General features: G+C 40.7%; 1 protein-coding gene across 1 annotated transcript; it reads left to right on the forward strand.

Annotated features, from left to right (window-relative positions):
• The first annotated feature begins 27,690 nt into the window (after positions 1-27,690).
• Positions 27,691-29,711, forward strand: LOC125893504 (homeodomain-interacting protein kinase 2-like). The gene is made up of 7 exons (XM_049584218.1): positions 27,691-27,806; positions 27,912-28,035; positions 28,294-28,404; positions 28,539-28,622; positions 28,736-28,896; positions 29,424-29,492; positions 29,602-29,711. Exons 1-7 carry the CDS (start codon positions 27,694-27,696, stop codon positions 29,663-29,665), a joined length of 726 nt encoding a protein of 241 aa, XP_049440175.1. The 5' UTR covers positions 27,691-27,693; the 3' UTR covers positions 29,666-29,711.
• The last annotated feature ends 42,378 nt before the right edge of the window (positions 29,712-72,089 follow it).

A 72,089-nucleotide genomic window follows, 5' to 3' on the forward strand; every position in this document is an offset into this window, starting at 1 on the left:
GTTATTAACTGTGCAGCAATAGACTCATTCACACACACATACTGTGTACACACATGTATTTCCACTCTTTCTAACAAGGACAGTGGCCTCGGGACAGGGTACACCCCGTCACCACAACAATGCCACCCACGCCTGTCCACACACACACACACATCCACACACACCACCCCCTCAGACACTTGATTGATTTAGATTGATCGTCCCAGTGTCGTGTTTAGTCCCGAGCCAGACCGAGTCACCGCCGGATCGCACCGCTGATGTTTACTTCGTTTGACTCTTTGACAGAGCCATTGTCTCATTCACACTCCCTCCTGAGTTATTTTCCTCTCTGTCGCCCACTTCCTCTTTTTTCTCCCCTCCGTTTTTTCCTCTCTCTGCCTTTCGTGTTGCCTCACTTTCTCCCCTCTCCTGCAGCTATTCTTAGCTGGGAGCTGTGTGCAGTCACTGTCTCTACCTCACAAACAGAAAACCTTGAGGGAAGAGTGATTAGAATACAGGTTTGTACCTCAAAGCACTGCATTTCTTTTTCTTTTTTTAAAAGAGAGACTCTAGAAGTCCATCCAAAAAGTGCCGGTACTCCAGGTCCTTGGAGGCCTTTCAAAGTTTAATGTGCTGTAATTGAGACTCCAACAGAGGATCCAAAGAGTCTTCCAAGAAATGATCCTCCAGCATCAAACACACTGCCATTTTAGTTTTGACTTAACAGGATATTCTTTTCAGATGTTGGCTTTCAAAAAATCTTAAAACTTTTAAGGTACCCTTTTTGAGTTTTTCTCGAAAGTGTAATTTTGTACAAATATATATTTATATAATATTTTAAATGATAATAATAAAATAAAAATGATGTATTTCATTCATAAGCTCTTTTCAAGTCATTCGAGAACACAAAAGTTTAGACGGTCAGTACATGATGAAAGATAACGAAAACAATTGTGATAATAATAAAGAACATAAACAACAGTAAACAAATATATGTTTTAAATTTCATTTTAAGGACTTCAGTATGTGTGAAAAAGGCTTTTAAATTTGAAAAGTTACCACATGTACCACGAGATTTTGTCTGTTTCCAAGATCATGAATTGACTTTTTACAACATTTATATAAACATGTACATTTCCATGTCAATTCAATCTGTTGATGAAGATCATGTAATATTATCAAAAGCTCCAAACAGCTACTAAATAGACTCTGAGGTTAGACTGTTTTGTCAGCTGCTGTTTCCAGTGTCAAGAATGAACTTCAAAACTCAACTTTGAAGAGAAACAAAGATGAAAAATGTTTAAAGTGCTCAGTTAAAATAAAGAAATATATCTACAATTACATATCCATTTTCAGGTCAACTGGGCAAGTCCCATTTTCTAATAAACGTCATGTAATATGCTCAAAAGTTCCAAGGCAGCTACTAAATGGACCATAAGGTAAAGAATGGACTTTGAAACTAAATCATGAACACTTGGTGAAAAAGGGAAAAATGAGAATCTTCATTTCCAACTGGGCTATCTTCATCTACTGATGAAGATCATGTTAAATAATTGAAAGCTCCAGAACAGCTTCTACATGGACCTTTATTTGACACTGTTTTGTCAATTTCTGTTTCCCAGGTCAAAAATGACACATTTTTTGACCCAGTCACCAGAATAAATGTCGGCATTGTATGTTTTTGCAAACTGTGAATCAGTTGAAATTGTACATTAATGTGTAGCTGATATGTTAAAACTTTTAAACTCAACAACACTGTGGTTAAACTGTGGTTGGTTTAGGCACAGATACACTTGGTTATGGTTAGAAAAAGATCATGTTTTGACTTAAGGTTCTTTTACACCTTTGGTTCGGTTCAATCGGACTCAAGTTGGTTTTGACTCCTAAGTGCAGTTCATTTGGGCAGGTGTGAAGAAAGCATTCACACTCAGGTGTGCACCAAAACACCCGGACTGAGTCCACCTCTTCAAGAAGGTCTCGGTCCGGTTACAAACAAACTCTGGTGCAGTTCGTTTGTGGTGAAAACGTGTCTCGAACTTGATCTGCAGTCACATGACACATTGTTTGGGTTAAACATGAGCATGTTACAGTCCTAGAGGATTATTAATGTGCACCTCCTCCTGTACTGCCTTAATATGCACATTCAGCACATCCAATGCATCAAAACATTGTTTTCTAGTTGGAGCCGCGCCTCGTTTTCAAACTGTATGGTTTGACTAAAATGAACAGTGACAGCAATATAGTCCATGATGAGCAGCGCTAAAATCAACCTGCGTAGTTGTCCCTCCATTGTGACATTAGAAAGTGTCACATTTATCTTGCAAGTGTACTCTTCTTCAACGTTTGCTTTACTTCCTGGATTTTTCCCACATGGAAATTCTGACCAATCAAGAGCAGCTTTCTCACACAAGGCATTTGATCTGGTCCACTTGTAAATGCTGCCCTGAGAACACAAACCAATTCAACTTTGGAACAAAATTAGTCCCTGATTCAGACCAAAGCAGACAATTCTAGGTCTGACTGCACCCTTAAATTACCTGATCTGGGATGCACAAATAGATCACTAAAAAACACCCAGGTTTGGTGGCTAAAAAGTCGCTGAAGACTCGCTAAAAAACAAGCAGTTAACGTTGTTTGTTGGTCTTGAACAGTGGTCTGCAGCTTTGCTATCCACCATCCCTTCCAACTCAGTCAGCTCATATACTACATCACTTCAGAAACGCTGACGTGAAACGTGCAAATGTAACATATCCGTGTTTGGCAGAAACACAGAATGTCAACATTTTCCTCTGGCAACTAAAGGCTTGGCTTCCTAAAGAAAGGAAAAGAAAAAGGAGCTCCTCACTAAATGAGAATGAAAATATATGTAGATATTATTACACAGAATACCACAGCTACAAAACATTTAGCTTCTTTCCTGTTCAACATCAACACATCAGTCAGAGGACAGAAATTAATTTCTTGGTATCAGATTGACTCAGAGACAGCTCTGTGTCTGTTCTGCTCTGTGTGTGTGTGTGTGTGTGTGTGTGTGTGTGTGTGTGTGTGTGTGTGTGTGTGTGTGTGTGTGTGAGGACACACGGCTAACGAAATCAAGCCTTCCCAGGAAAAAAGAAAAAACAGGCTCAACTTCAGCGATCCTTGGCTTAATTCTCATTGAAGCCCCAAATTGACATGTCTCCCTTGTGATCTTGACGTATTATTAAGATTTAATGGTGGAATTATGATCATTAAAACAACATGACTGATACAGGGGGCAGATGATGAGCTATTCATTTAACCTACTCTTCCTGTAATAATATTGAAACAGACAGTCTGCCAGTTATTAGATCATAATTAGCTGCTGCAATCTGTACGGAATCCGAGGAAATGACGCCAAGTTAGCGGCACGGCGCTGCTCGCTCTCCATTTAGCCTGAGAGACACACGCAGATGTCGGCAGCCTTTTTCAGTCCATTTCATGAACTAACTGAACAGTGTGTGAGAGGAGTCCATGTTTGTATAAAGAGCAATATAATGAAGCAGATGGTAGCTAATGAAAATAACTGGCACTATTTTAACGATAGCGCTGTCACCTGAACATCAGGCCGTGTTTTGACTTGCGTGGCATGTGTGTTTGTGTGTCTTCAATCCAGTGGGGCAAGGAGTATTCACACCCTTTTAAAGTACACTCAAAACCTTGCTAAAGTTAAAGTATGTAAGTGTATCAGCAAAATTCAGTGAAGGTATGAAAAGTAAAAGTATTCTTGGGTCCTTGTCTGTGTTGCTAATATAAGCCTTTATGATGTTTTGGATTAATATTATTACTACTGTATATTAAAGGTCCAGTTTGTAGGATTGAGGGGGAAATATTGGCAGGAATAATATAATAATTATGTTTTCTTTAGGGTATAATCACCTGAAAATCACAATCGTTGTGTTTTTGTTACCTTAGAATGAGCTGTATATATCTACATAGGGAATCCTCATCTTCCGAGATCACCATGTTGCACCACCATGTTTCTACAGTAGCCCACAACAGACAAACCGAACACTGGCTCTAGATAGGGCCATGCACGTTATCGCGTCGGCCACCACAGTTAGAAGTCAGAAGTGTCAGATGAACACTCATTTTTTAATATGAAACTGTTTTATTTGGTGTTTTTTACTTACTAAATCACCAATCCTGTTTGTTTTGGAGAAACAGAGACCTCTGCCGATACTTCATCTCCCAGTAAAAACCTCTTGAATGTCTGGATCTTAAGTTACCAGATTAAAGATGAGCACACAGCCAGTGTTGGGGAAGTTACTTTTAAAAAGTAGTGTTTGTTCGTTACTTTCACGTTACTTTTATGGTGCTTGACTTTGGGTAGAACCCCATCTCATTTCCTAAATGGTATTTACCACTTTGGTGATAAAATAAAGATTAAAGAGTGAGAGTTAATTTGTGTTAAATAGGTTACATGAATTTGTTACATGACAGATTACTACTACTAATAGCCTATTTGCCAGACCTGCTGCATCACTGAATGAGGAAAATATTAATATTCACAGACACTATCTTTGAACAAATAGCGTCATATTCATGAATAAATCATTTTCTGTTCTGTTATTACGTGTGTAACTGTGAGACTGTGTTTGTGTAACAGACTCATACTTTGTAGTAAGCTACAGACCTGCACGAATAAATTAATTCAAATACACAGAATAGGAGCTGCTGCAACAGGCTGCCGTTCACACAGCGCCAGGAAGGTAGGCAGGTTATGATTGTTCTGTTTTCTGTTAACACAATGCTGCATTTTATTGATGTTTTGGGGGTCGTTTTGATTTCCTTTGAGGTTCCAGGGTCGTATGTTGCCCATGTCTGAGGTCTGACTAGCGAGGTTAACGTTACATTAAACAACACTTACCCAGCCATACAAGTGCAGTTCGCTGTCAGTATATAGTTGGTCGACTTGTTCAGAATCGCCCAGGTCTTGTACATTAGTTAACGTTACTGTTTTGTGTCCTTGTTGCTGGCTCGCAGTACTTCGGTCTGTAGAGCACAAAAACCATCAGATAAATCCCGGTATTCAATATCTTGGACATGACCGCAAAGTACAAAATTATACACATCAAGGGATTTATATGCCTTGAGTTTTTCATGCATATAAACGCTGGGTTTCTCCACAGGCCATTTCGTTGGGTCGGTGACCCACTGACCTGACATTAAGTACGGGTCAGGAAACCTCACTCCGTTGCTAATTGTTAGCTTATTACAATAAGCTAACCTGTCTTCGGTTGACAAACCGTTAAAATAATCCGAGGAGGCGTGTGTATCTTCCATATTCCTCATACGATTCTTGATTTTGGCGCTCCTGTCTGTACTGTTGACATGGTAACTGTCACAGTTCCTGCCTAGTGCGCAGCTGAGGCAGACAGGCAGTGTCACCGTCAAATCTGTCCCTGGGAAAAGTAACGTTGTGCCCAACTGACAAAGTAACTACGTTCCGTTACCATATTTTCAGTAGTAACGCGTTACACTACTTTTTACCCAGTTAAAGTAGTTACGTTACACACAACACTGCACACAGCCTAGCAGGTACTAAGCTAATGCCCATCTCCGACATGCCAAACAGCATGAGAGGAATCCTGATTTGTAAAGTGAACTGAAGCTGTCAGACAAATGTGGTGCAGTACAAAGAACAATATTTACCACTGAGACTTATTTTAACGTCTCTCATTAAGATTCGTAACTTTGTAGAATCTCTCTTAAGAAAGAATGGATCCACCTGAAACTGTCAGGATTAGAAAATGCCATGGTCTCAGCCAAATTCCTCATGGGAAAAAATCTCAGAGATCTGTGCTCCATTGCAGTACTCTGATTCTTAAGTTTATGACCATGTGAAGCTGTTGTGGTAGTTTTATAGTTTTGCAGATTGGATCAAAATTTGCAATAAAATCTTTCTGAAATGTACTTTAATTTATATACAGGAACAAAAATTTTAAGTTTTACCAAAGGTCTTCGTCATTTTACCTGTTAAACCATGATTTGGAACAGGGACGTAAATATAGACAGTGCGGGCAGTGTGGGTGCCCAGGGGCCCGTGACGTGGTTATATGCTTATTCTAAAACTATAAATCAACTATTGTATAAATTAACCATTGAAATTATTAAATATAAATTAGTGTTTTTTATTTTTGGGGGTATTTTTGTAATGTACACACACAAATACACACACCATATCTCTGTTAGTAATACTTTCATTTCGAATTACAAAGTGTATCTTGCTGTGGTGGTTCGCTCCACAGGTCCCCATGGTCTGCATGTGGATATCACACACTTCTGCTTTTCTGCTTTGGAGAAACTGACTCATGATCTTGATCATAAATCAGACAAATTTTGGAAACTTCAGCATCCCTTGAATTTCTTCCTGCAGAGACTCTGACCTGTTTGTCCCTGGAAGGCAATAGCTATTTCATTTTCATGCGCTATGCTACTTATCTATTTCCTGTCATACTCCTGCACAATTCATCTATGTTTTTATGTCGTTTTCTTTTTTCTTTCAAATTAATTTTGATGTTTTGCAGTGCCTCTTGTTGTTTAGTATAAATTAGCATTTAATGGCAATAGTGGAAATACAAGTACCTCAAATTTGTACTCGGAGTACTTGAGTAAATGTACTTAGTTACATTTCCCCTTAGCTTGAAACCAAGAAAAGTCTATGTAATGGATGATCTTTGTTTTGTCCTCTGTCCCTTCATCTCTCCATCTCTTTCTCCCCATACATACAATAATCACATGAAGCTCTGTGCTGTTCATGCATGGCTGACTAACACACCCTGGCTCTCTGATTTCCATAAAGTGTGTGTGCTCGCTCTCGTGTGTGTGTGTGTGTGTGTGTGTGCACCTACATCAACTGTGCCAGTTTAGCGATGAGAAATCTGCACCCTCAGCTGTTTTTTCTCCTTTTGCACAGAAGAGAGAGAAACCACACTGTAGGCGTCCCTCTCCGCTACAGCAGCTCCCCCCTCCGGCATTTCTCCAGGTAGCATTCGCCAAAGTCGTCCTATTAATAAGCAACATATTTGATTTTCAATGCATTGTCTCAGGCCCCCCAAAACGGCATGAGATGTGATGCGTATGGTCGGGGCAGAATTATTCAGAGGAGTCGGAGAGTGTGGGAGACGTGTCACACCACCCTGGGGCGTGCAACATGCTTTGGGTGGGTGAGAACGCGGAGCTGAGAACGTGGAGCTCACCAGCTCAGACGCCCCGGGTGAGCAGCGAGCTGAGAACGCAGAATCCTGGAGTTAGATTTCATTTTCCCCGTCACAACATAATTGTTTACCACATACAAACAGCAGAAGGTCAAACTGTCCTGTAACATCAAAGAGTTTCAATACTACGTTTAAAAAGAGTAAAAGTTAAAATAATTAGATCTCATTAGGTCATTACAACTGTTCAAAAATATGCCTATCACCTCTAAAGAACATTAATTAGCACGTTAACACAAATGTAAAAGTTGTGGATTTACAAGGAGTTGTAACAAGATATTTTCACACAGTGACTTCCTGTTTTGGGACTTAAGACAGATCCAGGCCAGCTGTTTTCCCTGCTTCTAGTCTTTATGCTAAGGTAAGCTAATCACCTCCCTGCTCCAGCTCCATAGTTCAACATATTCTCATACAATGGTTCAAATGCTATCCTACAAATTAGCACCCCATGAATGACATTATGTCCGTACCATAAAGTAACATGTTAGCGTTAAGTTACAGAGGTTAGATTTAGGCAAGTAAAGTGACTGTGGTTGGGTTTAGGAAAAGAAACATGGTGACGATGTACCTTAATATGACTCAAAGTTCTGAACACTGGTCTCCTGGGGAAAGTCCTGTGTTTTGTGACCTATCCACCATCTCCTGAGTAGACCACTCAGGACCACTTCCTTCTTTATTCCCATCAGCACTTTGGTCACATGATTGCACAAATTACATGTTCATCATTACGTCGGATATGTACAAATTTTGATGCATTACCTTAGTAGAAAAACATACAAACAGTACATGAGAACAGCCTGTATAGTTAATGCACAGATATGAGAGGAAATGAAAATAATAATAATAATAATAATAATAATAATAATAATAATAAACTTAATTTATAGAGCACTTTTCTAAACAAAGGTTACAAATTGCTTTAGCTAATAGCAAAACACAAAAGCTGCAAAGGTCTTAGGGACTTAATATGACAACAGGCAACCACACTACAACAAAAATGAAAAATAAACAAGAATGTAACAAGATCAGACGGGCTTAAAACAACAAAACTAAATAACTAAAACAAGAGTAAGTCACATTAACTAAAATCAGGGTAAGCTGTAGCGACAGTGTTGATTTCTTAGCGAGAAAGCAGATAAGAGAATTTTCCAAAATGTTAGTTAACAAAGCTTAGTGAGGTTATGTGTTCACCAAATACATTTCTGATACAATTATGAATCAGTGACTTAAGGTAGATTTTAATAACACATTAAAGCATTCCTAGCTGCTATCAAGCTAATGCTAACAGTTAGCTAGCCCACAGCATTAGCATTATTTTACAGTTTCAAGTGCTTCCAGGTTCTGTTATCATTTTCCCCTCTATGCTACTGATTTTACATCTGTAACAATGACACAGGAAGGAATCTGTTAAAAATGGCAGATACACCAGATTGTCTACAGAGTGTTTGTATTTAGGGAACTAAACTAAAACAATGAGCTCAAACAGGCTAAGAGCTAATTCTAGCTGCACAGATGCATTATTCATCAGATGGCCCTGTTTGGGTGACATCTCTGCAGATTTTCTGAGAATTAAAAAAAAAAAAAGCATGAAAACATTGTGCTAAATTTCTTAGATTTTCACTGTGAATCACAGCTGATAACTGTGAAAAAAAAAATCTGCAGATTCTGCTTGGGTCTGATTATCATTGAGTAATTTAGGTTTGTCACTAAGTACATTATCACTCCACCAAAGAAGTTATGTTTTCTGTTCTGTTTGTTTTTGTTTGTCAGCAGGATTACAGAAAAATGGCAGGTCTGATATTCATGAAACTGGGTGAAAGGGTGAAGCATGATTCAAGGAAGGATGAACCCATTTAATTTTGGAGTGGATACGAAATCACTGGGCAGCTACATGAATTTTTTTTCAAAATCATCCTGAGATAGGGCATTTGGAGATCTGCAGTCTCCGAGTGCCCTTATGTTTAAATGTATGTTAGTATCAAATATAATTTTTATATTTTATGTGGTCTATTGCTGAAAGAAGTCAGAAAACCACAAGTTATGCTGGAAGAGAGACAGCATGTTATAAGGCTGCATCATTAAAAATAATGTTTTCTGTTTGTTTGTTTGTTTGTTTGTTTGTTTGTAGATGATTCTAAAGCAGGATTTTCCTTTTACTGCCTTTATTCTGTTATCTTCATTTCAGTAAACTCAAAATTTCCTTCATGTTTTATTTTTATAGCAGGAGATAAATCTGTATTTAAAGGATAATGGAAACAGAATCACTGCAACAAAGAAATTAGAGCCAGTTTGATTCACACTGAAACTGTGTTCACAGGAGAAAACCAAAAAATCACTAAAATATAAGGGAATAATCTTGAATTTACAGATTTGAGTTGCTGGACTTCTCTTAGTTTTACATCATGTTTTACAATAATATTTGCAAAACAGCTAAATAATTGCAGGTTTGTTTTCTTTTTAATTGATAAATTTGTGTGATTTTATTTAAAACAGTTCATTTTTTGTTGTTTTTATTTGTATTTTTGTGTCTTTTTTTCTCATATATTCCCACAAACAGGTGCTGAGTATTATGAGCCTAATGAGGAGTATCTGGGAGCTGCCACCACACCTGTTTCCCGTTACTGCTCCTCCAGTGTAAAGGTGTGTGAGTCTGTCACTTCTCTGTTTGGCACAAACACCTCAGATGTGCTCTTTATTCACTTGTCTTTGTTTTTGTTATACGCCGTCATGCGTAAAGTTTCGAGTCTCACGCCAACGAGACAGCTGTGTAACTCTCGAGAGCGAGAGCACATCTCGGAGTCACAAAGTTCAGACTATTTGCAGACAAAACAATAACAGGAGCCGGGAGCCTGCTGCTCTGCCCATCGCTGCCCTTGGTTAGGGAGTGGTGAGCAGCGGTGACTGTGTCCTGTGCTGATTACAGTGCTGATGGGCCTCCGTTTGTCACTGCTCTTGCTAGCTCCAGCGCCGAGCAGCAGGGTTCCCTGATTACTTAATTGCTTGTAAGAGCTCATTAAAGCTTCCTATCCATCATAAGTCGTATGGCGAGTATCAATTTCAGAGTGAGAGATGGAGAGAAGGAGAAAGAGAGGGAGAGATGCTAAGAACTCTGATGAGCAATTAGTGACGTGAAACGCCTTTTGAATTGTTGTACTTTCATTTTCTTTGGGAAATATGTGGAATTCATCACATGGATGGATGCTGCTGTGTTACCAAGTGATAAACACATCCCTGGTTTCTCTCTCCTGCATCTCCTGAAAGTTTTAAAGTGAAGAAACTGGGAAAACTGGCTCTTGTTTTTAGACGATAGAGGATAAAGTTGTGTGGATCCAAGAAAATAAAATACATTTTCATAAGAAGAGGAAAATGTTTTGTCTTCTACAGATCTATTTTTGCATTAGGCTCATATTGTTGCATGCAGGAGGATAAAATATCCCACACTTTCTCGCCTCTGAAACCCCCACAGCTAAATTCCCTTTTCATATCCGAAGCACACAAACACCTTTCTGACTAAACGGTCATTTTCATGGTTTCCACTGATGTTGGTCTCAATGGGTTGTGGACTTTTGCCATCCTTTTTTTTTTCTGCTGTGATCCCAAAAAGGGAGGGGAGGAAAACATCCAGTAATTTGGATCCATAGCTTAGAAGAGCTTTACAAGATACTCACAATCTTACCAGGTGCAAAATTAGAATTGGATGCTGTTCGTATTAATTGGTGATCATTTGCAAAGCGGGTGGAAAAAACGTCTTTTGCCAAGAGCAAGTCTTACAAGCCCCCAGCTGGGGTTGTCAGGGGCAGGCTTGTTGGCATTGTGGCAGCATATGTTTGGTGCCAAGAACACCATTGATTTGCATTTCTTTTATATGAATTTTACAAAGCAGAAATGCTCTTTTGTGTAGAAGTGATCCCAAAAGTGAGTGTTGCAATTAATCACAAGTGAAATTTATCGGCTGATGAAAAGCCATAATTCTACTTGCAATCTTTTTTTTTCTGTTTTTTTTTTTTTTTTTTTAAGAAAAAGTGGCAGCATCTGCAGTGCACTCGCACTCGCTTTTTGATGAATGTGCCTTTAAAGCTGTGCAGTTTGGCTCCATTTAAAACTGGCTTGAAGGAAGAAAAACAGCAGTGCGATCTTTGAGATACTGCAAATGCCATAAGTCATGAAAATAGTTCTCCTGTCTCTAAAAACAAGCACTGCATAATGTGGTCGAGTGACGCAAAACTTGAAAAACTGCTTGCATGATTGAAATGAGATTGTGACACGAGCAAATGAATATTAAGTACGATTGGAAACTTGTCTGGCATTGTCTCAATATCGTGTGACGGAGATGCAAATAACTCTTAGCTTTCAAGAGACCTGGATAAAACAACCACACAGTCCTTTCAAATATTGATTTAGATTTGATTCATAATTATTTGATGCACCTACCGCACGTCATCAAGACCTATTGGGACATCTAATTGATCCAATTAAGCAATTAATTCTTTGGTAGGATTAGAGACGATCAGCGTTGTATGTGTAGAGACGAGACTGGCCCTGCCAAGAGATGGACAGGCTCCAGGTTTTTGCTTCATCTCCAAGATGGCTCCAGATGGGTTGGGGGCTTGAGACTCATCTGTGGCCAACTGGTCCAAACCTCACACTGAGACTAGCCTACAGTATCATAGACACACAGTCCCTGAACAACGCTTCGCAACATTTTCCCGCATCTTCTCGTCAATATTGGAAAATCATTATTAAGTGATGCATGTCCCTGCTGACCTCTCTCCTCGCTGTGATTTAAATGAGCCCTACGGAGTTTTCTTGTAAACAACAAACACCAAAACACACTGTGTGTATCCTCGAGGTCTAACAAGCATGTTAAATGCATTTCCCTCCCCATTAAACATTTGCAAAGACATTTTTTGGTGTTTTAAACCAGCTTTGTTCATACATCAATGTGTGCATCAGCAAGCAGTCTCCTTCCTCCCTGCAGCACCTGCACGGTCATGGTGTGATATCCTACGAATTAGCGCTACACAAATGACTTTACATACCTGATGTAAAGTTACGTACTGACCGTGGAGTTACGGAGATTACGTTTAGTAACAGAAACATGTTGACAGCGTAATTTAAAAGGGCTCAATGTTCACATGGTTCCAAACACCACTCTATCGGGAAAACATTTTGTTTTGTGACCCATCCACCACCCCAACCTGCCTCCTGAGTCACGTGATCACAGCCTTCCCAAATACTTGGATTATACACAAATTACTGGTTCATGATCACAATGAATACCTACGAATTTCTGTGCATTACTTTGTGTAGGAAAACATCCGAACAGTGCATGAGTACAGACTGGCGTGTCAGTAGAGCACAAAACATCAACCAAAAAAGGAGCTTGCTCATCACAACGAGGCTCCAAAGCGCCACTAGTGGTCAAAACTCCACAGAGTACCTTTGAATAGCATTTTAGCACTATACACATGGCCTACGCCATTGTGAGCATTTATACTTGCTCAGTAGTGCATCTGTCACTCTGCAGTTACACCTCCAAAACACTAGTCGGGGATTCTATGAAGTGAAGTTTAGATTTGATTCTAAACACACATTAAACATACACAAATCAGCTTCATTATAACTCGCAGCATTCACAGACAAACACTTGTCTTTATCTGGACACATTTTCCCCACAAATACAACATGCTAATGTTTTTAGCACAAGCCTATGGCATTTTACATTGTATAAATTAGCCTAGTGGCTAGCGGACTTTTCCTCTGCTCATATGAAGCCAGGGACAACAGCAACATTTGACAAAGGTAATGTTACAAAATTCAGCTCCATTACAACTCACAAGGTTCACTGACAAAACAACTGTCTTAAACATATTTCCAAACAAATATAACATGCTAATGTTATTAGCACAAGCCTGTGGCATTTTACATTGTATAAATTAGCCTAGCAATGAGCGGAGCATCCCTCTACCATGAAGCTGGGATATATCCCGAAGTATAAATCACACACAAGACTTACAATGCTGTTTTCATGGAGGCTTTATTGTCTTCACAATTTATTGTTTCTTATCTGTGAAATTAAAGTAAATAAATACTTTGTTTCCACTGAGGGAAATGGTTTCATCTTACAGAAATAGACAGGAGGTCTGCGTCACCGTGACGTGTAGTTCCTTTGTAGGAAGGTGCACATCGTGCTATGACGTAGGGTACAGACATGAAAAGTAGGAATTACTCGATAAAACATTTTGTGGCACTATCCGCGCTGGAAAAACAGTGATGGTCACAACAAACACCGACGTCTGGAGCCTAAAAAGCTGCTGGAAACACAGCGAGGATTCTCTTACCAACCAGCAGTTTTGTTGTTTGTTGGTCTCAAATTGTGGTCTGCAGTGGTCTGGGACTTGGCAGGCATTTCGCCCAGGTGACACGCCATTGAACATTCCCTCTGCCTCCCAATAACAAAGTAATGGACTGGACTTGTGAAGCGCTTTTCAAGTCTTCATTCTAGTCTTCTAGTCTTTACACTACATGTCACATTCACCTGTTCACACGCACGTTCACACACCCATGCAACAGCCATCGGGAGCAATTTGGGGTTCAGTTTCTTGCCAAAGAATACTTTAACATGTGGAGTGGAGGAGCCGGGGTCAAACCGCCAAACTTCCGATTAGTGGACGATCTGTTGTACCTCCTGAACAGCAGGTGCCCCAAATTCAGCTCATATACTACGTCATTTTAGAGACACTGACACAATCGTTGACGAGATTTGTAGTTTGCCAACGTTTTCTTCCGCCAACAGTGCTGTAGGACTGATTGTTGGGATTTGTTAACAATGAAGAAATTACACAATAATTATGTATTATTTAAAATTTACTTTGAAAAGTAAACGGATTGAAATCACTCCAACTTTAATTGCATGAAAAAAGGGAAAAGACATTCTGATAATCATCACTGATCTGGTACAAGACAAACTGGATGTCAGACACACAGCAGAGGACGGATGAGGGGCAGCAGATCACTCAGACGAGCTCATGTGATTGAAAAAGTGTTTGGTGTTTGTGACACTTGTGAGAAAGAGTAAACTGTTGGTCCAACAAACTTTCCCAGCCTCCGAGCCTACTTTGTGTCCTCCAAGAGCTCCCCGGCGATCAATATTAAAGAGGGGAAGGACAGAGTTCCACCAAGGGCTCCGTGGGTACGACTGCAGCCCTCCTCCTCCCCCACTGGAGCGACTCTGCGAAAGCCTTGAGTTATATTCCTGTAATTAGCTAAGTATCCACACTGGCTCCCTCACACACAGAGCTCCTGCACGAGTCCCCGGTCGGCTCCGTAACGCTCATCCCTGTAGATAGAAGATGCAATCAGAAAAACAGCAACAAGACGGGGAAGCGAGCACAAGGGGGGAGAAAAAAAATCAACACATCAAAAAACAAACTTTAAACAATGACCCTACTTCTCGTGTGCAACTTTTTTCCCCTTACACCTTGCATTTTTTCTTCTGTCACGAGTATAAGGGGCAAGAGCTATGCATCCCTTTTTTCCTCTTCCAAGGATAATGATTTACAAAATGCCTCTCATCAAAGAATTCATTAACAACGAACGTTAATTAAAAAATAAATGAGTAAACATCAATATCAAATCTCAGCACTGTGGAAGGGAATACATTATGCAGAGTAATGATGTTTGAAAGGGGCTTTAGCACCTCTGTGGGACTCTTTTAAACCCCTTACCTCTTAGGCAGTTGCTTATTTTGCAACCCTTTGTTGTTTAACAACAAAGAGAATGGGCTCTCATAATGTTATATTAATCAGCGGATTAATATTTCAATTTGATTTGCTTTATAGTTGAGGTGCTGTTGGCATTTCCATTTTCCCTCCATATGTGCAGCGATGTTAAGTGGTATCATTACCATTTTCTACCTGGGGGTTCGGGGAGATAACAGGCACCAGTGATAGCTCTATTCTGCGGAGGGAGAGGGAGGTTTTTGGGGGGCGCTCATGCATTTTTTAAAGGCCGTGTTTGGTGTGCCTTCACATCCATTATTCTCCAATGTTGCATGCAAACAGCTGAGTCACAGCCTTTCTGCCCCGCCACAGGACAACACGAGACAATAACGACCTCATATCCAGAACCAGAGTGCCCGGTTATAAAGGTGTCCGCTGATATACAGTCAGAGAGGATTTATTTATTCTAAATTGTGTTTGACAACTGTTGTTCCTGCAGGAGTCTGCAGATAAAGTCAAGTAATGTGTGGTAATTGAAGAGGACACAGAAAAGAACCTGAGTGAGTCGTAATCTGGTTCAGATGTGGCCTTCTGTCGGCTGCGTCTTTATGGAATAATAAATGTCTTTTCTGAACTTTGAAATGTTGTTTACTCTTTGGTTGTTTCGTTCATGTGAGAACAAACCTCAGTGATTCCTAAAAATCTGGGTTTTAGTCCTCTTCAAAGTGAACTACACTTTGAAATGAGCCAAAAATGTAATCATTTTACAACAGGACACAGCTTGCAAACACATTTTATTATTTAGCCATGTGTGTTAACTGGAACAATTATAGAGAAAAGAAAACATAACTTTTAACACAGACCAAATGTATGGGCTTTTAATAATGTTGTGTGTAATATATTTTTGGGTATTCTATTTTTAAGATCATTTTCAACCTTTTATGAAGCATCTTTGATTACCATGAAAAGCACTCTATAGACAATTATTGCTTCTTATTATTTATTTATTGATTTATTTATTATTATTATTATTATTATTATTATTATTATTATTATTATGCTGTTTCCTCCAAACGGCTGTAGACTTTTATTTTATTTTGTACGTTTCTCAGATTTTAGTCACTGCAAGAACAATCACACTTGAAACTGGGTGTTTCATTTCATATTATGGTTTAGAGCAAAAAAAATAAAGGTCCATCATGGAAACAAAAAGTAGAAGGGGCTACAATATTTAATGACAGTCCAATATGTGGCAAGTCGTCAACTCACTACATGTTCCGAACAAATACAAGAACAAGTTCGTGCCTTGACTGGACCATCAGGGTCAACAGATTCTCACTCCGACCTCATCACATATTGACGTTTGGTCATGGACTTTCCATGCCCAGATACGACGTGCAAGTCACACTGGGTGTTGTTGATGGGCCAGTTGTTGATGGACTGGTACACTGTGTCAAGTTCTGCCTGTTACATGCATTGTCTTCTTTCAAAATACACTTCTGTTTTCACAGGAAATTTAACATTTACATACAGTCTCTTTCAAAATAAACACACTACATCAGTAAAAAACGTGAACTGATGTTTTTTTTTCTTCAGCAACAAAAGCACGTGGTTGGGTTTATGAAAAAAGAACAGGGTTTGGCTTTATAATCTCACAGGATGCGAACACCGCTCTGACAGGTGAGTCGGTATTTGTTGGACCCATCCACCACCCCACTTTCACCGGCCTATTTTTGTTCTTGTCCTGCCGCGTTTTCCTCTGATGTCGCCGGGCACCATTAAACTATAACAGCGACCGGCAGTGTATCATACCGACATTAAAGGGCGGCTTTCGTTGGAGTCTGACACTGCAAGTCACTGACTAAGCGCTGGATTTTGAGAACTTCGGAGTGAGACCGGGTTGTCAGGAGCTGAGAGGAAAGGCCAGTTGCAAAGTAAACACTCCAAAATTAGTATTGATTCCTTTAAGCTTATGACAGTTCAGCTGAGCCACAGCTGAAATCTACGACACTTGGCCCGTCAAAAATAAGCGAGGCTATTCTGATAACCTACTGGGAAGCTTTTGAAACGTACTTTAGCACGTCTTCTGGAATTACAAGAATTTTCTATAGCGACCGCGATCCACTTGGACGGACGCGTAGCAGCCAGAGTGCAGCTCGCATTACATTGCCCCCCCGCCCGGACCTCACCACTTTCCGGGAACATGGAACTCATGCTCGCTGCTACCAGTAGGGAGGGACAGGACCCCCTGCTCCAAGCGCAGCTGTTGACTGGGGCGGACTGTCCTCAGTGTGCTGCCTTGTGGATATCTGGTGCACTTTTTTGGCCTTGGTCATGAAATATACTGTTTAAGTCAATGTGAGCGCTTCTGCATTGTTGCCTCCATAAATATGTTAACATTAGGCACATCACTCTGACTCCTGCAAATTTGATTATCATGAAGGACATACCTATTATTGTGGCTATCAGTTAATTTCAAATATAGCTGCCCACAGACACCATAACGGGAGATATGATCAATGCTGTCTTTGGTTTAATTGCACTCACTGTTTGATGTGCCAAGGTGCTTCGGTTGGTTTAAGAGTTGAATGATTTGCAGGATGTATGGAGTTGCTGGATGATGCTATAAACTAATTGTCTTGACTGTTAAAACAAAATAAAAAATCCCCAAACAAACCCTCCCCAAATAAATAGGCCTCTACAAAAACAAAGTTCAAATCAATGGGGTGTAAAACAATTTCATCAAACAATAAGATTAAACTCAGTTTTTGTAGGTAGAGTTTTGTTATTACACAAACGTCCTCTCAGGTCTTCCATACAATTCTCTCCTGAATACTGCTCTGTTGATTTATAAGCTTCACCCAACTTTTGTTAATTGTACTCGATGAACTTCAGTGAAGTTGCACAGCCATGTGGACTGCTCAGGGGCGGTGTGTGTGTGTGTGTGTGTGTGGGGGGGGGGGGGGGTACTCTAGGAGCTCCTACAAAAACAATACAAAAGCAGCCCCCAATATTTGAGACAATCTTTAAAAGGCCGCCCTCTGCTGCTAAACATAACCTGCATGATCAGTGTCAACTTTGCTTTACTCTTCAGCCTCCAGCTAATCACATCCTATCAGCAGTACACGTCTTAAGGAAAACAGACAAGCAATTAGGACAGGGATTATTTGTCATAAACACCATTCACTGCCATGCAAATGCAACATAATTGCCCAGCAGACCTTGAGTGACAAGTCATTAGATGATTGTTCACAACGGTTGATTACGATGTGACAGGCGTGTCTCGCTGGATACATAAGTGAAGTAAAGTGTTGACATCATTTTAAAAGGCCTCTGCTCATCACATCCAAACCCTCAATAAACAGCAACGTTGCTATGACGCAAATATTTTCCTTTTTGTGTTCATTATTTTTGCAGTATTAAATGGTAGCAGTCAGATTTACAGCTCAGAGAGGATGTGGACAGTGCTCGTTGGGTATGACGGGTTGAACTTCAGATTTTCAGCTTGTGTACTGGAGGACTTGAAGCTCAGTGTAAATGCAGTTAGCCAGATTTAGGACAATGCTTGTAAAAAATACAGGCAATGCATCAGAGAAGTTTATTTATGGCCTAAACATGCAACTAATCTATGTACACAACAAGTCCTCATACCTAAACAAGTTTCAGGTCAACAAAGCCTCCCAAAAGAGCCTGATCTCACTCCAAAGTCGTGGAAATCCATCGCATTGGCAGTGACTTGCAGCGTCACAAACCAATGCAAAAAGGCGTAAATCCTAAATCCAACCACATGTTTTTGTTGTTGAATGAAAAGAAAGTCTATTCGCAGTGTTGTACTGACGTTGTGTGTTTATTTTGAAAGAGACTATAGTCTATGTAAATGTTCAATTCCCTGTGAAAACGAGAACTGACTCTTGGCTTTAAATGGGACATGTACAACAGTCTCCTAGGTAAAAGTCCTGTGTTTGTTTGACTCACCATCCACTCCACCCCTCCGTACGTACACTCATTGCTCAGACTATGTTACATGACTTTCAAAAAGACACGTCCTCCTTTGCCTCTCTCCACTGGAGTTACTTATCTGGCTGTCACCACTTCCTGCCCGTCTTTCATTTGGCACCGCAGCTGCAGGAAGGGGCGGAGCTCTTTATCGTCATCCACTTGAATATGACTATCTGACCTGTTGAAGCTGAGCCGTCTTAGTCAAATGATTCTGTGTGCCCCGTTCCTCTGTCTTGTTGCAGCTGTGTCCCACCGCCACATTTTCGTCACTGATTCTGGGTCAAACATCTCTAAAGACTCTGATGGATGCGAAAAACGTGAACAATCAAACCTGTTCCTAATGACTGCAAAAAGTGCAACAGTTTCTGACAAAAAAACATTCAGGTTGCAAAGGCCTTCAGTCAGTGGGAGAATCTTTCTGAGCCCAGTGCCATCATGTAATGGACTAAGATGCTGTAATTCCACATTTGACCACATATGAAACTATCTTTTAAAACCTGGCACACTATATACATTACAACACTGCTACTTAAACATGCAGTTTATTTGCGTAAGACAGGGCTAAAGGCAGAACAGTATCCAAGATAAGGAACAGAGGTCGACTGCATCCCCGGGGAAAATACCAAGTCATTAACTGCAAAGAATTCGATCCAGAGTATTAAAAATCTTGACTTCATTTAACTTTAAATTGTTCAACATATTCCAAATATGTGCAGAATGTAGCCTACTGTACATATTAAGTTAAGAAAACAAAAATGTACTCAAGTAAGCCTATTTACTCAGCCACAAAATGATAAATCAATGTCAAAAGAGACTATCGCAATCTATCTAATTATTACTAAAAACCTTGGAGCTCCATATTTGTCCCTGTATAATAATATCTTTAAATCCTCTTTTAGTTGAAATCTAGCCTGTGAAAATAATTGTCAAATATAAATGCAGTAAAAAGTAAAGCAACAACAATGAATGCAATAAGGGTGGGAATCACCAGAGTCCCCATGATATGATATTATCACAATACTTAAGTGAAGATACAGTGTTACTGGAATTTTAAACTTCTTGCGATATGCTGAGTATTGTAATAAAATATATAAGATAAGATAAGGTGAAGCTTTAATGTCCTTGAGGGGCAATTTGAGATACAGACAGTAGTCCGGAGTACAACAAAACAGTCAGGGGTAAATCATGGACATTAGTGGTCACTGCTGGTTAACATAAGCAATATCAGACAAGACAAAGGATGATCTGTAAGGCATCTGAAACTCACCATGGAGGTGATGTTGAGAGTCTGAGACAGTTGACCGAGCTTTAGAGGTGACCCTCTCTTCAAACAGATGCTGCAGGTTATTAAAAGTAACACCAGTGATCTTACAGCACAACTTGACCACTTTTTCCCAACTCGTTCTTGTTTTTAAGGCTCAGATTACCAAACCAACAATGTTAAAGGAATTAACAGACTCAATGACAGCAGAGTAGAGCAATTTCGAAACTCCTCAGCTTCCTGTTCACGTCAGAATTCAACTTGTCATCTAAGACAGTGCCAAAATACTTGTACTGCTGCACTGCTGCCACCAGCTCCCTCTTGATCACACAAGGAGCAGGTGGCTGGGCCTCCTCCAAAAATCAATAAACATCTCGATGGTTTAGACACATTAATATGGAGGAAAGACTGGTCACACCAAGACCATATATTGCGATATATTGCCTTCATTTAACTGCAGATTATGTCCCCAACGGAAAAATTAGCCAGCATCTATTTGACCAAATACGTTGAAGTTTTCAGTCCGTTCATCTCATTTCAATTATTTTTAGCAAAATGTAGTGGACTGAAAAAGCATTTCATTTCATTAAAAGGCTTCTTAAAGTTTCATTTGTATTTACAATATTAATAATTTATATAATTCTAAAAAATCTGTACTTGAATCAATGCAATATTTTTATATAAAATATCGTAATATTATGCGTCATTGACTTTTTTTCCCCATCCCAGAAAATACTAACACACATAATATGCAGTAAGATTTCATTAAACTCATTCTTTTTGCTAATTAATTTGAAGTTTCTTGATTCCATCATTTATGTGATGTGCACTACACCTGTCTGTGTCAAAAAGTCAGTTTAAAATATTTCAGATGTCTGGTGTCAGTCGACACAGTTTGATTTCTTTTTCATTATTTCTAATAAGTGTTTTCTAAAAGATTCCTCGGGTCACTGTACACATCATCCTCTCATAAATCAGTCATTCTTTTTAAATGCTGCAGTGACCCCTGCGTCTACATCTGTGAATAGGTATGTGTCTACGTGCCTGCAGCTACACGCCTGTGAAGTGCATGTGTGTGTATGAGCACGTGCACTGCTGCCCTTCATAATCAGGGGTCTAAAAGAGCCCCCACTCTGCCAGTGAATTGCTCACAGCTGTGGGCCCCTTGTCGCGCTGGCAGCCTCGGCCCTGTCATCGTGCGTCCGCCTATCTGACCTGCTAATTTGGAGCATATGTAAGTGCTCTTAAAGTGGCGGGCCTTTTGACATGCCACAAACAGCAGCTGTGGCAGCTGCCCCGAAGGAAAGCTTTATTTAATTCAATTACATCTTTTGGAGATATGTAAACGAGGAGCTGAGGGGCTGGGAGGGCTGGGAGAGGAGGAGGAGGGAAAGGTGGGTGACGAGGGAGGAGAGAGGAGGACAGGGGGGTGGTCTGTCCTCCCCTACCTATCCTCATCACACCCCTTCTCTTGCCCCCAAAAGACCCTCCACCCTCCATCACCTCCTTTCCAACTTGAAACCCAAAAGTGTCGAGGCCCAGGTGGCTTGATAGGCAAATGATTGGGTGAGTAACTGTTGCAAAAGCCCCCTCCTCTCCCTTCTCAGACCCCCTTTACCCCCCCCTTCACTGCTCACTGTCTCCAGCGGGGGGAGTCTGAGGGGGGATAATCAGGGTCAGGATCCTCTGCCACACTGATCAGTACGTCTCAACCCCCGGGCAGCCCTGCAATTAATGCGCCGTTGAAAGGGAGCGAAAATATTCACCATCTGGCAATTAGGGCTCATAGGCTCCCTCTTTCTGTCTCTCCTCCTCTTCTTTCCCTCTCTGGGCTTTAAATGTAATTGTGATCTTATTCTTGTTCCAGCTCCAGCGCCTCGCACTGGCCCAAGGCCCATTTGCCGCTCCGAGGGTCTATATAGGAATGAACACGAACGCAGGATCGCAATCCAGGGCAATTCAGAAACCCCTCTCAGTCCCAAAATGGAGACGTAATAACGACCCTTCTTGTCATTTTTCTCCCCCCACCCCTCTCACTCTGCGGAGGATTCATCCCATCTCTTGCTCTTCCAGCCCCAGCTGCTGCTGGCCTGAAAAGGGGCTTGAAAGAGACTGGTGTCATCATGATCAAATTAACTCTTTCTCTCTGGATGGGAGCAAAGGTTGTCAATGGTACTGTCGTCTGTAGTCGTTTTTTTTTTTTTTTTTAACACATCAATGATGTTATGATTAGTCATTTTGCTGCTGACAATGGCTGCCAAATGCGTGTGAATGCCCTTTCCCGTCAAAGAGGAGCGGAGGGCTGTTGAAAGACATTGATTTTGAGAGAAGTCAGACATCTTTCCAGCTTTCTTTTTCTCCCTCCTCTTCTCCACACACTCATTGTGAAATTCAAATCTGGGGATGACAAATAGAGTGATTACACTCACCATTGATCTGGCTAGTTTTGAGTTGCAAATGTGGAACCTCGACATTTGGCTACTGCGTATCAAGGTCTCAGGGACAATGGAGAAGCAAATTTGAGGAAGTAGTAGGTCGCAGATACCACACACAGACACCAGCGCTGCACGGAAAAGCTGTGCATATCACAACACAGGCCAAAAGGGTTTCCCATTTATAAAGACATTTATTTTTTTGTAACATCAAGACGTGAGGATGTTCCAAATGTTCAATCAAAAGAACATTTGCTTTTTCTTCCTTCATGTTTCTCATGTTAAGGTCAGCGTTTGTCGACTTTCCTTGATCTGCTGACCTCAATCCCTCTCGCTTTTAATTGCTGCACACAACCATCCCTACAGCGAGCCGCCGCCATTGTGCTTTCCTGTAAAGCGATAATTACACATATTGAATTATTAACAGTCATTATCAAAGACTTGTGCTTAACTTGTTTTGTTGTAGCGTAAGGTTCCTGTGATCTCGGGCAGTCATTACTTATTAACAGACTGGATACTTTTCCCCCCAGTTGCCGCATGTCGACGCATGGCGTTAATGACGCGCTCATCCTGTTTGCCCCCACTTTAGCTCCAGATAAACGGCAGAAATAATATTGGGGTTGCACTGAGGAAAATAAGCATTGCAAAAATGACTATTTATTGGCTCAGATGAAATCATTATCATAAAGGGATATTAATTAAACCAGTATAGTGAATCAACTGTTTACATAGCAGAGGAGTGTTTTTTGTCTGGGCCTTTAATGGCACGATTTCTTCAGGGAGATGCCCAATTACCATTTGAAGTCAGACGGATGACCGAGATCATTAACCTACATTATACATCTGCAATGTGAAAGTCTCCATGATGTGTTGTTTGAGACAGATGTAGAATGGTCATCGTTTTTGAGTTGATTTTTAAGAGTTTTATTTATTGTAGAATCATGTTGTCGTAAGAAACAGTGCCCTCCAGCCAGGGGTACTTGTACCCACAGGGTACTTCTTCAGTTTGCCAGGGGGTAGTATATCGAAGGGTTGTGGAGAAGCAATGGTAACTGAATGGAGAAGTTGAAACAGTTAGCCAAAAGGAATGGATAAATAGTTGAAACCAAGCTCCTAGAAACAGCACCGGGCTTTGAAGCCAATTTTACATAGTGGCCAAAAAGTGGAATTACACTGTTGGGTCCGTCACTTGATACCATGGGGCTTAAAAAAAACTTTTTCCCATAGACCTACATCATCGAGAGAGAGACGTCTGTAAATCAGTGGATACACTTTTTTTTGAGCATCACAACCCCCACAAAATGACTCGCTCAACTATCAGGATTTCATCCATTCGTTCCCATAACAGTTGGAGAGTCAGTGGCACAGTTAATGTATATTATCCCCAAGATAGCGTAGCCCTAAAATGGAAGTTAGCCGTTAGGCCGGCAGAAGTTATCCACTTGGCCGCATGCGTAAATCTCTAGTAGACTTGCTCTATGAGCCCCATAGTGCGGAAGATCTGGACAATTTCATACTGCCGAAATCTAATTTTTTTGGCTTCATGCGGCACTGAACAGTTTTCATAGGAATGGATGGGGGCCCGCCTCGAATGCTGTATCAAAGTCTCTTTACACGTCCATGGCTGAAATTGTTAGCTAAAAGAACCAGAAACAGGTAACTAAAAGTTAGGGATAAACAGTTGAAACAGTTCCCTCAAAGGAACAGAAACAGTTTTAACGGTTTACTAAAGGAATATATAAACAGTTTAAGCCTGGCTAAAAGTAGGCCTAACCGTCAAACAGTTAAAATGGTAAGCTAAAGAAACAGAAACAGTTAGCTAGAAGTAATGGATAAACATTTGAAAAAGTTAGCGAAAAGGAACAGAAACAGTTGAAATGGTTAGCTAAGGAGAACAAATAAACATCTAAAAGTAACGGATAAACAGTTGAAATAGTTAGCCAAAAGGAACCAATTAACAGTTAGCCAAAAGGAACAATATCCTTAACTAGAAGTAATGGATAAACAGTTGAAATAGTTAGCTAAAAGGAACAAGAACAGTGGAAATGGTTAGCCAAAAGGAACAGAAACAATATGCTTTACTAGAAGTAAGGTAGCTAATGACTAAAACACACACATAATGACTACAAAGAGACTCAAAATGACTACAGAGACACTAAACGATCACAAAGAGACCACAATGACTACAAACACACACAAAATAACTATAAAGAAACTCAAAATGACTACAAAGAGGCAAAAAATGACCACAGAGGCACAAAGCAACTACAAAAAGACACAAAATCATTGGAAACTCAAAATGACTACATGGTATTTTTTCTAAAAGTGACCAACTGTAGCTTTAATGTGTTATTGTGTTAGTTCATTTGGTGATCGAACCCCTTTGCTTTAGTAGCTGAACGTGCTAAGCGCAAAAGTCCTTGTAGTGGTGAAGATTAGCTTTTGGTTTCACTGTCAGCTGGAAACCTTCAGTAACTCATGGTAACTCATTAGCATATTTGGAACCGTCGGAACCATTGGAACCATCGGAACCATTGGAACCATCGGAACCATTGGAACCGTCGGAACCATTGGAACCATCGGAACCATTGGAACCGTCGGAACCATTGGAAGCATCGGAATTCTAGAAGAGAGTGTCACAAAGAGGTTCTAAATTCACAGAAACTGTAAGTAGGAGTCAGTCTACTGTGCACAAGCAGACAGGGAAGACGGTTTGGACCTCAACAGGATCGAAGCAAGTCAACAGACGAACTCGACGAATCTTAGGTGACACAGGTAAGTCTCTGTTGTTGACCACAGATCACTGGTTAACCTGTCAAAATGTAATGAGTATTGTGACTGTTTTAATTATTTCATCAGTGTAAAGTAATTTAGTACAGTTGATTACTTTTCTAACAAATGTTTTAAACTGGTCAATAAAGCAGAAAAATGTCCATAACTAATTACATATAGCTAGTTACTCCCAACACTGTGTAGACAAGTGAGAATTGGTGAGTCAGAGATGCAATGTACAATATAAGTCGTGCTTGCATGAACAAGAAGCATGAGCTGTTACTTTTTTGAGATGTTATTCATACTGAAAATTCACGAGACGATGGTTTCTTGTGTATTCACACAGCAATAGATGAGACAGATTATCTGTGGAAAAAAAAAATCATACTCCTCTGCCCACTTTATTGCCTTGTAGCACTTCTAATGGTTTCACCGCATGTGAGCGGAAAACAACCAATCAGAGCCGAGGAGTCCATAACACAGCTGTCAGTTATGTCAATCGCTCCACAAACTGGGGTCAAACTGACAGACAAGGCAGCTCTTATCAAATCTGAATCAAGATTCTGTTACTGCATTGCATATGTCTCTCCTCAAATGTTTTCAGAAACATATTTAAGTTCAGTGCTAGGCTGTAAGATGAGAGAGTTTGTGACCTGGCCACCATGTTGGATACAGTTAAAATGATTACCAAGCAGTGCCGACCAGTCAGAGCAAACTTTCCCCTTTAACAGCTCAGCAGTACACTATGGGTGCTTTCACACCCGCCCTGTTTGGTTCGGTTCAATCAAGCTTGAGTTCATTTGCCCCCTAAGTCCGGTTCATTTCGGCAGGTGTGAACACAGCAAGCGCACAACAACCAGACCCAGACTCTGGTGCGGTTCATTTGTGGTGAGAACGTGTTCCAACCTCGATCCAAACCAACTGCAGTCACATGACACATTGTTTGGGTTAAACATGAGCATGTTACAGTCCTGGAAAAAGTCCCTCCATTGTGACATTAGAAAGTGTCACATTTATCTTGCAAGTGTACTCTTCTTCAACGTTTTGTTTACTTCCTGGATTTTTCCCACATGGAAATTCTGACCAATCAAGAGCAGCTTTCTCACACAAGGCATTTGATCTGGTCCTCTTGTAAATGCTGCCGTGAGAACACAAACCAACTCTAGGCAGTTATGCAGTTTTGTATCAAAATTAGTCCCTGATTCAGACCAAAGCAGGCAAAGTCTAGGTCTGAAAGCACCCTAAAATATGTTTTTGAAAACATTTGCGGTGAGAAATAAACAGTGACAGAATCTTTTGGCATATTCCGGCATTTTATCACTGCCTAGACTGACAGTTGGACCGCAATTCACAGACAACTGACATGATTGACAGCTGCGTTAGAGACTCCTCGGCACTGATTGGCTGTTACTGGGCGCCACGGTCAGATTCTAGCGAACGCCACTCGAGGCAGTAGGTAGAGGAGGGACGTGGGTTTTTTTTCCCCACATATTATCTGTACTTCTTTCAGAATATAGTGATAGTTTCAGCAAATATGACACCAAGTTATTTTCATAAAAGTTAGTAGATTTAACACTGAGCTGTTTAACATGAGCTAACAATCTGTTCTTCTTTCTCTCCGTAAGATAACTGGTTCATGATGGGACAGTCTTCATCGAACCCCTTGATCCCCAGAGGCTATAAAGAGCTGGGACGTTTGGGAGCAGGAAGCTTTGGTGTGGTGGTCAAATGCTTGAAAAAGGACACCAAAGAGATTGTGGCGTTGAAGATCCCTAAGAGGGGCAGCATGGACAGTGAAGTAGGTCCCTTTAATCACTGCTATGGTTATATGGCTTTTATCTAAATATCAAAAATGGTTTCCTGCCTTTAGTGCATGTAAACATGTCAGCTGTGCATCAAAAACTGAGTATCAAACTTGTCATGTATTTTGTTCTCTCCAGCTGGCTCTCATGACTTTCTTTAAGCGGAATAACCTGGACAGGTGGAACATTGTCAGGTTCATTGGCCCCATTACATTGACCAACAACCGCACCGCTCTGGCCTATGAGTCACTGGACATGACTCTACGCGAATACGTCAACGCCAACCCTGGACTGAATGTACGTGTAGTCAGGAGTGTGGTCCAGCAGGTATGGTTACAGTGTTATCAGACACAAGACTAAAGTCAAAGAGCTGTCGGTGTTGCTCAATTGTCTGACTGTCATCGTTGATCTTTGCACTCACAGATGGCCTCAGCATTAAACGCCCTGGAGAGCATCAAAGTGATCCACACAGATATAACGTTTGATAACATCATGCTGGTAGATCGTAAAGCGCAGCCCGTCAGGGTTAAGCTTATTGACTTTGGGTTGGCTCTCCCATCCAGTTTGGCGAAGCAGGGATCACATTGCCAAGTGAAGATCTACAGGTGAGCTACACAAATCACAATTCTACTAATTTGTAGGAAATTTCTGCCATCTACACAAATATGACAGTGTGCCTAATTCTGTGTCCATATTTGTTTCATATTCAGGGCTCCGGAAATATTTCTGGGACTGCCATTTTCAGAGTCCATTGACATGTGGTCTCTGGGAGTTGTGATGGCAAGAATTCTACTTGGTCGTTTGATCTTCCCTGGAACATTTGACTATAACATAGTAAGTCACTAACTGCTTTCTTTTTTCTGTCCTTCTAAAAGATCTAGTATCACTGCACTCATCACTTTGTGATCTAAACAATGATTGGCAGTTTTTGGTTCTAAGTGCTACGGACGCAGTTCAGTACCAAAATATATAAGGCTTTGTTAAACAACATATAGAGTTTATTACAAATACTACTTTGACTGTTGGACAGCCATGAAGAGATAAGAAGCATCCTGTTGCATATCTTGATGTGATGTTGTGTTTTGTTTCCAGCTGCAACACATAGTGGACTTCCTGGGTGTTCCCTCGGACCATATTCTTACTTCTGGGATGTACTCAAACAAATACTTTGTGAAAGAACATTCCAGCAAATGGAGACTGAAGGTACGGCAAGACCAAGAGTCTTTTCATCCACAACACTCTCTTATCTAGTTAAGATAATACTTTCTAACATTTTCCACAACTTAATCGGATAATGTGATGAAGAGGTTCCTGACATATTCTTTTCCTTTTTTTAGACATATGAGGAGTTTTGGGGTCCTCAGCAAGCCCCTGACAACGGCAGGGTCCCCAGAATCAACTACCCGGACTGTCTGGAAACGGTAGGAAGTTATGTAGATTGTGCTGTAGCTGCTGTAGATGGACTTTAATTGATTCTCTTTTCATGAATCATTAAGTTTACTTTACTGGATCTGCCCTTTGTTCCCCACATTAGTGCCAGAGGGAGCAACTGAACGTGGTGGAGGTGGCTGAGAAGGAAGAATGCATAGATCTGTTGAAGGCAATGCTTCGGATGGATTCCAACGAGAGGATTACCCCCAGTCAAGTCCTCGCACATCCATTCATCAGGAGAGGCAACCTTCAACATAGCTCTGAGTAAGTGTCTGCGTTTGCAAGTGAGCTTTAATGGGAGTTGCATTACAATTCAAATTTGAGATACTTCTTAATTATATTGTGACTGCTACAAATGAACCCAGATATTTTTTTTATATTACACATAGTATTAACAATTGTAGATATCTGAAGCTGAGGTTATAATAAATTAATATGAGTTGGATTTAAGATATCTAACCACAGAGGAGCTATGGATATCCTGAAAGGACTTTGTAGACAAAGAAGGGCCAGAGTACGAGCTATATTCAGTATACAAGCAATGAGTTTAGAAGGTGATGCTGCTGAAACAGTGTTTACCTGCTCTAACCGGAGCCAGTGGAGTTAACATGCCTGGCTAAGTAGCTTACTATCTCCAGAAACCACACACACGTTGTAGCTTTTTAAACTACTTATGATCATTATCAAAATTCAACATGCATCAGTGATATTATTGCATTTATTATCTCTAGTGAGTTCTTTATTTTAACTGCATTGTGCCTTTTTAATAACTGCTGCCTGTCTTCACTCAGCAGCATACGTGAAGCCTCGGATCAACCTCCAAAAACACCCTACAGCACATCAGTGGAGTATAAAAGCTGGTGAGACTGTTATTCTCCTCATTTCAGCCATGTCTATTTTTTAAACATTCAATGATGGATACGTTCTCAGTCAGCTGTTTGTTGACCTGCATGTGTCTTAATTCAACAGGTTGGGTTCTGACAGCAGCACAAATACTTCCAGGTGTGGCCTTGGTGCAGCCTGCACCACCTGAGTGGTGCCTGGCGTTGGCGGAGGACAACAGGCAGAGTGAAACATCTTGGTAAGAGAATTTTCTCTGGGCATGTCATTCATCAGATATGGAGTTAGGCCATCATTACAGCAGATAAGGGAAGAAAATATTAACTGTGTGTGTAGTCCATTAACAATTGCAGATATTGGAAACAAAGGATATAAGAAATTAATATGAGTTCTATTTAAGATCTCTAACCACAGACAAGCTATGGATATCCCGAAAGGGCTTTGTACATGGCAGAAGAAGCATGAAAAGGGCCAGAGTAGTATACAAACAATGGGTTTGGAAGGTAACGCAGCTAAAACAAAAAAGGATTTATGTATTTTTTGCCTTTCCAAAACCCAAAACACAGAAGCAAAAGTGTAAAGAATGGATCAGACAGGGTTTATCTGCTCTAACAGGAGCCCGTAAAGTTTAAATGTCTTGCCATCTAGCTTAATATCTGCAGTTGCCTCAGTGGAATCTGCGTTAAGAGTGCACACACACACACACACACACACACACACACACACACACACAGCTCTTTAAACTAGTTATGATCATTATCAAAATCCAACACAGATTAGTACTATTAATTGCATTTATTATCTCTTGTGAGGTCTTGTTTTTAAATTAATTGTGCCTTTTAATAACTGCTGCCTGTCTTCATTCAGCAGCATACATGAAGCTTCAGCTCCACCTCCACAAACGCCCCCCGTCAGCAGATCGTTGGAGTGTAAAAGCTGGTAAGACTAATCTTCTCATTTCAGCCATGTCTATTTATTAAACATTAAATGATGGATACGTTCTCAGTCAGCTGTTTGTTGACCTGCATGTGCCTTAATTCCACAGGTCGGGTTCTGACAGTGAGTGTCATAAACCTACTGCAGCACAAATACCTCCAGGTGTGATCTTGGTGCAGCCTGCACCACCTGAGTGCTGCCTGGCGTTAGACGAGGACAACAGGCAGAGTGAAACATCTTGGTAAGAGAATTTTCTCTGGACATGTGATTCATCAGATATGGAGTTAGGCCATCATTACAGCAGATTAGTGATAAAATATTAACTCTGTGTTTGTGTATTTGTGTAGCCTGTCAGATTTGCTGGAGGAACTATCTGAAAATAGTTCAGTAGAGCTCCCTGCCCGTTCAGCTGAGGGCACTGACGTGCAACAGGAGGACACAGAATCCACCGACATCATGCCTGGTAGGAAACGCTAACCTCCACTTGTGTCTGAATTGTTAAGGTCTTTCACATTGTTGTTGACTCTACCAAGGAGAGCTGAGTCATTAATGTCCCTTTGATTTCCATCATCATAGTGCCGCAGAAGAGGAAGAAGAGGAAGAAGAAGAACCCCTTCAAGCAACTCTGGGCCTGGGCCAAGGAGACCTTCACCGGCTGCAACAGTGTGGATTCTGAGTCTTAGAAATACCCTATGAAGGTGTGTTTTCACATGCATACACACTATTGACACATCTGTGTGAAACTGATGTCAGCTGTCAGGAGTTGTGTAGTTACTACTGCTAATATTATTAGTCATACTGATGCTATTATAATACACATATGATTATTATTAATGTCACATACAGATACTATTATATGTTAATATATACATGTAAAATACACTGATCTGCCAAAACATTAAAACCACATAAAAGTAATACACTTTACCGGTCAGTGGTTTTAATGTTTTGGCCGATGAGTATATACAATATCATATACTACTACTAATATTATTATTATTATTATTATCATTGTTCATATATCTATTATTATTGTCATACTTGTTACTGTATTGTAATTGCTGTGTATTTATCTCTCTCTCTGTCCCGCTCCCTGTAGGTATTTTGTCCTTGGACATCTACATAGGACATCTACATATGACATCTATTGCACGTCTGTCCGTCCTGGAAGAGGGATCCCTCCTCAGTTGCTCTTCCTGAGGTTTCTTCCATTTCTCTCCCTGTTAAAGGGGATTTTTTGGGGAGTTTTCCTCATCCGATGTGAGGGTCAAAGGACAGAGAGATGTTGTATGTTGCAAAGCCCACTGAGGCAAATTATAATTTGTATAATTAGTTTTATGAATATAGTTGGATTGAATTGAACCTAATTCGGCAAATTAATTGAACTGAACCTAATTCGGCACAAAATTGAAAAAAAAAAATCTAAAAAAAAATCACATATCTGTGTCATGACTTCTACATTATTTTGTGTATCTGTCTATTGGTGAGAAATCATTTAAATGTAGACACACACAATCACACAAAACAAGACACGGTATCTTTTCTTCTTAAAAAAGAAGGGAATTTATGTTTATATTATTTGCTAACATATCTTTGGATACATAGAAAAACAACCAAAACTCTGGTTACATTTAAGAAAGATGATATTTTATTAATTTCAGATTCAAAATAAAAGTATTCACACAAACTCATACTGAGTAAATAGGCAAGAACAGCTCTTCAGCCTTCAAAAAAAAAAACCAAAGAAAAGAAAAACAAAAAGGATTTTTTTAAAAAAACCAGTAGCATTTCCCACCTCCACTTCACTGTTACCATGGTTACCGGGAAACATCCCATTCATCAAAAAAAAAGGTAATAATTTATAGAAAAAGGAGGAATAAGCACACATTAATAGATTAGTGGGGAAAAGGACTCGCAGTACTGACAGTGGTACTAGAAGTGGTACGACAAAAAGAACAGATAAAAAGCTAAAAGGAACAGAAACAGTTAGCCAAAAATGATTGAATAAACAGTTGAAATCGTTAGATAAAATTAAACGCTAAAAGATTAAAGTAGGTGACATGGTTGGTGGGTGCACTTCGATAGAAAGAAAATAGTTCCGGCATTAAACTGCTCACGACAAGGTCTGTGGATACTGGGTCATGATTTCTTAAAAAGAGAATTGCTACTGAGTTTTTCACTTGTGTTTTGAGCACCACAAGTCAAGGGGCCGTCTAGTTTTATTATATCGGAGAAAAGCCAGACATCCTTATGGTCGATATCTCCAACACTCTGCAACTCACACCAAAGCAATCTAGACTGATAAATAGCACTAACTACAGGTAAGAGGGAAATGTGTATTGTGGATTTTGGGGTGAACTGTCCCTTTAAGAACAGCTAAAACATACAGTAAAAGGTTTATTTTTCAACATCCAATTATTTAAGTGACAGTATTTAATCAATAACACACAGTATTTCTTAGGATTAAACTACTAGTAACCATAGGCTAATGAAAGCTAACAGTCAGGGCTAACTTAACCTCATTCCAGGCTTTTATTCATGACACTTGGATAAGTTACAGTAGTTTGATAAGAGTCATCCATAAGCAGTTGAAACAGTTCAGCTACAGTAAAAGTAATATTGTTGAATAGAAAGATTTGTCATGTGCTAGCAGTAAGAATGCAAACTGACCTAAACACTGACAAAAAATGATCGGCCTATCATTTAAAGTTAAGTAAGTTTTGTTTCAAATGTATTCAAAAGAACATAACTGGAACATGAGGAGTGATGTGAGTTAAGGGGTTGGAAACACTGGTGTAAAGGACGTAGTGATCTTTCGGTGACATCTCAAAAAAAGTTATCAAGTTTAGGTCAGTACAAGGAACTCTGCATATCTGTGAAATGTCACAATGACTTGCACTGTATCCTCCACCATCATCATTTTAAAGAAAGCTGTGTCAGTGCAGAAAAATATAACCGCAGTCTTTCTCTCTGAGCCTATTTTGTCCACGCAAGGTTGAAAACAGACTTGTAAAAGTTGCAGGGTAAAAATACATTTTCATAAACGGCCACTTAAATTTGATTACACACAAACCTCTCCTCTCAAAACCTGCCACTGAGTGATTCATGTCACATTTACAACATGTGAAATGGACGAAAACAGGTGGCCGCAGAATAGGTCTTAAAGCTTTGCCTAAATTTAGGCCCTCAGGTGAGGTTTGTGGACAGGTACTCCTGAAATGACCTTCAAAACCAACCACCTGCCTCTAAATTCGGCTCCGTCCAAATGGAGTCAGAGTATGGAAATAGAAAGACAAACATTGAGGGCAGAAACCGTGACAGACAACTGTGCAGGGAGGGGTTAGAAAATGACACGCAGGTCACAGAGATATCTCCTGGAAATAACCCAGGAGCCTGGAAAAAGCAGGTATTACATGTCAAAACAACATAATCAGGTCTGAGAGGACAGACTGTGGCTGCGGGATGAGGAGCTTTCATAAGCACTTAAACAAATCGCAGGCGAGGTCGACAACACACGCTGGAGGTGGGGAGAGACGCCGCGGCACTTCAACACAGGGCTTTTTTGCACATGCAAATGTGGAGCTGGTGTGAGTGGCACGCCAAGCTGCAGCCATGAGAGGCGGGCTGAACGCTCACCTGCAGGACCTCCACCTGACCAACGGCAAACCACATCCACTTTGTTCTTTTATTCTCCTTTCCGCTCTTTTGTTGCTGCATATTTGGTCTACGATGTAAGGGGGTTAATTTCACCAGACAGCAGTGCAGGAAGAAGTGTTCACATCCGTTACGTTAGTAAAAGTATAACACAATATAGAATACTCAGTTACAAGTTAAAGTCCTATATTCAAAATGTCTCTCAAGTAAAAGTACATATTGTCTACTTAAAGAGTGACATTCAATTAATAATAATGGTGTGTTATTATGGATTACATCTGCAAAATAACTTGTCAAATAACTGTCAAATAAAGGTAGTGGAGTGAAGTATGTTATTCTGGCCAAACTATATGGATTAGTAAATGGGCCCACCGGGCAAAGGCCCAGGAGCCCAAAGTGTCAGAGCCTGGACTTCACCGGCACAATGTCACTCAAATTGACACATACAAACCAGGAAAAGACTCAAAATGACCAAAAACAGATACAAAGAAACATCAAAGAGACACAAAACAACCACAAAGAGACAAAAAATGACCCCTGAGACACAAAACAACCGAACAGATGCAAAACTTAACTCACAGAAACACACAAAATTGCCTCAAAGAGACCCAAAACCAGTACAGAGACATTTAACGACTACAAAAAGATACAAAACAACCACAAGGAGACTTAAAACGAACAAAGAGAGACACAAAACAACTACAAAAAGACCGAATATGACTAATAACAGATGCAAAATTAACTCAAAAAGATACAAAATTGCCTCAAAGAGATTTAAAAATGAACATAAAGAGACTCAAAACAACCACAAGGAGATACAAAAAACTGAAAAGAGGCTAAATGAACTCAAAGAGACACAAAATTGCTTTGAAGAGACTCACAACGAACATAAAAAGACACACAACAACAACAAGGAGTCACAAAAAAAAACTAAAAAGGATGCATAAAGACTGCAAAGAGATGAAAAACCACAAAGTCTTTGTGTCTTGCGTTAATGCAGGAGAGATGGTGGGGCCTTTTGCCTGTCTGTGCCCAGGGGCCCATCGTCTCTTAATCCGCCCCTGACTATAGTGGAATATTAAGTAAGCACGAAATGGAAATATTAAAGTACGGCAAAATTGTACCTAGAAACATCCCAGATATTAATCATATAAACTGCAGTGGCTTCATCAAGAACCAAGAATGATTTCTTATCTGAGGCATAAAGCTAAAATCATTTCATTTATTATCCTGCTGCTTTGTTTTTTTTAATCCTGTAATGTTTCCGTTTTGTCTTTGATAACACCTCTTTTCATTCACTCAAACATTTTGTTCAATCACTGGTCCTTTTCATTGTCTATGCTCAGATCTCTCCTCTTCTCTGTGACCTCTCATGGTCCTGATCTTTCCTCTTCGCCTCCTTTCTCTTCCTCTGGAGCTTCCCGCTCTGCTCTCGCTCCTCTCACCCCTCCGCTCCGTCTCTCTCTGTGCTCTCCTTTCCCTGCGTTGAACAAATGGGTAATAAGCGCCACTTTGTACCTCTCTCCTCTTTCAGATCCAGAGTGAAGAGTCTGATTAAATAATCATTGGAGTAGCGGTGTGCGTGCGGCTTTCCCCCTGCTCCTCACCTTGGGGACATATTGTCCCCTGTCACTGAAACCTCAGGGACAGAAGGCTCCGCCGTGGGGAGGCTCAGCGGGGGAGCGAGGGGCTGATGAAACGAAGATCGGGTAATGAAGGCATGGCCCATGGCTTCCGTGGCTCCGCCATATGTTTCACCAAATGCAAATTGCCCCCAATTCAAACAACTTTTTCATCTTGATATATGCAAATGTGTTTATAAATACTGGCTTATAAATATAGCATTACAGTTTTTAAGGAGGGAGCTTTGAGTCATTTTCTCCCTCGCTCTGCCGTTGTTATGTGAGGCAGCGGCGCAGCGTGACAGGCTTTAACGAACAGGCTCGGACCTGGCAGCGCCTAATGGTGTCCTGGGGGACAGGAAGTAAGGGGGTCAAAGGGAGGGGAGCGCTGAGTGGCCTGCGAACCAATGGGAGCGGCCCTCGTGAATGCCTCATCCAATTAAAATTAGCCCAGTTATCACACGAGCCAATGACAAATCAAAGGGGGCACGTTTACAAATGAGTGCTAGAGGTGAGGTGGCCACACGTTTGAACTTTTGACATCTCGAATTCATTCAACTTTAGCCGACACAGTGAAGCATTCTCTGTCTTACACAATACACAATAAATAATCTATAAAAATAACTGGATTAGCAAATAAAAAGTTGATCGTGTTTACATGAGTTCTGTCGAGCAGATCCTGTGGGGCAACATCACCTAAACACTGAGAGCTTAGACAGTGTGTGTGTGTGTGTGTGTGTGTGTGTGTGTGTGTGTCACGCTCAGAGCAATGAACCCAAAACATCAACATCAAAGAGGCAAAATGTTAAATAATGATAAAGCCTTGATTGCAGTCTAATTAACTTGATTGAGCTACCCGAGAGCTACACCGCTTCTATATTTCTCTTCTGACCTGGAAAAACTTTGTGACACGTCTTCATCCTGCAGGCGACGAGAAACACATTCATAAATATTTTTTAATCTAAATATTGATTATTTATCAGTCAGTCTCCCAACATGTCACCTCGGGTCACACGCCATTCATGAGCCTCCCGTATCTCTGTCAGTCAGGCCTGGTGAGGACAGCCATCAGGGTGCAGTCAGGTGTCAGTCGCCGCGGTGATGATCAGATTGTCACAGTCCCGCTGGTTCCCTTGGAGACGACACCTGAGTCAGAGCCTGTGCCAACATCTTCATCATCACCCGCGGCAACAGCAGCTGGCCGCTCTGGACTGGACCGTGTGGCTGACGCTAGCCAAGTGGGTCAGACCTCACTGAGGGCGTGGAGGCAGCCAACCGTAAGGCCTGTTGTTGTAGTAGCAGTCGGGTGTGGTGCATTATGGGAGGTGTAGAAAGAGGTACTGCTTATCCTATTTGAACACTTGCATCCGACATGGTTGCAGCATCAGTAACATATGACTTGCACTCACTGGGATTATTTGATGTAAATGAACACAGGTGATCGTTTTCATGGATGTTTTTGTCACCGTTGTTCTCACACCTCAGATCAGGGTGCTACCTTACTAATAATTTCCACGTGTTGTATTTATAATTTTACAAGCACAAAGCTCAAATGAATTGTTCCTCCTAATTGGCAGGTTGTATTTAGCGACTTGTGGCGGTGGCTTGTGTGAGAGTCATTTCAAGATTCAAACTTCAAGATTCGCACTGAATGCGTCTCACACGTATATCTGAAGTGCAGTTATTGCTGACGTCAAACTGCTTTGACGCCCTTATACTCTGATCTTGTTTTGATTTTGGCGCATTAAATGAGACCAAAGCTGTTTTTTTCTGCAGCCGACCTGTTTGGAGAGTTTAAAGGAATAAAAAGCGAAAGATTTTTTCATATAGAAGAAAACATTTTATTATAGAAATAACAATCAACAAACTCGTGCCTGCCTACATATAAATAGCTCCCTGTTGGTTCTGTGCTGTTGGAGTTTCATATAACGTTACTCAAACTGAAGTGTATAGAAAATCATCAGAGGTATCTCTAATATATATAAAGTCATTTTTCTAAAATCTTGCTAGTCATGTAGGGTTGGCCTTTTAAATCTAATGCCCACAGTGCTCCATAATTGAAAAGCGTCATTTATTGCTCTTAGTGCTTTTGCTTCTTTAAGGTGAAGATTGAGAAAACACTACAAGGTCCATTTAGTAGCTATTCTGGAGCTTTTGATCACATACAAATCTTTATTAGCAGTGTTTTTTCTCAGCTGTCAAGTTTTAGATGTTTAAATTTTCATTTTATCTGAGCACTTTAATGGATGCTCATCCTTTTTGGGTTAAACGTTTAAAGAGAGACAACAGAATCCAGAAACACTACTAAACGCTGCTGTGGTGAGATTGTTCTTCAGTATCCAGGGTCATGATTGTGTTTAAACACGAATGCTTATTTGTTGTGGACATGGAGGAAGAAAGTGAAAGGAACATCTCTGGACGGTGTAAACCAGATAGTTTAATATATTTAGTGTCACACTTGCGTTTGGACGTGTAGTCAAGCTGGTTCACTGTCTCTGTCAAGTAGCTGTCACTCACTCTACAGCAGGAAACGACACTTCAAACTAAAAGCTCTGTGCCTGAATTTCACTGTACTTAAAAATAAAATGTGTTTTTAACAAACCTGACACTGGTGGTCCAACCAACCTCTGGACCGCAACCCAACCAGTTGAAAACTACTGGTGTAAAGTATTCTCCACAGACAGTGGAGACTGGAAACCATCTAGTGCAAACAAGTCTGTAGAATTTGTAAAATATCTCCACATCCTAGAAAACCTCTTTTCTTGTATGTGACATGATCACCATAAGCTCCCTTTGTGAGAAACTGGTGCTGATATGCATGATGATCCTTTGGGTTATTGGCTCAGACTAACTGGACGTATGAATCACATCCTGAACTGGCGCCTGGTTGAGTGGTTTATCCAAGTACTGACCGAGACGAGATCATAGAAGGGTACAAGCAAAGAAAAAGAAGCAAACACAGGACATAATGTGAATTAAACCACTGAATAACCGTCCTTGACCTCAGATTGAAGATGTAAAATTTGAACAAAGCTCAAATTAAAGTTCACCATTTATAGGCTCACGCACATGCTGCTTTTATTTGATGAGTTAAGGTTGTATTTCTTATAATGTGGTGTTATATCAAAGCCAGTAAACCAACTGTCATAGGAGTTAGTGTGCTGCCATATTTGGACGCCTCATCCAGAGTTAAATAGATCTACAAAATTAACTGTAAATGGTGAACGCATGCACAGACAGTGGCAGAGGAAGCACTCAGATATTTTACTCAAAGATATACTATGCAGGATTTTTAAAAAAAAAAAAAAAAAAAAATGGCCCACACTCAGTGTGTAGCGATGGATTATTCTGCAAAGACTGCCTTCTGCCTGTATTATCTGACCTTCTCTGACTTCCTGTGGTCGGGACGATTATGTGCGTGTACCTCCACAGCACTCAGGTGAGATCAGGACTCTATAGAAAGGTAGTAACCAGGTGCCAGACTGTAAGCAGCAGGCATCCAAGAGCAAAGAACCACAATATAGCAAAGCGATACTCCAAAAGTGAGTCAATCTAGAGTTGGCTTTTACCCTCAGTTTCGATGGCGAGCGTGTTTATAGTCCTACATGGTATACTTTCAAATAAAAATAGCAATATTATAGTGTACAAATTCTCAAGTACAGTAAAATTGCTGCATTAAAAATCATACTAAAGGCATCAAAATGTACTTAGGCTAGGGCCGTAACGGTACATGTATTTGTGTCGAACCGTTCGGTACACGACTTTCAGTTCGGCACGACCCTGTACCGAATTATTGGGCGCAGGATATTATTTTATTTTATTTTAATTCCGTTTTTGCGAGCCGAACCATTTAAAATATCTAGTTCCCCGACGGACATAATTGAGTGACGGACCGAGTCCCGTAAATCTTCGCTTTCACTTTGTGCAGCGCATTCTCGCATTTTGACAACATGGCAAGTGAGCCTGACGAACCTGAAGACCCACTCGCAAACCTTAAGTCCTCTGTTCGGGAACACTTTGGTTTCAGGGTAAAATACGAAGACGGAAATAAACAAGTGGACAAGACAAAAGCAGTGTGCCGACACTGCAGAACAGCGGTCGGGTATGTACTTGGAAACACGTCTAACAAGCAATCTGGTACAAACTACGATATCGTCATCGTTTAAAAAGAAAGCACGTTTCCCTGACCATCGCGCTAAAGAAATAACCAACGCCATTGGAGTTGAGTAAAATTGTTTAAGCTACACTTTAGATAAAAGCATGTTTTGTTTACTGCACTTTAACAAAGTGGGAAAGCTAAGTAAGTTCCTAGTAAAACTGAATCTGAGCAGGCTTTAAAGCTGACCAGCTGCACTATACTTTTTATTTTCATTGAGTAAAACTGTTAAAGCAGAAATGTATATTTATATTTTTCATTCAAAAAATGTGTTAAAAAAACAGCAGGATTTTATTTTTCACTTTTATATTTCTATTTTCATTCAAACTGTGAAAAAGCAGGATTTTATATATATTTGTTTCATTCAAAAATTGTGTAAAAAGAGTTAACTGCTGTGGTGGTATGTTTTAATAAGGTTACCAATAAGTAAAAGATATTTAATAGTTGTCTATTTTTTTCATTACTGTACAGAAAAAAAACGAACCAAGACTTGTGTACTGAGGTACGTACCGAACCGAGATTTTTGTGTACCCTTACACCCCTAACTTAGGCTACCAAAAATAAAAGTATTCACTATGGAGAATTTCAGAATGATTATATTACATTATGCATTATAAAACTGGATTATAATAAGTGTTGCTTGTAAAGGTGGAGCTAATTTCAACTGTCCTTTTTACTTTTTACATTGTCAGGTGGCTTAATCGATAATAATACATCCTAATTTATTCGTTTACTTATATTTTGTATTATTCAAATTGAATCTGCAAAGTAAAAATGTTCAGATGAGTAAATGTACTTAGTTACTTTCCACCACTGTGTGCAGGCAGTTCAGTCAGTAGCTGCTGACATCACACACACTGTCACACTGTCCAGCTGATCCGCGGCCTGTGTGAGCCCAGCGGTCTTCAGGTCTTGACGGATGAGTTGTGCTGGTTACTGTAACCTCCAGGTTCACAGTCAGCTCATTAGCCCGAGTGCTCTGCTGCTAATTCAGGGGGGGGGTTACGAACTGCATGCTAATTAATCACAGACAGAGACGACCTGGCACACAACTGCAGACAAAAGCAGCGGTGAACGGTGCTGCCGTGTAGGCGTTAACACTCGAGAGTTGTTTGTGGGCGAACACAAGGTTTTACTGTGTACGCTGAGGACGAGATGATAAGAAGTAAACAAAGAAAGCAGCGGAGCGACTGCGTGATCGCAGGGAGCTTACAGGAGAAGCTCGTTAAAAAGGGTGTGATTGAAGACTTTTAATTAGTCCTGATGAGAAAAGTCAAGTTGTGAAATGGATCCACTAATGCAGACAACTTCTCATTTTGTCAGGGTTTAAAGTTGTCTCTCTGACTTGTTGTATTGATCCTAAAATAACCATGATGTCCAAAATCCCATTCACATCCACTGATATGTAGCCTACAGTGCAGCGTACCGTCACATGAAGCTCTGTGCGTGCATGTAGGTGACAGATAAATGAATCCTTTATTAACCACCAGCTAAGCTAAACGCACTGAGCTCCACATGTTCCATTATTCTTGATGAAATAAACTAAAATGACTTCATTTTATGCTAAATGAGGATTTATTTTCAAAAACTTGACAGCATATAGGTTTTCCCTGTGGACATACATTTGGTGATGTTGCATGGTTTTATCAGCACAAAAGCAAATCGATTCTAGTTTAACCATGTCTTTTTGCTCTTCCTTTACATCCCACTGATGAAACTAAGCCCCGTATTCACTCTCCTTTTTAATTCTGTTTCTGTTTTCTAAAGGAAAGGTCTGTCTCCTTTGCTGCAACATGCTCAACAGATTGTTTCTAACTTCTTGTGTCTGCTCTTTGGTGCCTGGCAGAGAGTTAACAGCAGGTTTATCAAACTTTTTATCGCAACAAAACAGTTGCTGATGAGAGACTGAACTAAAACCTGCAAAGCTGAGAGCTATAAAGCCGAAACAAAGAGCTGAAAGATGCTAAAACGTTCTGTAGAGCTGAGAGGAAGTACAGAGCAGGATGATGACGATCTGACCCATAATTTACACGACAATCTTGGAAACTTTCTCTATAATTTCACAGCTGTTGCAAGTTCGAGGAGTGCTGTTTCATCAAGGTGAACAAACCATCTTAAGAGCACAGTTTGGACCAGGGGTGTCAAACATACGGCCCATGGGCCAGAAGCGGCCCACCAAACGTGAGCAGAACAAATTTCTGTGTAAACTGTTCACAGACGGAAATGTACGTGTTGGTAGCTCCAATCTTTTTGTCGGTGCTAAGAAAATCTACACCTGCTTCTGACTGCTCGTAGAGTGCTGGTGTAAATTAGCTATTGCACTTAAATATTGCTTATCATTGTTAGAAATTCCAGTTTTATTTCGTTTTGTGCTCTGTTATGTTCACAATACACAGATGCCTTTGAAACAAGAGGTTAGAAATGTAACACATTTAGTTAAATTTGTTTATGTCGTAGATTTAAGCTCCAGATTGAGTTTCGTGAAAATGTGAATGAGTTATTTAAATTTACTTAATACAAAACAGGAAAACGCTGTTCTCTGAATAAAGAGGATAATTAGAATTCTGCCCTCTGTACGCACCACAGCCCCAAACTGCGTCATTTTCGTTTAATTTATTTAGCAGAGAATCACCGTGGGAGATGTAAACATTTTTTTCCATGAGTTTAAGGTTAAGAACACTTGTGGATGTGGGAAAGCACTGCGGCGTCTGTCTCCGCTGGTGAACCCGAATCAGCCAGAGAGTTGGCGGGAGACGGTGAGGTTTTACGCCACACTATCCTACTTGTTGTTAAACTTAACAATGGGTTATTGCTGACATTAAGATGAGTTAATCCTGGTTTAATTTCCCAACAGAGACAAAGAATGCCAAGGCTTAGAGCAAACACTATCGTTACCTGGCTCTCCATGACGGCAGGCCAGGGACACGTGATGCTGCTCTGTAGGGCGCGTGATTTGCGTGCGGCTGCCACACGGGAGTCTGAAGAGGGAGGGGCCAGGGCTCCACTCAAATGCCATTGTCTGGCAAACAGCACACTTTTAATTGAGAACTGGTGCCATTGGCTAAATTTAAAAACCAAAATATAGATTAAAAAACATTATATTTTGCACCACTAGTTTAGCTGACAAATTAGCACTGCAGCTGTGAGCGCTAGCTACCTTATCGCTAACGAAATAGCATCAGTATCAAAATCACACTTTGAGGGTGAGTTTTTGTAACCCACATAATATATGGGACTACATTTGCCTTAAGACAGACATATTGTTGAAATAACACTTATTTTTCTTTCATCATCCAGCCTTCATCAGCTGAGGCTGTTCGTCATCTGTTTTGAAAATGTTTATTAGCTGTGAAGGTTTTCAGGATGTACGCAACCTGTAATGTTACTTCTTTACACTATAAGAGGGATGAAATTGTAATTTACAGGTTACTATGCGATGGTTTTACTGGTCTGGTCCACCTGAGATCACACTGGGCTCTACAGTATGTGGCCCATGAGCTAGAATAGGTTTGACACTCCTGCTTCAGACACAGCAAACTGGTCTCATAGGCACTGTACAGTATGTACAACTTTTGGCTCATGCTATGACTAAATATTCAGTTCATGTGACAGAAAGAACATGAACACTCAGTGAAACTCTCAAATGGTTAAATAGAAGTTGAGGATGTGACAGAGAGGTAATGGGGAGCTGTGTGTGTTCATCAGAGCTACAATGGCTCCCTCTTGAGGGTTCCATGTGAAGAAAACATGAGACAAGAAACCAGAGGAAGGAAGACTGTCTTCTTAATATTGTAAGGTTTTATAATCTGTAACAAAACCGATAAAACACTTTTAGTTCTACGTGTTCATGTGTTATTAAACATCTCCATCTATACATGCTTCTTCCATACATATTAAACTGTTGTTCATAATGTATCTCATCTATAATGTATTCATGCTGCACACTGCTGCACATGTTTGTATGGTTCATACTTTATTTATATATCTCAGTGCACTGGTTCCAAACCTGGGGGTCCCAACCCCCACAAGGGGTCGCCAAAGCTTCATGGGAGGGTCACGAGGTCACTTGATTTTAAGGATTATAAGAAAACTTTTTAAAGAATATACAGTAGTCCTTTATCTCAGAATTTAATGTATTTCTGTCAATAAAACTAAATGAAATTGTGATTTTTAAAGTTTAGATTAATATTCAAGATATAACTTTTCAAAAAGCTTGCAGGATAAGGGCACGGTGAAGACCTGAACCCTTTATATCTTTTTTTCTTTTTATTCTTTTATTGTAATCTGTATCATTTATCATGTTTTATTACACAGTAAAACACTTTTAAGTGCCCTGATGTATGTAATGTGCTTTACAAGTGAAGTTGCCCTGCAGTTATTGCACTCACTTTTTGGATTAAATGTACAGTTTCTCATTTGTTCTGTATTGTTATTGTTATGCATTTAATACAATATGAAATATCCATAAATATGCCACATAGTCAGGGGTCATCAGTTTACTCAATGTCGGGAAATAGGTCCTTCAAGGAAAAAGATTGGTAACTATTTTCTCAGTGTATCACTGATCACTGCTCCTTCTACTGCTTCTTATTTGTTGCTTTATTCTGTGTATAGTATGTCCACAATACATATTTACATTACTCTGCACTTTACTGTTTTTTGCACTTCTGGTTTGATGCTAAACTTCTTTTTTCCTGTCTCAGTACGTGTTCTGTGCAACAATAAATTTCAATATAATCTAATCTTGGAGATTTTTTTTAAAAATCAGATTTAGGGATATAGTTTGTTTTACTGAGCCTTTCCAGTAAATATATAAACTACTAACTTTTAGTGTTTTTATCCTGTATCATTCTTCAGTTTTTTGCCCAATGCATGAGCCCGTTCTTACTATGAAGTCATCAAAGTCTGGCTCTTGGGCAGAGACTTGCAGTGCCAGAAACCAACGAAAAAAGCTGTCCTTTAATGCTGGCATGAAATGCAGCAGGTTGCTGTTATGGTTTAACGGCAGCCAGTGGCATCAGGGGGAAACTTAGCAAGACAAGGACGGAAGTTAAGGCAGCAGAAGTGCAACTGTGGCGAGCGGGAGGGGTCGTAGATGGGTCCAATAAACACCAACTTTCACCCGATAGAGTGGTGTTCACGTCCTGTAAGATTCTGAAGACAAACCCTGTTCTTTTCTCCTAAACCCTAAACCCAACCATGTGTGTTTGTTGTTGAAGGAAAAAAAATGTCAAGTAGTGTGTTTATTTTGAAAGAGACTGCATGTAAATGTTAAATTTCCTGTGAAAACAGAAGTGTATTTTGAAAGAAGACAATGCATGTAACAGGATGAACTTGATACGGTGTCCAAGAACGTCAGCAACCAACACACCCAGGGTACCTTTCATATTGTATCTGGACGTGGAAATTCCATGACCAAACGTCGATATGTGACGAGGTCAGGGTGAGAATGTGCTGGTTGAGTAATCAGACAGGTGAGGCTATTTTTGTTTTGCTCTCTACTTTACAGAAATGTGGTGAATAAATATGACTGTTTATATTCATTCATTCATATTAAGAGGGAAAACATGTTTAATAACATTAAATAACTTAAACTATCGCACTGTACATGGAGAACTGGTGTGTTTATGCTCTGAGGTTCACTGTGAGCATCTGTATTAAACCTATATGTACAGTATCTGTTTGTGCAAATATAAGCGTGTGTGTGTGTGTGTGTGTGTGTGTGTGTGTGTCCCTTACCGTCCCTTGGGCCCTCATTAACACCACAGTATGTTGACTGAAATGAAGCACCAGCCAGCTGCATTGCTGATCACATGACAATGAGATGGATGTATGTGGGGGAGGCAGGCGGGGCTGTGTGTGTGTGTTTAAACGCAGCATTAGTGTGAAAATTGTGTGGCAATAAGCAGATATTAGTGACAGTCTGATTAATCAGGTATCAATCAGCAGGATACAGAAATAAAATACTGTTTATACAGAAAAATGCTGCTTCCACTAAATGCAGAGAAACTCCTGCAGAGAGTGAGACAGCACACGTGCACACCAGAGGGCAGCAAATAACTGCATGTCAGTTTGAGTCAGTACTGAAAGCTTCTGTCACTGTACACACTCTATTTGTGTTGTTACTACTTCTGATGATACTTCAACTACTGCAGGTACAACTACATGGCTCATTGTTATTGGAACAGCATGATCAATGTACACTTTTTCTTCTCACTGCTACTATAATATCTTCTGCTCTTACTTCTGTGACTCCTATTTGATATGTAACAAAGGACGAACAACAGAAATATTAGTCACAGAATTAATATTGACAGTTTCCACCTTGCTTATTTAAAGGAACACTGTGTAAGATTTAGAGGGATTTAGTGGCATCTAGTGGTGAGAACTGCAGATTGCAGCCAGCTGAAACTTCTCCAGGTTAGATTTCCTTCAGGGTTCGTTGTTCAGAAGCCGAATTATCCACAGAGGTCTCTTCCTCTGCAAAATGAACAGACCAGGGGTCTCATTTATAAAACAGTGCATACAGTATGATCCATACTAAAAATGTATGTAAGGACAAAAGCCAAAAATGGCGTGCACCAAAAAATATTTGACAGTTTGTACAGTCCACCTCACCATCTGCATCGCCAATTCCCTGCCTCCAAAAATGTTCATAAGCATGGGTCAAGATTTCCCTTATCATCTTTTTATAGATCACAACTTTTGCGTAGGACGTGACGTTAGCCTCTTTCAGGCCTTGTTATGTGCGTACACAATGTTTATAGAGCAGACCACAGGTGATTAAATCATTAAAAACACTAAATAAAGCAGTTTCACATGACAAATCAGTGTTTGACATGTCGCAGACGGTTTGCCCATCTCCTGCTAATCTGTGCTCGCCTATTTTCTCTGATAACTAGGACTGTACCCCGACTCAGAATTACATTAGCTGAATCAGATTTGGCTGTTCAATACAAATATTTGACTATTGGGTCCCTTTTTTTCTCATGTAGAGTCTTAAAGTTTAAACAGGTTTTCGCGGGACTTTGAGTGTGACAGTGACATTCACACAATGTTGTAGCCAAGTTAACGGCGCTAACAAAGGATCGTAAATGTCCAACATTTTTTGCCGACACTAGATATCAAACATAAGCCAGAAATTGTATCGTATTAAGTTTCTGTGAGCTGTAGAGTCACCACTTCTGAACAGAGAGCAGAGGATAACATTATCTCTCTTTGCCTGTTGTAGAAACATGGCAGCGGTACAACATGACGATCTCCGTAGATGAGGACCTGCTCCCAATGTAAATATAAATGGCTCACGCTAAAGTAACAAAAACACATTTTTGATTTTGTAGGTGATTATACCCGAAAGAAAACACACTTATTATATTATATTCCATTTCTGCCAATAAATCTCCCTAAATCCTACACACTAAACCTTTAAACACTCATTGTTAAAGAGCTCTCAGTGTGAAATGTCATGCACTCTGCTTTATTCACCCAAAGTTTTCAGCTATTTTCCTTCATCAGGGTAGTGTGTGAGGCTATCATGTGACCAACAAATCACCACAGATACCATACATAGAACATACTGCAATCATCTTTCTTCAGAAATACTATTTAAAAAGGAAATATGAACGACCCTAAACACAGAATGTAACATCACGATCGTCTTCTCATAATCTTCCTCATCATGACTGAGTGTATTTGCTGGGCTTGAGCTGGTCTGTTTCTACTACAAGTGAAAGCACATCATGGCGAGAGGGGAAACTTACTTGCTTGGCCCCCTTCACAGGAAGGTCAGAGGTCAGGAGCTCTTGTGTAGGTGGTAAAGATTCATTGTTTCGCTCAAGGACGCCTTGGCTGGGCAGAAGCTTTCTGACAAACAAACCAATCAGTCCAGCTACAGTACTGACCTGATACTCACACCCTGCTGCCAGCACGGTGACACAAGCCGTAAAAACGAATTAACAATCTGTCAAGAGGGGATTTTTTTGTGTGTGACTTGGTGGAAGCAAAACACAACTTCACCACCTCATAAGTAAAGCAAGTAAGCAAGTAAATATAGTCAGCGTGTATTAGGTAAACAGTTGCTTATTCACACATCCAGCACACAAGGAGCAACAGATGCATTAAAATGGAGTCATCTTTCTGTTCAATATTCACTCACCTTTAGTTCTGCTTTGGCCTCCACCAACTACTAAAATGAGTCTCTGTCTCTTTAGCTGCTCAATGCTCCATTTTGTTACCAGCTAGTTGCCAACTTTGAACTTTGTCTGTCTGCAGTTTGGTGCTGGAAAGGCAGTGCTGAAAGATGTATGAAGATGTTTAATGTAGGTAAAAGTACCAGTACAACAGCGTAAAAATCCTAATCCTGTGCAAATGTACAAAAGTATTAGCAGTTCAATCAGGACATGTGCACTTAAGTATGAGAAATGTGAAAAGCCCTTGACAATTAGACCCCACTGTGATGTCATATATTCCAGGAGGGTGGTAAAGACGTAGTAGACAGGGAGCGCTTTTTTTCCGTTTCCACAGTGAAAAGTTGTGGATGGTACCAATAGAACCGTTCCGTACTGTCCCCATGTTTGGTCCCCCCTCTGTTGGGGTACCTAGCACACAGATCTGGTACTAAAAGGTGGAGCTGTGAACACTGCAGTCTGATTGGTCAGTAGAGGACGGTCACTCTGCTCAGGGCTGAGTTGTGTCTGCTTTTGAGGCTCATGTAACCACTGTTCATACTGTGGAGAGTTTTATTAGTAAACTGTAACTATAAAATCAAAGGATGTGTTGCTGCCTCTCACAGCAGCTGGAGTCTGAGAAAAAATGACTTTTAAGGTGGAACGTTAACTTGTAATGTTACTCAATGCATGAGTTGATGATGTGAATCCATCAGCACACTTTAAATTCCATTGTGACAACTTTGACCATGACTTTAGTTTTTATATGATATACACTTTTAGTAATGAGTGGATCTTCAAGCGTTGATATGTATTAATTTTGACCAGGTTATGTGAACAGCATATATTCTAATCCTCACACTAAACCCCTGAGCTTGCCTGAGAAGGACTAAATGCACAAAGCTGCTATTTTTAAATATCCCATGGAGAGAGACTCTCACTGCAGCCTGCTGTATTTTTGTTCTGAAAATGTCAGCGTGCAGCTTCGTTCTATGGACAATAAACCAGGTGCAGACTGATACAGGAGGAAATACAGTGAGTGCTGGACGGAGCAGTGAGTGACAACAACCCCGCCCACATTTAAGAGGACTGTTTGCGGTGGAAACGTTAGGGTCTAGGTACCATGTCTGAAGGGTTACTGTTGGTTCCAAAGGGACCATACTGACAGTGTTTGGTGGAAACAGGGCCCAAGATCCACTAACCACGCAGCAGTATTTGATGAGTTGGGGTGAGAACGGGCTGGCAGAACCATTGTAGTCAAAGGTGGGTCATCACCGAAAGTAAAAAGTGGTAGCGAAATGTTGGATCATAGTGATGACCTGTAATCATTTGCTCTGTTATTACAGATAATTGTTTTTATCCAACAAACAAGCACAGAGCAGTCGTTAATGAGACCACTGCACGCTCCTTTTCAAATGATTCCTCACTTGCCTTCTCCACCCTCTCTCTCCAACCTGTAGAATATGATACACCCACTGATGTGTCACGGTTTGCACTCCAGGTCAGAACCTGGTTCCAGTTGGGAAACAACTTTTAGGTTCCTATCCAATTCATTTTTGGACAAAAGTCCAAAAACCAGTTCAGAACCAGTTCAGCGTTGGTGGAGAAGGACATCTTTAACATTTCACATCCGACCCAGTGTTCTTGGTCTTCATTTGGGATGTAGCCAGACATACATAAACAGATACAACCCCAAATTTCCAGACAAATCTATCCTGTATTTGATAATCCTCTCAGGTGCCTGCAGTTCAGTCCCACACACTGACTCTACATAAATTATCCAGTCAGCCTCTCCCTGCACAGTGTGCTCCGAGGACAGCAGCACTGAGACTCAGTCAAGCTTTGCAGGGAGCAGCTTTTTGCTCTGGCACTCACCAAAACAAATGTCTTGACTGTCAACATCCCCCCAGTGCACGGCTGCTGTTAACCCCCCGTGGATCAGGACGCTGAGCTACTACTCTCCATTTAGCTCCACACACACATGTAAACACACTCACAGGGCGACGTGCACTTTCTCCTCTCATTTCTCACATTATGAGGAATTCCCTCCAGACACTCATGTTTAAAACAACCAGGGAGTTGAATGTATGCATGGGCTGTAATTGGCGGATTATAAATTCCTACACACTGTGGCACTGTTGACTTTGCCATCTCTGATCCCCGAGTGTATTCATTTCAAAGGCCTCCATTTGTAGCCTTTTGGTGAAAAACCACAGTTTAATGTGAGTCCTGCAGCCCTCAGTGTGGTGAAATACACACACATTATAATTGGGTCCTTTTACATGGCAATAAATTATGCATGAACTTAATGGTCGGGGTTTGTGGCCCCTGCTGATATGGAAACTGCAAGGTTTGAAAAACTCTGTGGGGAATCAGCAGCAGAAATATAAAATATATATACTATAAGTCTGCATATGTATTCATTAAAATCCTGTGTGGTTTCTTTAACGTATCCTTGTGATCGTTAGATAAAAATAAGCAGTGTGACATTTTCCTTTCTTTAACTGTCGGCTTTAAACGCTGATGTGTTCCAGCACATGATTAGTTTTTACACATTAACTGCACTTGGCAAATGGAGTCGTGCTGTTTCTGATTAGAGCCAACAGAGTTTATTTTAAAATTCGTTAAGATAAGACTAAAACTGGAGCTTCATCGAGCTGGAGTCAAAAACAAATACAGAGTTAGCAGTTAAAACCATTAAAGGAATCTTAATTGTCTGGAGGATTTGGGAACAAACTTCCTTCCCAACATGCAGACACATGCACACATTTTAAATACAGTGTCAGTGTACCGCAGGCAGGGTGGAGAAACAACCACCAGCTAAATGCTGTTAAATATAATTGCTGTGACAAGTTTTTCTACTTCAGCAGCCACGCTGGCAGGAAAACAACAATTATCCGAATGTCCTATTTACTTGTAGAAAAAAAAATTATACTTGGCTGTTAGAAAGAGTGAAGCTGTGTTTGGGAGCTACTAGTTGAGGCTGATGGGGGAAAAAGCTGTTCCCCTGCAGATCGCAGGTCAGGTTTTAATGGTCTTAATTATAACTTTGGAAAGTGCCTGGAAAACTCAACTCGAACGTAATTTGCAACTGTATTATACTTTAAGGTTCAGTGTGTAGGATTTAGGAGGATATAATGGCAGAAATGAAATAAAATAAATGTTTGCTGTAGTGTATAATCGCCTGAAAATAAGAGTTGCTGTGTTTTACCTTATGATGAGCCGTTCATAGGGAGCAGGTCCTCGTCTACAGATTCAACCATGTTGCACTGCCATTTTTATACAGTGGCCTAGAATGGACAAACCAAACACTGGCTCCAGATAGGGACATTTGGGTTTACACGTCAGCCATCGTAGTTAGAAGCCCCACCATGACGAGCAGCGTCGGAAAACCGCTGATTTTTTTTTTTCTAACATGAATCATGCTTTAGTCAGTGGTTTTAGCGGTTTAATTCATCATGTCCATTTGTTTTGGAGAGGAAGAGACCTCTGCGAATAATTCTGCTCGTGGTAAAAAACCATCAGATACTGGATCAGAAATAAGGTGAGCACACACTGAGCAAGCAAGCCATTTGCAACCTGCTAGGCAGCGCAGGAGAAACAATCATTTGTAACGTGAAACTGCTTTACCCAGTGTTTTCACCAACACATTCTCACGCTGACCTCGTCACATACGATGTGCAAGGTACCCTGGGTGCTTTGGTTGTTGACGTTCTGGGACGCTGTGTCAACTTATGCCTGTTACATGCATTGTCTTTTTTCAAAATACACTTCTGTTTTCACAAGAAATTTAAAGTTACATACAGTCTCTATTTTAAAAAAATGCATTACATCAGTACAACACAGTAAACTGACTTTTTTTTGCCTCCAACAACACATGCCTGTGGTTAGCTTTAGGAAAAGAGAACAGGGTTTGGCTTTATAATCTTGTGGGACGTGTACACTGCTCTCCCAAGTGAAGGTCGGTGTTTGTGAAGGAAATTTAACCTGGAGAAGTTTCAGCTGGTTGCAATCAGCAATCCTCACCGCTGGACACCACCAAATCTCTTCAAATCTTACACTCTGGACTTTTAAAAAGAGTGAAGTGCGTTAGTAGTTGATGCTGATGGGAGAAAAAGCTCCTCGCCTGCTGATCACAGGTAAAGTTTTATTACATCCTCCTGAGACCTGAACTTTTGTTTGGTATGCTTTTTAATTTTTTCCTACTAATGTGGGATCAGTAGGACCCCATAAGTATAAAAAAATAAATACTATCAATGACAGTAAAGTCCCAGTGTCCTCAAACAAGACGATAATAAAGTCCTAATGTCTTCAAATGAGCACTTCTTAATTAACAGCGTCTTATCTTGTTACTGTGGCTAAAATTGGTCAAATTTGTATCAAACTACAAACATTATTAATCATAAATAAACAAGTTTCAATCATAAAATGTGATCAGGGTTTGGACCTTGTCCACTTTTGTGTTGGGGTCGGCTGCAGACCGACTTGGCAGAGATGGCTGCCATCTTGTTTTGACATGGATTAGTGTAATGTGCTCTTACTACCACTAGATGGCACAAGAATGTGTCCACGAATGAGGACAACAGGTTTAAGTTAAGAAGAATAAAGTTTAAGGTGTTGAGAAAGTGGCACATTAGCTATAACTGATTCAGACATGTGTTTAGAAAAGCCATTTTGTTACTCATCATTGATTTTAATACATACATACATGAGTAAATTAATAAATGTTGGTTATTAATCTGCATTTCTGAGATTACTCAGGTAAAGCACATGTATGTCAATTGTGAAAAGCAAATAAAAGCAACAAGTTTAATGCTGTTATAATTCCTACTTCACCAGGAGACTAAATATTTTTACAGTAGGTGCGCGTACTTTCAATCCCACCTGATTGCACTGTGCCAGACGCAGCATGTTACCATCCACACTCCCCCCCACGTCTCTGTCTCTTTAAACCCAGTGAATGTGGGGGATGTCGTTACCGATGAGCTTGTCACTGCTCCGGATTTACCGTTAAACCAATTACTCATGAGGTCATGGGAAGTCCTCACGTTTGACCGGTCCCTTGATGAGTTTATCAGGATCTTCTTGGCCAAAGAGCCTCTGAGTCACACACAGAGAATGAGACGCATTGTAGAGAGGTCAAAAAACCTGCAGCTTAGGTTAGTTTGTTTGGTGAGTGAAAAATGACCAAAAGCATGAGGGAAGAGGAAGTGAAGGGGGATTAACATCAACCACCTTTGATGTTAAAACATGCCAGAAAGATGTCCACAGATCTTAAAACTAGACTCGTACCACTCAAGGTCTTGAAGAGAGTCCACTGGAAACCATCAAAATTATATGAGGTGCACATGTTGGGACTGCCCGAACATACAGACATTTTAAATGGGAAAGAACACCCAGACTAAATGCATTCAGGAACACAAAATTCCCTTTTCTCCTTGTCTATTCATCTTCGGGGATCCTTCACTTTGTAGAGATCTTAGTTCCACAGATGCAGAGTGGAGTCAGACTGTGCTCATGCTGGGACGCAGCTAATTCCGATGCTCCCTCGGTCAGTTCCTGGTTTAGTCAGCTTGGTCATCTGGCAGCATTGGAAAAGCTGACATTCAGACTTATAAATAAAGTAGACCTCTACACATTGAAACAGAACAATTGGGAAACACACATTAAGGTCACAGACGGAAGTTTGACTCATATGTTAACACTCTTGTCCTCCATCTTATTGTGTGCCATTGTAAAAACATTTACTTATCTTTATTTCACAACTTATTTGTTGTTTTCTTTCATTATATCCCCAACTTTTTTTGTTCCTATTTAGGTTCTGTTTGCACTGCAAATATCTTCTCACGTCTCCCTCTTTTTATTAGATACAAGTTTACTTAAAGGACAACTTCGGTATTTTTCAACCTGGGCCCTATTTCCCCATGTGTATGTGTGCGTATGATTCATAGGTACAACTCGTTCTAAAATTGGTTCAGTATTGAGGGAGGCGGATGCAGCTGGCAGCCGCGAAACGAGCTAAAACGGTAACGGGGGCAAATGCGTCCTGTATAAGTTTGCGCATTAAAAGTGCTTTTTTTCGCCACTGACCGGTTCAGATCGCCAGTGCTATCTCTGTAGATAGCATACTAAACGTTTCCCTTACCTCTGGGCTGTGTGACGTCATCTAGCGAGAGCTTTGCTCCACTGTGTCTGTAGCTCTTGCTACTCGTGGGACAGCTGTTTTCTTGAGGAAGAGGTGTTTCGGGATTGGATGTCTTCTCTTCTTCGGCTGGCAGTAGTCATCTTGGAAGAAGTGAGCACTGCATACCCGATGGTCTGCAAGGCGCAGTGTCTGGACAGGAGTGTTAGCATCCATTTGTAGCACAACTAGCCACAACTTCAGCATCTCGCCGTCCGACAAAGGCAGCCTATGAAAGCTGTACGGGTTGTTGCGCGACATCCTGTTCTTGCGTTTGGGAAAAAGGCCCGTTTATTTGAGCACTCCAAAAACTCCGGTAACACTCCAGGGGGTAGCACGTAAAAGACTCCGTCCCAAACTCCGACTCTTCTAGCGTAACACCCACACTTCATACACACATACTCACTTACAGCCCTCCCCCTCTCTGCTCCAACACTGACTGACAGCTGACTCCACTCATACCACACTCAACACTGCCCCAGGGCCGCTACAATATGCTATCTACAGAGATAGCACTGGCGATCTGAACCGGTCAGTGGTGCGGCTGCCGGCTGCATCCAGCTCCCTCAATATTGAACCAATTTTAGAACGAGTTGTACCTATGAATTATACGCACACATACACATGGGGAAATAGGGCCCAGGTTGAAAAATACCGAAGTTATCCTTTGATGTAATGTTTATCCTTTTAAAGTGATCAGTGTAGTTAATGCACTGTTTTTTCTGTGTTTTGTAATGTATTCAAAAATTATAATGAAACTATAAATCTCAAAACATCAACCACCTTCAGCATTCAGTTCTATGCACAGCCTTGTACCAAGGAAAGAGAGGTCATGTTAGGATTGTGAGCAGGAGGCTGTGTTGTGAAGTGTGACCTTCACATGATTCGGATTGACCACACACACACACGCACTCACACTCACACTTGCACCAGTCACACTATCCTCACAGAGGTGTTTGTCTGAAAGCTTCAGATGTAAAAAGAAAGTGACAGTTTAGTTCCCCATTTAAATAACTTTGAACTTTTCATGCAGTACAATCTGTACTCTGTGTTTGCAACAATTAGCGAATAATTATTTCCTGCTACACATAAGCAAGTTAACATTTTCATTGTGAGCATACTGACATGAGCATTTGTGCATAAAACTTTGACTTGAATGTCGATGGGGTCAGTTGTTGCTGTGTTTGTTGGAAAATACACTTACACAATTAGTTCCTTTCCCTCATTTACCCAGCGACACACCTGCCCTGTGTCAGCCTCATTAGTCCTTCCCAGCCTGTTCCTCTGCCTCATTACCTTATTCCCCTCACCTGAGCTTCTCCACCCTTTTTCTCCACCTGCACTTCATCCCCTCGTCACACTAGTTTGTATTTAAGTCCTGGTTTTCAGTTCAGTCTCTGTTGGAGCCTTGGTTTGATTGTGTGATGTTCAGTTGCTGTTTCCTGGAATAAAGAGTTTAAAGAGTTTTCTTTTTGAGCTCCTGTGTTTGGGCCCACCTTCTCCACACCACATAACAACAACGCTTATCTCACTAATTAAGAAAATATGTTAACGCTAACATTTCTGTTTATTTGCATCTGCAGCAGGAAAAACAGCCCAGTCGCCAGAAAAAAATGTTGGCATTGTATTTGCAAACCATGACTACATTTCATTTGCATATTTCATTCCAAGTGACGCAGTATATAAGCTGACTGTGTCATGAGGAAGATGGATGACATGTCACCTGAGCAATGAGACACCTGCCAAACCACAGACAGCTGTTCAACACTAACAACAAAACCGGTTGTGTTTAACGAGTCATTGCTCGTCAGTGTTTCCAGCAGCGTCAGCAACCAGTCATGTTTTTTCCACCGGGGATAGTGCTACAAAAGCAGTGTGTTTTTTTACCTTGACGTCACTGCGTTTCCTGCCGAGTTTGTGCGACAAAAAGTGGTTGCGTTTCTTGCTGGGACTTTTGGGTATTTCAAGCCCAAACATAATCTTTTCCTAACCATGACCAAGGGTTTTGTGTCTAAACCTAACCACACATTAACCACAGCGTTGCTGTAACGTAAAGTTTCAGCTTAAAGTTTCGATGTTTCTGCTAATAATAATATACAAATGTAACATACCTATAGTTTGCAGAAATGTACATTGTCAACATGTTTTCTTGCAGTTAGGTTGGTAAAAAAAAAAATCAGCTTTTAAATTTCAGCCATGACTTAAAATACATTTCACTCAAGAACACTTTAGTCAAAGAAAACTTTATTTCCATTTGCAATATTTTATTGAGCAGTATGGCTCTGTTCTGGGGCCTCTGTGCCTTTCCTCAACCTATGCAGAAAGCCTTTTCCACACCTGCCCTTCCATGCGCAATCGTGGAAAGCCGGTAGGCAGAAAGACCACACCTCCCTGCCCTTCCATGCACCCACATGGAAAGACTAAGACAGGGAGAGCAGCAGCAAATGTCAGTGTCAATGTACGGTTTACAATGAACCAACATGTGGCACATTTTGCTCAGAGATGCATACAATGAAAACAATATTTAAAAAGTACCTAAAGTTTGTATTTTATTTTATATTTGTCTTAATTACTGTAATTGCTTTAACATAATATACATATAATATCCAGTATGGTTACAAATTCTTAATGTGCAGTGTCTTGTGAACCCAGAAATAGCTGTTACCGTGCCTCCAACCACCCAGGCACGAAAAGAAGAAGTACTTGCCGTTTTGGGTCAGATATTTTTATCTTGGAAGACTAATCCTTTTTATTTATTTATTTATTTATTTTTTATTTTTTGTAAGAATTTGCAAATATGCTTGTTCAGTAAGGTAAAAAAAAAAAGAAGAAGACGACAAAATAGCAACTGAACTACTTTTCAAACTGACCTCTCAGCACAGCACTACCACGTTTATAAAAATACAGAAATTGCTGTCATTGCGGTGTTGCACCATCATGTGTAATGATGCACAATGACTGTTTTAGCATGTGAGACAATAGCAGTGTTTTAAAAGTATATTTAGAGGTGATGCTGGTGTGTGGATCGCTGCTGAATCAACACATTACCGTTTCACAAAATCACTTTGAGCAGTGAGTGCTGATCACAGAGGAAAATGTTTCCCACTTCTTGCCGACAGGTAAATGTGTTGTGATAGGAAGTTTTTCTGTGGGGAAGTTTGCTGACCGAGCTCTTTCCTTTTCACCAACCACAGACGTGCCATTATCAGCAGGCAGCAGTTTGCCAAATCCTCAGGCTTCTTTATTTCGGTCACAAAGTCATCTCTAGCATCAGGTGCGCTGGAGTCCTACTGAAGACTAATAACAGGTCATACTGTACACTTCTTAAAGAGAACGCAGAGTTGATGATTTACTGTAGTTCTAAGAGGAAACTTTGAAGCTTAGTGCATTAGTCAGTGCCAAATTATTTAGTGTAAAAGCACAAACAGTGGTCTGAGCAGTGTAATCTGGGGCATTATGAGCCTGAGGGCTAAAACACATACTGTATTGTATAATCACAACATCCCGGCTGCCTGTCATCCCCTCTGTCTCTCTCGCTGTCCACATTTCCTGTTACTTTAGCTGCTATCAGTGAAGGCAAACATGCTCCAGATGTTAATTATTTATGTATTTAAAGATATGTTGTATATTAACTGGTGTAATACTTAAACTTCTTTGTGTTGCTGGGCAGAAGAGAAACATGGGGGCTCAACATCCAGTTTCAAAAGCCAGAAACAGCCCATGGTTACATGACAAATGTGTCTAGTGGCTGTGTAAATTCTGACTGTTGCGATGTTGTTTTATAGCCACAAAACTTCAGCTTGTCGATCCAAAAATTCATTTCGACCCTTAAAATGTGCATCTTTGATAAATGAAATTGCAGTTTGATTTTGGTTTCTTTTAACCGCAACAACAATAACTGGGTTTCCATCCAAATGTGTCGCAAATTTTAAGCAAATTTTGTGAAGATGTGCAAAAGAAAATGCGGATTTATGCATGTTTCCATTCATTATTGTTTTGCAAGTATTGGGAGTCAACAGGTCGAGCAGTAGGTGGCCCTGCTCATGAAAAATAAAAAAAAAAATGCAAAAGAACACCCGTAGAAGAAGAAGGCGCTGTGACATGACGTCATTGAGAGCGTCTTATGTCCACAACTGATGTAAACAACTACCGGCACATCCATGACTACGACAAGATGGAGAGATTCCTTGGGAACTTCTTGGCTATTGCGAGAGCTCTCATCACACTCATATCAGTGTTGTCAGCGTTTTTGACTGTGGACTCGTGGAGCGGAAGTGAAGTAGAAGTAGGATCCGGTAGCCTATGTCATCATTTATTTGCTAAATCTGTTTCCATTACCAAAAGTCGCATTTTCCTAATATCCATACGCTGACTTTTTCACCCCCTCCAAGCATAAAACTTTTTTGCGATATTTCGGCCTTTTTTTTTTTGAATTTCTGGCGTTTCCATTCAAGTTTTTTTTTTTTTTCGCAATATTTGAAAATGGGAATAAAAATAGGTGGATGGAAACCCAACTAATGGCATTTCCCCAACCTTAAATCTAGGGCTGCCCCTAATATTGGACGTTTGAACAGAAGGGTCATTAGTCAGTAAGATTTAATTGGTCGCTTAGTCTCAGTGGTCTTTACAATCTCATGGGAAGCGAACACCGGCCTCCTGGGTGAAAGTTGGTGATTGTTGGACCTATCCACTGCCAAGTTTTCACTCGATGCTGCCAGGAAAGGAGAGCTTTTTTCTGCCAGTGTCTGACACCTGAAGTCACTGACCAAGCGCCAGTATTCGACGACTTCAGAGTGAGACCGGGTTGCTGATGCAAACATCCACTGACAAAGCGGCGAGACTTGACAAGTTAGGTTGTTGCCCACTGCTTCAGAGAAAGTCACCACCTGGTGTGTATCATACCACCACAAAAGGTGCCTCTGTGTGTCAGTATCTGACACACAGATCCACTGACAAAGCGGCAGTATTTGATGAGTTGAGTTGTGTTATCAACAGAAGGCGCTGCACAACACAACGGTAGTAGCTAAATGTCACATTGCATTGATCGCATTACATGCATTGTCTGTTTTCCAAATACACATCCATTTTTCAGTTTGCATACAGACTCTTTTGAAATAAATGCACTACATAGGTACAACACTGTGAATTGGTGTTTTTTTCCTACTACAAATGCACACGGTAACATTTAGCGAGCAAATGCATGTGGTTGGATTTAGGGAGAAAGCAGAACAGGATTTGGCTTTACAGTCTTACGAGCAGCAAACACCAGCCTCTTGGGTGAAAGTTGGTGGTTGTTGGACCCATCCACCACCCCTCCCAACCCCCTATGCAGACTTCTGCCCCCTTAAATTTTGTTGTTATCCAGCCACATGCCCCCCGATGCCGTCGGGCGCTAAAAGCTAAAAGCGTTAAAAATTAACGATGACTGGCTGCACATCATGCTTACATGAAAGGACGCCTTTTTTGCCGGTGTCTAACGCCGGAATTCACTGACCGGTATTTGATGACTTAACCAGGCCATGGTAATGAGTTTAGTTTAATCCTATGGGCCCGAACAACGCATAGTGCGTCGAAATTCACACCTGTTCTTCTCTACTGATTTTCTCCGCGACCGTCATAGTGAGAAGCCACACATATCACGTGAAACAGCAGAATTATAGCTTTCCGACAAGACCAAGCACTTGTCGGTAGTCCAGTGTTTTCACAGCGAAAAAAAATGATAAAGTTACACTAAAATTATGTATAACAGAGCTTTCATACAGTTTGCACACACAATACTCTTGGATGGATTACTCGCGAATGCAGGGTCGCACAGAAATGCCACGCATATCACATGAAAGTACAGGATCAGAGCTTTCCAGTGATACCACACACATCATTGTGCTGTCATCCCATCATGCTATAAATCCAGATTAATTGTCTACAAAATAAAAACCTGATAAATTTCTTTACAATCCATTATACAGCTCTTGTTATCAGTCACTTCATATAGTGAGGAATATCGTATCTCACCACATCTTAGGCTTGCGTGTGTTTCTCCCTGTCTACCCACATTTGTAGTCCGGCTTTCAAGATGCAAATATCTCCATATTGTCCAGTTGACACTCGTCAAACTTTGTATGACAAAACCAGCCACTTCACCTTTGCGCACCCAGACAACTGCAGCCTAATTATGCATGCTGACAGGGCCGTAGTCACCATATACATTGAGGGGGACACGTGTCCCCCAGTGCCCAAAATGTCCCCCCAATATATAACTGAAACTGAAAAATAACAACAAACTTTGTTTACTGCAAACAAAGTGGCAAATATTATCTTGGAGGAGATCATTGCACTTGGTTGTCTATTTTTCTATGATCTTAGATGTAAATATTGCATGTTTCTTTCAGATAAAACACATTTTTGACTTGTGACTGAGTCAATGGAATTTCTTGCATTAATGAAAAAATACTGGCAATCATGTCCGCCTGGCACAAACCACATGTTTTGGACAACTGTGAAGTGACAGAATGTCCCACCATCATGGTTCTTATATTGCCAGATTCCAGAGAATCTCCCCTCTTCATATATGGCAGAATGTGTCAACTTCCAACTTGCTATGGTGAGATACATGTCAAAATGTAAGAATTTAGTCACACAGATTTGTTTTTTTCATTGATATAAAAATTAATATAAAATACAGGCACATAGAAGGATGTGAAATGATGGCAAATCTGGATAGCCCACATTGTCCTGGAAAAAACAAGATGTAGCATGTGTATGTAGCCTTTATAATGACTGTGATATGAGCTTAAAAGTAAAGGCAGTAAAAATACCCCAAAAACACCTAGGGCCCATAGGGTTAAAGGGATTGAAATATAAACATATAGGATGACTTTTGTATATTATATTAATGTCTTTATGTCTTATTTATTTCTTTAAATTACATTATTTTTGAAAGGTGACAGACAAATAAAGTATCCTAGAAAAGGTCAGAGCCAAAACAAAATCATCGTATGTTGATACAAACTGTATATACTGTACAGTAATGACCTATTCGTTCATACATGGCTTTGTTTCAAACCTCTGAACTGTTGGATATTGATGATTGGTGATTCAGTAAGTGAATAATGAGAGGAAAACAAAATGGCAATTCAGTCTCATAATGAGGCTGATAAATGACACAAGGAAAGTAAGGTTGTTACAAAAAGGTCAGGATCATATCTCACTGAGGCAATTGTTAAATAACAGGACAAATTAAAAAGAGAAATTAAAGAGGAAACAGAAGATATCTGACAATAGCTGGTCTGGTTATTTTTACTCTCTCTCAGCTTACATCCATGTGTTTCAGTGTCTTGTTCTCATTCACCCGTGGTCACGACCCCGAGGTCAAAAACAATGAACATACATAATACATTTTCCTCTTTTTAACAAACCCTCCAGGTGCGACGGGCCAGCACACACACAGAGCTCTGATGCTTGTTGTTTGACTTCACAGCCCATAATTTGGGGTTTTGAGTTACACTTTTTGTCCCCACAGACTGAGCTCACAGCACCTGCTGGGGGAGAGCATCAACAAACTGTGGTGCAGGAAGTGCTCTATAACGAGCCCGCTGGCTTTTGTTATTGTGTTTGCTCAGTGACATCATGGTGGCTTATCATGTGAGTAATGGAGGTTTGTTTGTTGAGAGGGTGTAGCGAGCACGTCAGCAGAAAGAAAGAAGGTTTGGCTTTCATGTTTGGAGCTTTCTTTCTCTCACTTGAATCGATGCATGGCTGATTAGTTCACCGCTTTGGTGAAATATTGCAACAACTATGGATTGCCATGACTTTTGAACACCGTTCAAACACATTCCCACAGGATGACGCTTACTGACTTTGGTGTTCCCATGACTTTTCAACCCATGTCACCAAGAGGTTGGCATGGGTGGCTTGTAATGATATATCTCAACTACTCTTGGATGGATTACTGTGATATGTTGTATTAACATCTATGGTGCTCATAGAACCCTAATAATTTTGGGATCTCCTGACTTTTCCTGTAGCGCCACCTGCATCTCTAACTTTCCACCTATCAAGTTTAATGTCTCAATCTACTCAATGAATGGCTATAAAATTCTGTATACACTGATGGTCTCCAGAGGATGAATCCCACTGACTTTAGTGATCCCCTGACTTTTCCTCTAGTGCTACCATGCGGTTGACATTTGCATGTCAGAGTGAACTGTCTTAAGCAGGATTTATACTCATGCAGCAGAGCCATAGCCTACGCACGTTGCCTATGCTGTTGTGAGCATTTATACTTGTGCGGTGGTGTGTCTGTGTCACTCTGCAGTTATACCTCCAAAACACTAGTCGGCAGCAGGGTTTCTGTGAAGTTCTGTAAAGTTTAGTTGATTCAAAATGTTCAAAACACACATTAAACACACATTAATCATGGCTTAGAGACAATTTCAAACACAAGTACACAAATCAGCTTCACTATAACTCGCAGCATTCACAGACAAAGTACTGGACACATTTTTCCCACAAATACAACATGCTAACGTTATTAGCACAAGCTTATGGCATTTTACATTGAATAAATTAGCCTAGCGGCCAGCAAACTTTTCCTCTACTCATATGAAGCCAGGGACAACAGCAACATTTAGCAAATTAAAATGCTATTTTTGTGGAGGCTTTATTGTCTTCACAATGTATTGTTTCTTACAACGTGTAGTTACAGCGTAGGCGCCATGTTGACACAGAGCCTACGCCGTAGCTATGGCATCGATTCAACCCCGAAATACAAATTCTGCCTCAGGTGGATGAATTGCCATTAAATTTGACACGCGCATTCTAGCTGTGACAAAGGCCTTCTGCTGCGTCGCCTGACATTTGCGCTTGAGCACACCACAAAGACTGCAATCGTCAGCCAACCAGGACGTACATTCTGCGCTTGCATGAGAGGAAATAACTCTCCACACCAGCTGATGGTGGTGATTTGTAATCATCACACAAAAAGGGAAACTGGAAGACCATCTTGACTCTAGTCAGTCAGTTAGCACATTAACAACACAATCCAATGTTAAAACAAGGAAAATACATTTTCAATTTGTCCACTAATTTGGCTTTATAACCAAAAACCTGCTGTGATGAGCCTCAGCTGAAACTGTTGTTAGCAGTGGTGGAAGTACTCAGCATTTACTTCAGTAAAAGCACCTATATACCACAGGTGGAAATACTCCACGACAAGAAAAAGTCCTGCAGTCCTTGTGAGCATGTTAGCATGCTGACGTTAGCATTTAGCTTTAAGCACCACTGTGCCTGAGTACAGCCTCACAGAGCTGCTAGCGAGGCCGTACACTCTCCTCTACGTCCAAGAATAATAATACTGAAACATATAAAGAAGGAAATATTGAAGATCAAATGTCTCTCTTCTTTTAAAGATATGTCTATTCTTAGTGGGACACTTCTCAGAGATAGTTTCCCATTACTCTTCACTGATATATTCAGTGGTTCCTAAATACCCATCAAACTGTCTGATTGAACAGGAAATGAACACAGTCCGACCTGCCATACTGTGCTTGAATAATTCAGACTTTCATTTGGGGAGACCTCTTGCAATCAATCAGCAGCAGGAGGGAAGGGACATCCCTATTATGAAATGCAAATTCTTGGAAATTCATTTGATTTGACTGGTGCGTGTGTGTTTCATGTGTAGCATGTTTGCTAACAGGCTTACTGAGAGCACCAACCCACAGAAGCAGAGTAGCCTTGATTAAAACGTCTTCCCATCCTTATCACAACCAGCATCCCATTATATAACTGTGTAACCCCATTGTGTTTCCTGGTCAGCGAGCATACTCGCCGAGGGGGAGAGTGGATTTCCCTTCACTCTCGCCTCATTAGGATGCGAGTGGGACTGAGGTCTCCGATGGATGTGAAGGCCTTTTGTTTGTGTCTGAGCTGAAGTAGGACCCATTTGTCCCGCTGTCTCAACAGGGACACAGGAGTTTAATGGCTGGAGGTCTGACCTAGTTGCTTCGTCTGGCCTGCGTTTGTCTCTTACAACGACTGGGAGTGAAAAGTGGGGGTGGATGGTAGGGGAAAGAAGGGAGGAACTGGGGTATGGCCCCCTCCCCTGCTGAGTGATGGGACAGCTGAGGGCAACTGCGTGGCAGCAAACAAACCCACATTTTCTCACTGCTCTCACTGCAGAAATAGAACGGCAGCATCCATGAAGGCATGTGCGGCAACTGATGCTAACAGACGCGATGCTGCTGCAACTCTGCTCACTTTACAGGCAATGGAACATTTAAGAGTCATACAAGAAACCTTCATACCAAAACAACTCATCATCATACCATATGTTGACATGAATAATAATGGAGGTATTGGTGATTTCCATTGGCAGAAAATCACCTAAAGAATTTGCTGTAAACTGCATTAATCACTGTATATGATCACAATAGGATTATCAGTCAACTCTACAGCTCTACTGAGCTTTTAAGCCACTTTAAGCTTGTTGTTTCTGCACATCTACTGCTGTGATTCAGTCTTATTGCTCTTAATAACTTCATTGTTGGCCACAGCAGGCAACTGTTTTCTGCAAACATGCTCTAATAAACCTACAGTACACTCCCTGCCCAGCATGAAATGGCAGACAGTCAACATGTGTGGTCAGCTGATGAACAAAGTGGGATAAACAGAGCCTCTGAAATCCAAATATCAGTGCACACAAGAAGAAAAAACATATAATCTCATGGGACTTCAAGATCTGTGTAGGAAAAGTACAGTAAAATGGTATATTTGATGTTGTGCCTATTTGATGTGCAAAGAAAAAGAATCTAGATATCTTAGCATTGCTCAAATTTGTACTTATATGTATGTTGGTTAGATTGTAATGTTGAATATTTATTATTGCTTACATTTGTGTCTTATTCTGTATGTAGACATAGCCCTGTCCTCACCAAGCAGTACGGTTCAGTTCAGTTCAGTACGCTTTTTTTTCCGTTTCCACTATGAAAAGTTGTGGATGGTACCAATGGAACCGTTCCATACCGTCCCCATGTTTGGTTTTGAGACTCATGTAACCACTGTTCATACTGTGGAGAGTTTTATTAGTAAACTGTAACTATAAAATGAAAGGGTGTTTTGCTGCCTCTCACAGCAGCTGTAGGCTGAGGAAAAAATAATTAATTCACTCGGCCAGCTGCTGGCAACTTTTAAGGTGGAACGCTTATATTGTAACTCAATGCATGAGTTGACAATATGAATTCATCAGCACACCTTAAATTTCACTGTGACAACTTTGACCATTCTCTCTTACGGTCTTTAAGTAACGAGTGGACTCTTAAGAGTTTAAAAATATGTTAAATTTGACCGGGTTATGTGAACTGCATATATTCTAATCCTCTCTCAGAGAAAAAAAAAGTGTTGCAGAGCATCGTTCCTGTGGGCTACAGCAACACTAAACCCCTGAGCTTGCCTGAGAAGGACTAAATGCACAAAGCTGCTATTTTTGAATATCCCATGGAGAGAAACTCATTCTGTGGTCGATAAACGAGGTGCAGACTTCCATCTGTGTCACTGGTAATGAGGAAATACAGTGAGTGCTGGATGGAGCAGTGAGTGACAACAACCCCGCCCACAATTACGAGGACTGTCTGTGGTGGAAACACTGGATTTCCAGGGTACGTTTCCACCAAACACTTTCAGTATGGTACCTTTTGGAACCAACAGTAACCCTTCAGACATGGTACCTAGACCCTAGAGTTCTTGCGAGAGCACAATTTGAATTTGCTCAGCGAGTCACTCTGGCAATCAGTAATGATGCTCATTACCTATGCCCATGAAACGGAGCTGCACCAGTCACATCGGTGTATCTGATATAGGCGGGCCAGAGGCAAGCTAAACAGATGATGACAGTGCTGCGATGACGAAGTCCGGAATCAGTCAGTAAACATTACAAGATGGCTACGGATGAACACCAGTTGTTTGAAACGGCTTTGGCCGCTACAGTGAACGAGTTAGACTTGGCTTTTTCTCTAAAAGAGGAACAGAAGACGGCGCTCGAGTCTTTCCTTTGCAAGAAGGACGTTTTTGCTGTTTTGCCAACCGGATACGGCAAGAGTCTAATCTACCAGTTAGCTCTGCTGGTAGCTAAGCGAATACGTCACCCCGTGTATTGTTCTGATTGGTCGTAGTGTTATCCAGTTGCGTGCAGTGATATTTACAAATGCATGCTTGGTGCCGCCCCTCGAGTTGGGCCATTTTCATTACCCATGGCCAGACCCTAAATCTTTCTAGATTTGGGTCTGGATTTCCAGGCTAGTGGAAACGGGCATTAAGGCTCAAATATGTTTTGCGGCTTCAGGAAGACTATTTAAGAGCTTTTGATAGTGAAGGTTGCTGACCTCTGGTCTAAACCTAACCATATGTTAACCAGAGTTGTTGAAACATAAAATTTCGACATGTCCGTGACATAATAATGTGCAAATGTAACGTATCCATGGGTTGCAGAAAAGTACAATGCCAAAATCCTCTATAGCGACTGGGTTGAATACCTGCCATGAGTACATTTTTTATTGTAAAATGTAAACTCCTCCCACTGCAAAAATACAAAGGAAATGACCTCACTGATTGTTTTACGCAACAGCTGTGACGTTGCTCATGTTGAACGTAAAAATGCAAACTACCTATGACACAGAGGTGTTGGACAACAAAGTAGAAAACCTCCTAAAAGGTAAATACTTGCTTTAAAACTGCCCTTAAGTAAACTGCAGTGGTGAGATGTGTAAATATGGAAGGAAACTGATACACAGTTCTTTATTTGTCATCTTAGTGCCGTCATTTCACTGTAGTCATCAGGAAGTAATATGTTTATATCCTGGAGACATTTACAGCCTTTATTACCTTTTAAATCCGTGTTTTACAACCTATTCCTCTCTTCTGCTCTGATAGTAATGACTGAATTTCCTCCTGGGGTTCTATGAAGTTCATCTTATCATATTTCATGTTATCATGTCAGTCCACAAACTGTCCTTGGGGTGTTTTAGTAAAATGTGCTGTCAGCTCTCAAATGTAGATGTCAAGTAAAGCTTCAATGTGAATTTAAAATAGCCTTATCAGCCCCACCACTCATAGAAATGCCAACATGCTGCGAGACAAAAGGAATCAAAACAGAGGAGATATTTTGTCAGCATTCCCAGATTTGGTTTTAAAGACCAGGAGAGAAAGCCCTAAAAATGTCACATTTGGTGTCATGCCACGACACGTTGTGTGAAATTATCCAGGCAGTATCACTGAGTTTAGGTTTGGGGAAAAACATTGCTGAAGTGTAGATGTTGACAATATCTGATGACGGATTGTTCGCTGCAAGGTTTTGCTTCCCAGAACTGCTCCTGCCCACGTGTTTGTCCGTCAGAGAGTGTGCAGGGCCTGCAGCAAAGACTTCCTGCAGGACCAGGATACACCTGCTCCGCTGAACAGGTCTCCTCCGAGCCAAACACATGCGTCACAGCCGTTCCCCTGTGGGGGGGGGCCTATTGTGCTAAAAGCTGCTGAACTTGTAGAACACTATCCAGTTGTCAAGAAACATCATCACAGGCTGCTCTGTTTTGTTACTATGTTTATTCTTCCCTCTCTGTGTTCACGAGGTGCAGATCACTGCTGCAAAACAGTCTGAACTTACTGAACTAATTTCTCCTTTTTGCATTTTTTATCTCCACAAATTTGCAAGAACATGCACTGATTTTACTCTGTTTATTTGAATTCACATTTGCTGAATATCTGAACATATGGCAGTGATTGTATTCAAGTATTTGGCTCCTGAAACATTCACACAGCTTCATAGTAAAGGCACAAAGTGAATCATCTTAACACACATTCACCATAACATAATGTTTACAGTGCTGGCATGATTACTGTTAAAGAAATCAAACCAACACAAAGGAGAGTGGCAGCCTCTGTCGGTGTCACTGGGTCAAATCTTATAAATAAATAAATCTTATATCACTGCTGCTTAACAGAAAGAGGGCGCTGCTTTGGGACTCTCTCTCTAGCATAACCTGATAATCAGACTGAACAGTCATCTCGTTCCACTTCATTTATTCAGACCAAAATATTTTCAAGTTAGTCACGAGCTGTCTGTAGCAAGTGACATATGTGTCTTATTGATACCATTTTCAGTCAAAGCAGCAGCTACTAGGAGCCACGAATGTTTTTCACCTTGATCAAAGCAATAAATTGATTCAAGAGTTGTTAGTTCTGTAAGTTTGTCCAACCCGGTCTCACTCCAAAATCATTAAAAAACGCCACTTGGTCAGTGACGTCTGGCATCAGACATCGACGATATGTGACCAGTCGCTATTATTTTTTAACAGTGCCCGGCAGCGTCAGGGGAATATGCGGCGGCAGTGGAAGTCTGAGTAGGGCGAGCAGGAGGAGTGGTGGATGAACCAACAACCACTGACATTCACCCTGGAGGGAGGTGTTTGCTTCCCGTAAGATTGTAAAACCCTGCTCTGTTTTTCTAGACCCAACCACGAGCTTTGGTCACCTAAACCCAAACACATGCAAGTGTTGGCAAAATGTAACCATGTGCATCTGTTGTTGAAGAAAAAAAAACATCAAACCATGGTGTTGTATCGACGTAGTGCTTTTATTTTGACAGAGAAATTGGAATGGCATCCTAGAACGTCAACAAACAACGCACCCAGGGTACCTTGCACATCATATCTTGATGTGGAAAGTCCTTGACCAAACGTCAATATTTAATAAGCTTGGAGTGAGAACGTGTTGGTTTGCCACCATTTGCAGAATCACTCAGCTGGCTCAAGACATCAGTGTTGCGTAAGAAAGACATTGAACACTTACATCGGACAGATGTTAAATTCTGGATGGAACGAAAATCTGGTTGACGATATTTTGAATGTCTGACATAAGAATTTTACGTTGTGTGGATGTTAACATTGTGACATTTTACAGACGTTGGGTTTTGTCTCCATACCTTACAACTAAACGTCTACGTCAAGATGACGTTGGCTTGAGACCTTTGGAAGGCGCTGGATTTTGGTTACTTAACAACACAACTTAAACCAATAAAATAGCAACGTCAGTACTGTACATCAAATTGACGTTGGTGTTGTCTTGACATTGAATTTTAGCCACCCGAAGTCACAACCTAAATTCAATCAAATATCTAAAAGCATTGGCACTGGGCACTGGGCAGTGACATCTTTTGCTAGCACGCCATTCTATTTCGCACGTGTCTTATCTGTTTTTTGTTTTTTTTAGTCTTATAACCGATGGATATTTTATTACATTTAATTTTTGTATTATTCTGTTGAGGGCGGCACAGTGGTATGGTGGTTAGCACTGTCGCCTCACAGCAAGAGGGTTGCCGGTTCGATCCCTGTGCGGAGTTTGCATGTTCTCCTCATGTCAGCGTGGGTTCTCTCCGGGCTCTCCGGGCTCTCCGGCTTCCTCCCACAGTCCAAAGACAAGCAGACTGGGGACTTGATCAATTGATAACTCTAAATTGTCCGTAGGTGTGAATGTGAGTGTGAATGGTTGTCTGTCTGTATGTGTCAGCCCTGTGATAGTCTGGTGACCTGTCCAGGGTGAACCCTGCCTCTCGCCCGATGTCAGCTGGGATAGGCTCCAGCCCCCCCGCAACCCTCAAGAGGATGAAGCGGTTAGAAGATGAATGAATGAATGAATGAATTATTCTGTTGTCAGATTTTATTTGCTTCATGTCAGTCCTGAAATGTTTTAATCCTGCTTCAACCACGTAAAGCACTGTGCAACTTTGTTTTGAAAAGCTCTGTATAAATAAAGGTTATTACTTTTATTATTTTTCTGCTACAGTTTCTCAAAAATGCATCTATCTACTTATGTACTGTAGGAATATGACGTCCTCATTCTTAATCCTGCCTTCAAAGATCCGACTGGTTCATTGTCTCTACAGCTGGTGGAAACAAGAACTGGCACAACATACGACCTTTTTGAATCAATGAACAGGTGATCCAGCCCGACTATCTATACTGCACCAGGATTTATGTTATATTCTGGAAAACACCTGTGGTAACAGAATCTCGAATCTAAGGAAGCACAGCTTAGTGATGCTTATTAATGCTTCAAATATCACTTTTAAAATACTGAAAATTAGCATTAGCTCTGCAAAACATATCTGTTATCTGTCATTATCACTGAGCAGGCTTCTTTTCCCCCTCTAGTTGAACTTCCTGTTTTTGCGTCATTCACTTTTCCTTCCATTCAAGTTTTTCCAAAGTCAATATGCATGACATATGCTGAAAACCACAGCTGGTCGAAAGAAAAACTTCCCCTGAAATCCCCAGACTGAAGTTCCTGCAGCAGGTTTGACATGGAAATAAAAAGCTTTGGACTCACGCCAGTCATTACGTAAAAACTACATTTTCAAAATAAAGCATCCCGTGTCTTCAGATGCTCGGGATAATCAGCGCAGTGATTTGGGGGTACCACTGAAATGTACTGATTGCTAAACAAGGCCTCATCTGTCTTTCCTGTGGCCTCAGAGGCAGGTGGAGGTGGACACTGCTACTTTTGAAGTCTCTGCTTTCAGTCCTCGCCGTCTCTGAGCGCAGAGGCCCCGCTGCAGCATATCAAACGCTGCCTAAAGACAAAGCTACTTTGTGTTTTTTTTTTTTTTTCATGGCCGCAAAGATAGATTGCTAATGAGGCTCCAGTCTCTACGCTCTGATCTGGCTTTGGGACTCTCGTCTCGGGTTTCAGCTCACATTGCAAAAAAAAAAAAAGTCCGCTCTCGTTTCTGCAACTCAAGTACAGCTCAAAGGGATTTTTCAAGCTCTTTTTGGTGGTTTATGGTTTCTCAGAATATATTTAAAGAGACAGACCGTGTCAGTGTTGAATTTGATCTTTGTCTGTTTCAGCTGCCTTTGTTTTCTACGTTATTCCACAATTATCTTTAAAATGACGTCCCTTATACACTTATATTTAAATTTTAATAACTTTTTTAAAATCATGTTGGAGAGAGAATTTAATTTCTTTGTTGGGAGTCAAATTTGGGTACTGAATATTAATAAGCCGGCTTTAATTAGTGATGGTGTTAGTCTTTCATTCATTAAAGATGGCTACTAGTGTTTCATTTTCCATTTGGGATTGTATTTCAGAAAAAAAAGCATTACTGTTAATTAGAATTATAAAACTATCTAAATGTAGATTGCAGATTTAAATATTGTTTGCTGGACTGATTTAAATGCCGAAACAAAACAAAAACCTGTTCACTGACAAAAGGGGGAAATGGTTTCAGACAGAGAACAAAAGAAAGGATTCAGTCGTCGAGGAAATGTGTGTGTGTGTAAATGCAAACAGAGGCAACAAACAGGTTTGTGGAGCTCTTTAAAGGTGACCTGATTTTAACAGTTTGGCAGTGCACGTTACAAGAGCTGAATACAAAAGGCTAATGTGAATACCTGAGCATTAAAGCACAATTAGAAAATCGTTGCAGTGAATAACGGCTTTGTGATGTTCAAAGTGTTGATTTAAGTCTGTGGAAACAATCTAAACGGAAGTGAAGATAATAAGATTCCCAGAGATACAAAAGGTCAAAACGCCAAATTTGATCTGCAGAAACAAAAAACATGTCTCCAGACGTATCTCCAGTTCCTCTAAATGGGCTGTTCTCATCCACTGTTTGTATATAACCCTATGAAAAGTAATGCAACCACGAAGGCTGTGATCACGTGACAAGCGCTGATGGGAGTCAAAAGTAAAGACTTTATATAAAGATGGATCTCCACTTAACCCCGCTGTACAAAAATGAAGTCAAAATATCCCTGACTGCTGCCATCTTGCACTGGTGACATCATCTTGAGCCAGAATCTGCATAGTACCTCTGTGGAATCAAGTTCCCGTCCAAACACTTTCCCGACCCAGCT

The sequence above is a fragment of the Epinephelus fuscoguttatus genome, linkage group LG8 (assembly GCF_011397635.1).
Source record: "Epinephelus fuscoguttatus linkage group LG8, E.fuscoguttatus.final_Chr_v1".
Lineage (NCBI taxonomy): Eukaryota > Metazoa > Chordata > Actinopteri > Perciformes > Serranidae > Epinephelus > Epinephelus fuscoguttatus.

Excerpts from the sequence above, each read along its gene's own strand:
- LOC125893504 (XM_049584218.1), top strand. The coding sequence starts at position 27,694 with ATGCTGGTAGATCGTAAAGCGCAGCCCGTCAGGGTTAAGCTTATTGAC. Across the intron at positions 28,036-28,293 it reads GAACATTTGACTATAACATA|CTGCAACACATAGTGGACTT; the intron begins GTAAGTCACTAA and ends TTTTGTTTCCAG. Across the intron at positions 28,623-28,735 it reads ACCCGGACTGTCTGGAAACG|TGCCAGAGGGAGCAACTGAA; the intron begins GTAGGAAGTTAT and ends TCCCCACATTAG.